Source organism: Thermobia domestica, chromosome 7, assembly GCF_964235325.1.
Source record: "Thermobia domestica chromosome 7, izTheDome1.hap1.1, whole genome shotgun sequence".
NCBI classification, from domain to species: Eukaryota; Metazoa; Arthropoda; class Insecta; order Zygentoma; family Lepismatidae; genus Thermobia; species Thermobia domestica.
The window spans coordinates 298449732-298521820 of NC_137460.1; the positions used below are offsets into that span (position 1 = coordinate 298449732).

The 72089-nt window shown below is 35.4% G+C and overlaps 1 protein-coding gene across 3 annotated transcripts; it reads right to left on the minus strand.

The window, feature by feature from the left end:
• Positions 1-24659: 24659 nt before the first annotated feature.
• On the minus strand, positions 24660-52198 carry LOC145691094 (uncharacterized). 3 transcript variants are annotated; one of them, XM_081766775.1, is made up of 3 exons: positions 52063-52198; positions 38645-39290; positions 24660-26175 (listed from the first exon to the last, which is right to left on the minus strand). In XM_081766775.1, the coding sequence occupies exons 2-3, from the start codon at positions 39235-39237 to the stop codon at positions 25002-25004; spliced, it is 1767 nt and encodes a 588-aa protein (XP_081622901.1). In that variant the 5' UTR covers positions 39238-39290; positions 52063-52198; the 3' UTR covers positions 24660-25001. The 3 variants fall into 3 exon arrangements, with proteins under 3 accessions (XP_081622901.1, XP_081622902.1, XP_081622900.1); XM_081766776.1 differs by lacking the exon at positions 52063-52198 and adding an exon at positions 52006-52025; XM_081766774.1 differs by lacking the exon at positions 52063-52198 and adding an exon at positions 51357-51593.
• Positions 52199-72089: the final 19891 nt, after the last annotated feature.

The window sequence follows — 72089 nt, forward strand, 5'->3', positions numbered from 1 at the left end:
AAAGCAGGATGAGAATATAAATCTTAGCGACCTCCAGGGAGGTCAAAGGAAGGAACTCTCTGACATCACAGAAAATAAACATCCCGGAATTTTGGGAATTTTAAAGAGAAATTAAAAGGAAAAAACGAGAATAAAGTCAGTCGTAATACTACGTTGGATTCTGGAAACGCTAAACACGAAGAACGAGAAGCCCAGAAAACAATCATGAAGATGGGAGATGCTCAAAACAGTTGCAGCTGTAGACAGTTTTCAAATCAAGATGGAGAAGAGAGGATTAGCGGAACAAATAACACTAATTCTACAAGTATACATGATAACTTTGAGTTAACATTAAAGCTCTCCAGATTAGAGCAGTCTGCACCGTTAAGACTAGACTTGTGGCATATAATTCGCAATCTGAAGGAAAATGGAAATCAGATAGTCTTTTCTTTCTCACAAGACGAGGATGAAATGGAATTAAGTCTGAATAACTTGCCTACAAATCGAAGACAACTTCTAGAGTTTGTAGACATAGCTTATGCAAGAAGGAATTTAAATTTAGACTTGAACAGAGTTTATATACATTTTGTACGACTTTACAGCCGCATTATATACAATCGCAAAAATGACTGGCCCAATTGCTGGGTTAAAACCTACCACACTTAAATTTTATGGATAATAACCTGAGAATTTTACAACTAAATACTATGCGGTCAGAAGTCGTTATGGAAGAAATTATTCAAACAAGTAAAAATGGAAAATTGATATCTTATGTCTACAAGAACCCTATTTTAAAAATCACGAGTTTGAAACTCCAAATTTTAATTATAGAATAATAAGAGAAGATAGACAAGCACTTGCCTCAATAATAGTTTTAAACAATGAACTACAGAATTTAAATATTGTACATTTTTCAAATAAATGGACAAACTGTATACAAATAAAATTTGGTTTAACCTCTTCGGTCCCAGGAATTTTAAAAAAAATTAACTCATTTAGTCCCAATGTCTTCTCGAGGCGACATGAGATTTTGAAGTCCTTCAGTCCCAAGGAAAAAAAAGTTTTGAAAAAGCTACTTCCTCCATTAAAATTTACATAACTACATTTGTCTTAGTAAGAAAATGGATCTTTTTACTTTTTAGGTCACGTGGTTTGCGGAGAACTTAATGTATCCTGGAGGAGACATTGGGACTCTAAAGTACGAAAGTACACTTAAAATCAACACTAAAGTATTTTTCGATTTTTCACATAGAACTAATGCTGTTTCCTTGTACAACATTTTATTGGTGTTAAAAACAATTTGCTTTTAGTATAAACATGTTACAGTATATGTTATGCACCATATGTGCTAGAATTTTGCAGTCTGTGTTTAGTGCACTAAGTAAACCCACAATTTTTTACCCTTGTTTAGAGGAGATGATAGAGTTGGAAACAATTTCTTGATTCCTGCAAACAAAGAAATACTTTACACGTAGAGCATCTTATTCTAGCTGAGTTTGAAGAGCAACCTGGTAAGCGACATCGGTTCTTTTTAACTAAAGGAGGAAATTCAGGAAGATGGAGAACGCTTTTCCTTCCTACCTCGTCAGATGGATGCGGTACGATGGCTCGTGGATGTCTTGATTCTGAATGAGGAGGAACGTATTCGGGATCAGTAGTATCTTCCTGTCCATCATCTTGAATAAGCCATTCTTCTATCTTCTGCCTGAAATCTAGGTAATCTAAAATATCTTTCATCGGAGTTTGTAATGCTATTTGGTCTCGCCTATATTCAATCCAGGAAGCTGCGATGGAGAAATCAAGAAAGTGCATCAATACTCGAATCGTCCATTTTTTAGTACGTGCAGATATTCTGTACATGCCAATTATTCTATCAAGAAGATCCACACCTCCCATACTTCTGTTATATGATTTCATAACTGCAGGTCGCTGAATTTCTTCATATCGTTTCTCTTTCTTTGACCATCGTTTACACATATCGATTGGATTTGAAGCCTCTTTTGATGATACGAGAGTCACTGGTCTATTATCGTACCATTTTACGACAGCAATTTGACCATCATTTCTCACAACTTGGTCGATCGACCCTCTATTTTTCTTCATAACTTGATCTGGTTTCAAAGAACAATTGGTCGGTATTCTTCCTTTCTGAATGGTGCCTGTACCTTGGCATTCCGCATGGGAGTGCAACACGTCAAGAAGTGGAACTGAAGAAAAAAAACGGTCCATGTAAATGGTGACACCTTTAGGTAGAGTTTCACAGAGCTTGATTACCGATTTTCCACCGATATCTAAATAACTGAATTTGTCATCATCAAGAATTTTGTCACCTTTGCCCTGGTATAAGAAAAAGTCCAAAGGAAGGCCATCTGGTGCTGTTGCAACAAAGTTTTTTATACCACAAGGATTTGGTTTACCTTTCACATATTGGCGAGTAGATACATGCCCCCAAAATTGTATCATTTGTTCATCTATTGATATGTCTCTTGATCTTGGATTTAACCTACAACCTGTTTGCACTGATTGAATTATAGGTTGAACCTTCCAAAACTTATTTGCACATTTTTCCTCCTGTAACACTGAAGAATCGTCTCTGATTTTCAAATTACGCCTCAACTGAAAATATCGGTTTTTTGTAATTTTACTAGCTACAGCTTCTACTCTAGATTTTCCAGACCAATACATTTTTATTCTGGGATGTTTTAGATAAGACATGATAATGGTTACGCCAATAAATGTTTTCATTTCTTCAACCGTGCATTTTAGTTCCTTACCTGTATCACTCAAATATCGCTGGTTAGTGTAGGTGCACATATCAATAAAAATTTGCTCAGGTATGTACTTACTGAAATAGTCATAAGGAGAAATATTTACCGGGTTTTGTTCATCTTCAATATGTTCGGGTGCTGGTGGCAGTGGATTGAAGTCCTCAGTTCTCTTCCAAAAATTTCTCCGTTTTGAATCAGGAACACTGAAATATGTTTCACTTTCACTTCCATCTTGATCTTTGCCATCTTCTTCTTCAGAAGCACTTCTACTCTCTATTTCACTATGTGGCTGGACGTAAGTTGGATCATTATATTCATCATCAGTAAGATCATAGTCTGATACATCACCATCAAGCTCATCCATTACCCAGTCAATGAATTTTATAGAATCTGGAAAGAAATAAAAAGTAATTAATACCATGTAGAGATGTAAAGGCAGTTTATCAAATTTAAAAACAAAACAATAATGATTACAGAGATATATAGAGAGAGTGATCACAAACTAACTTTACAGATTGGGCCCTAAATGGCGAATAATGCGAGGACTCAGGTTCGAGTTTCGTTTCGGCCATCCCGATCGAGAGTTTTTCTGTTTAAATTCTGTCACACCATTTAAATACTGGGATCATACCTTCAACAAGGCAAGGCTTGATTTCTTCAGATAGACCTATATTTCCTATCCACTATCCCAACCCATATTTTAAAATATTAGAGACCTTTAATAAAAGTTCAAAATTCCAAAATTAAATAGATGGTGAATTTAAGAGTTCATAAAGAAAATCGGAATAATACTAGTTCATGATTGAAGTCGTAAACTCCAAAACAATGTTCCGAACATTATTAGTAGTGAATGTAGATAAAATAAATAAGAAAAATGAATTTATTGTTGCCTGAAGTTCCCTAAATGCAAGTGCAAGAATTGAAAGTATAATGTCCTCTTCATTTCCGTGTTTCAAGCTTGGGTCCCAATGTCGCCTATAGAAGACACGAAAACTTGCAACATGATTCTGGATACCTTTAGTAATATTTTTGATCTTTTGATTCTTTGTAAATATACTATGAACATTTAACTACAATGTCGTGAGAAAATCATGCAATTGCAGAATTAATTAAATCTCGAAATAATAGCTTACCCATGTCTGCTTGAGGCAAAACTTCTGTCTTCACCAGGAGTCAACTTCTCACTATGTTTTCTGAGGTAAAAACAAATGCGACGTTGCCAAATCTTTTTTTCTAAATAATTCCAACCATGATCTAAAAATAGAAACAGCCAACAACAATAAGTTTCGTTACAAATTTATAAACTAATTGTTGGAAAATGTAGTGTTTCATGTCGTCGTGAGGAGACGCTGGGACTAAAGGCTTCTTTTTTTTTTATTATTCCTGGGACTGAAGGACTACTAAATTTCATGTCGCCTGGAGGCGACGCAGGGACCGAGGAGGTTAATATATTTTTTACTGATAAATTCTTACTTTCAGTATTCACATCCCATAGAACCATATATAGAAAACATAATGTCAATTTGTAATACATACTCAGAAAAAAGACTGTTAATATGTGCAGATGCAAATGCTAAATCAACTTCTTGGAATTCCAACGTGTTGGATGAAAGAGGAGAAAAGTTGGAAAACATGATAAACGAACTAAATTTAATTATAATAAATCGGCCTAATAATCCACCGACATACAGAAACAGGAATGGAAACGAGACGAATATTGATGTAACACTTGCTCCTACAAACTTTATAGAGGCCATCGTTAACTGGAAGGTATTAGACAGTGAAACTACGAGTGACCACCAAATAATTAGATTTGATATAGTTAAACCGGACAACAGCATTGGAAGATATGATGGGAATGGTATACCTTATAAGATAAAATGGATCGATTGGGAAAGGTTAAATAAAGAAATTCGTTTACCAGAGTTAAACTGTGTTAATGAAAATGAACTAAGTGACAAAATAATTCAACGTTGAAAGCAGTTAAAAAATCAATAAAGGAGTAAAAACAGGTCAAATGGTACAACTTATTTTTGGAATTTAGGTCTACAAGTGTTAAAATGGAAATTAGGAGCGAAGAGACGACAGTACCAAAGGGCACAAGATCCATATTTAAAGGATATAAGATTAAATCAATATCTTGAAATTAAAAACGAATATAAACTTAAAATAGACAAAAATAAGGCATGGTCAAATTTTGCCAAGGAAAAACTAAGCATGGGCCCATGGGGCATGCCTTATAAAATAACAACAGATAAAATACAACCGTCCTTGGTGCTGTCTACTATGAAAGAAACATGACGAAACACACAAACGATATGAAAGAAGCAATGGAATACATAATACATACATTACTTCCCAATGACAACCCGTCAACAGACAATGACGAATACAAGAAGGACAGGGAAAACTATATCAACTATAATCCAGGTGAACTCTCAAATCTAGAAGAAATAAAAACTAATAATGAGGACATAGAGGCAATTATAAAGGATTTAAAAAGTAACAAAGCGCCAGGACCAGATGGTTTGAAATCCGAAATTTATAAAAACAGCAGACAAAGTTGGGTACCATATTTGGTCCGGTTATATAACAAATGTATTGAATTAGGTTCATTCCCAAGAAACTGGAAGAAAGCCAAATTAATGATATTGCAGAGAAAAAAAGCCGGTACGATTACCTCTCCCAAGTCATATAGACGAATATGCCTCTTGAATATTTTAGGCAAAATGCTAGAAAAAATAATAGCTAAACGAATAAATGCTAAGCAGGGGTTTGAAGTAAGTGTAAACTACAGTTCGGTTTTAGAAAAAGTAAGGGAACGACACATACAATAAACAGACCTTTGGATTTAATAGAAAGAGCTAAAGGTATAGGAGGAAAGTACACTCTCGTAATTTTTATCGATATTGCTGACGCTTTTGATAACTTATGGTGGCCTGGCATGTTTAAAGAATTGCAGAACCTGCAGATTGACGCAGGTATTCTACGGTTAGTCAAAAGTTACTGCACAGACAGAGAAGTAATTTATTCAGCTTTTAATATGGAAATAAGAAAAAAGATAACAAAGGGATGTCCACAAAGAACTATACTGGGACTTCTACTCTGGGACATCATGTTGCAACCAGGATTAAAAATCGTAAATAACTTAGAAGAAATAACTGGCTTAGTGGCTTACGCGGACGACATAGCGTTAATCATAAATGGAAAAAGCCGAACGGAATTGGAAGCAAGGTCAAACCTAGTTATGAAAAAAATATTGAATTGGTGTAAATTTACAAAATTAAATATATCTCCTGACAAAACAAAATACATGTGAGTTAATGGGAAATTGGAAAGAAATCCTATTATAAAAATTAGTATTAAGTCCATTTCCAAAGTAGAAATTTTTAAATATCTTGACATATGGTTAGATCAGTTACTGAACTTTGCAGTCCATATAAACAAACAAAAAGAGAAAATAATCGGAATTGCAAATAAAAATTTTTATATAATGGCAAAGAGAATTAGACTGTCGGCAAGGCATTGCCTAACATATTACAAGGCAATATTTGTAACAATCGCTGCTTATGGCTCGAGTTCTTGGAGCCACAGACTACTAGAAAATGTTAAAATAAGAACAAAGGTAGATAGTATTCAAAGAAGTATTTTAATAAGAATGACCGGGGCAATGGTACTACACTTGCGGGAGCCCTACAAGTTCTTTTGGCACAGAACCCTTATATCTATCAATACTGAGACAAGTAGGTCGATATTGGCTGCAAAAGGGCAACGTAATAAAAGTGGAAAAATATTTAAACACAGAATTCTCACGAGGGAGGAAATGGACAACTATATAAGGAGGAAATGGCATGAAACTTGGACAAATAGCACCAAAGCCTGAAGATTATTTAATATTTTTCCTAACATTAACCAAAGACTAGAAATTGGAGATCTTTATTTTAATAAACACATGACACAATTTTTAACCGGACATGGACCATTCAAAACTACATTTTATAAACTAGAACTTTGAGATAATGGCGTATGTGATTGTGAAAATATCCAAACACCCGATCACATAACCTTTTACTGTGAGAACATTACTTTGTTCGAAGATGACCACAATATAAGAGCACATCTAAGAAACGATTTTGAACTAAATAGAATACAGGAAATAATAAGAGATAAAGAAAAAAGACTAAAGCTCAGCAGTCTGTGTAGCTTAATATTGGAAATAAACAAAGTGCAAATAACCCTTGAATTGGCAAGAAGAAGAAGAAAAAATTTCTGCATGTCTAGGGAAGATCACAAATGTAGCCAGAATAATCTTAGTCTAATAACCAAGCCCTTAGGTGTTTTTTTTTTTGGTGTTTTTTGTGTGTGTTTTGTGTGCTTATCAGTGTAATGTAGTAAGGGAAATGTAATGGTGTAGTTGTGGTATTTTACTGTTTTATGGTTATCTAAAGTAGAAATATGGAGTGTAAGAAAGTAGATAAAACTGAAATGCGAAGGATCGCCAAAATTAGGAAGTTTATAGGTATAGTAATACAGCTGAAAACCAAGTGTTATTAATAACTATAATAGAAAAAGGTTTCAGGTGAAAAACCTAAAAGTCCTACAGGTAATGAACTAAAAATAAATAAAAAATAGAATAAATGAAACGAAAATAGAAATTTAAATTCAATTCCTAGTAAATTCATACAGGTGAGATGACCTCTGTTACTCTTGTTGTAATTGTAGTATTATGAGTATTGTGTGTTTGTAAATTGTGTTCTTGCATTTATGTTATTATGTATGTACTAAAGATTTATTTCTTTTTTTTCAGAGTAAAGAATACCAACATAACAAAAAGAAAACTAAGACCTGAGATAAGCATTTTAGGACTCAGGTCATAAAAGCTCCAGCCCCTAGCACTTGGGTATACAAAACAAAAAGAGAGATGAGATAAACAAAAAAGGAGAGAGATTATCACAGAGTTAGGGGCAGATGCGTCTGCTGGTAAGTCCGCATGAAAACGGCAAGAGCAGGGGGAGTGGAGGAATTAAAAAAAAACAGAAGATCATGAAAGATTTTTGATAAAGCTTCCCTTGCAGCCCTTAGCTCGTTTCGGCATGTAAAGTCCGAAAATTCCCAGAACCCACCACGAGGCCACAAATCGGGTTCCACCCCACCCATTTCGTTTCGTTTTTTGGCTTATCTACATTTCTGCTTGAAGTGAAATTTTTGCATTTTCTTTTTTGAGACTAATGTTGCTCTGATAAAGCTATTCGATTGGCTCAACACACTGACGCTGCGCTTCAGTAACTACTTTTATCATCCTCTCCATCGCTTGAATATGGTAAGGAAACATCAAATTTCCATAGAAGCTGTAGCCGCCATTCGAATATTTTGTTCTATCTGCCTCGAAGAAAGTTCTCTTGTTAATGGTGACTCGGTGATGTCCATTGAGAACCAATCGATCATGCCATGATATTTATTTGCATCAAAATTTAGTTTCGAAACATCGAATTCACGTAGACTTGATTTCTCTCCCTGTCGACATATTTTTCTTTAGTCTTCTCCATCCTAGAACAATGTTCGGGCTTCTGTCGATGATCATTGCCAACAATGTTTCCCGGATGGGCAAAGTAAGCGTTGGAACTAATCACACTATACATGATTTTTCTTTATTCCTCTGAAAGAAAGGATGCGGATCGAGCGAGTAGCCGCAAGCGGTATATTTCGTTGGTGGCAGAATAATTTCGCTTTATTTCAAGTGATACTTGCGCATATACTTTGCGGAAAGACTGTGGAAGTCAATGAAGTACTCCTTCGGGATTTTTGGTGTTAATGTACTCGTATACCTGGAGAATACGAGAACCTACTGTCAACCATCGTAGCATGACAATTTCTCCAGGCTTTTTCTTCAGATCATCTGGCGGACACAAACCTGCTGAAACGGCTCGTCAAATGTTCAAATGGTATTGCTGATCGTTATTGGACTGTGTATAAAATTATAATGTTTCCGACTTCTTATAAAACGTTGCTTTACGTATTATTACTCTTGTTACTATTACAACGCCGCTTACTAATCTCCTGTAGAATGTTGTACGTGAGTATGTTTTCTCTTATTCCACTGCCGATATCAAACTTACTTTATATCAGATTACTTGATTAAATTTTTTAATAATACATTTGGGTCTAAAAGGAATTGTCCACGATATACTTGAAAAAAGCTGCAATATAAGGTTGGAAACATATTTTTCACGCCATATATGTAGAACATGAATTGAAACATAAAGATACAATTTTACGTGTAATTGATTACATTTTTAAGCACATATAAGCAATTTCGCATTTCAGTTTTCTCTTGCATTTTGTTTGAGACTGAGAATGCTCAGTGTGAAAAAGAACCAAAGGTTATAGTTGTGCAGTACAATTTTCTTCGTAGTGTTGTGCGGGTTGCATAACATCAACTAAATAACGGATTCAAGTTTCCTGAATCAAAGAAAGGGATTACCCAAAAAAAAATCCAAATTTCGTATGTAGACTACCAATGACACGCGGCAACTTTTTCGCGAACCGGCCAATCGAAATTCAAAACGGAAATAGCTGTGCACCACAATTTTCTTCATAGTGTCATGCGGGTTGCATAGTCACATCTAGAAAAATATACAAGTTCCATGACACAAAGGAAGGGATTGACCGAGAAAATCCAAATTTTTAGTGTTGACTGTCACTAACGTGAGGCAGCTTTTCCGCAACCCGGCCAATCGAAATGCGAAAAAAAAATTTGGCCCACCCTAATATTACAAGCATCATTTTCAGGATATAGGCCTGTGCGATATGTCGATATCGATTTTGACACATAACAACATTCGATTTCGCAATTATATCAACATTGATATATCGATATTCTAAATATTTTCGATATCGATTTTCGGGGGAGAAGCGAGTACAAGGGCCTCCTAAGACTTACTATGGATGACGAACAAAACTTAATGTTTACACCTTCCTTCTTCGTATCCTTCTTCACTTTCTTCGTTTATTTGAGTAGTACAAAATGATATAAAATACTCAGCTAGTTAAAATGGTTCTTCTTTGTTTGGTATAGAAAAGTAGAACACCGAAATTTGTTCTTTCGTTCATTGGGCTAGTACAAAGGTACATAAATTCTGAGTTAGCTAAATTGAACCTTCTTCGATTTTTGTGGTTAGTACAAAAAACCGACACTCAAATTTATCCCGTTGTTTGTTTAAATAATACAGAAAGGTACAGAAATTCTCACTTAGTTAAAATGGGTCTTCTTCGGTTTTTTCTCTGGTCTCACTCATATTTATGCCTTCGTTTTTTAGACTAGTTTTAAATATAAAATTCGGAGCTAATTGAAATGGTCCTCTTTTATTTTTCTGGTTAATATAAATTTATTCCTTTGTTTGTTAAAATAATATAAAATGGTATAAAACACTCAGCTAGTTAAGATGATCCTGCATCGGTTTTTGTCTGGTTCTTACAAAATTAAATAGCTCACTCAAATGCATTACTTCGTTTAATTGATTTTGAATTAGTTAAAATGATCCTTTTTAGAGTTGACACAAATTATAAATGACTCAAATTTATTCCTTTGTTTGTTTGAATACTCCAAAATGGTACAATATTCTTTTTCTCAAATTTATCCCAGGTATAAAATTATGAGCTACTTAAAATGGCATTTCTCATTGCTACAAAATTGAATAGGTCACTTAAATTTATTCTTTCGTATATTTAAATAGTACAAGATGATATAAAATATTCAGCTAGTTCATTTTTTTCTCGTTGGTATAAGAAGTAGAACATCGAAATTATTCTTTCGTTACAGAAATTATGAACTTGTTAAAATGATCCTTCTTCCGTTTTTTCTGATAGATACAAAAATAGAACATTCAAATTTGTTCTTTTGTTACATAAATTCTGAGCTAGTTAAAATTGTCATTTTTGCGTGTTTATACAGTACATAATGATATAAAATTCTAAGATAGTTGAAGTGGCTCTTCTTCACTTTTCCAGTTGGTACAAAGGAGAATAGACCTTCCAAATTTTATTCATTCTTTACTTCTTTTTCCTGGCTGGTACAAAACTAAATACTCTATCCAAATATATTCCTTCGTTCATTCGAATGGCATTAAAATGCTATTTCTTTGCTTTTCCTCGGTGCACAAATTTATTCCTATGTTTATTTAAATAGTTAACATGGTCCTCCTTCGGTCTTTTTTTTCTAGTTGGTACAAAACTGAATACTTCTTCGTTTATTGGAGTAGTACAAAATGGTATAAAAGTCTAAGTTAGTTAAAATGGTCCTTCTTCGCTTTTTTCTGGTTAGTATAAATTTATTGATTCGTTTATTTTAGTGGTACAAAATGATATAAAATTCTGAGTTAATTAAAATGGGCCTTTTTCGCTACCTTCGTTTATTTGAGTGGTACAGTTAAAATGGCATTCCTCGTTGGAACAATTTTGAATAGGTCACTCAAATTTATCTCTTTTTTTAAATCGTACAAGATTATACGCCATTTTAACTAGTTGAGAATTTTATATCTTTGGTTCCTTTCCCGTTAGTACAATAGCAAATAAGCCACTCAAATTTATTCATTCTTTACTTTTTTCTGCTTGGTACAAAACTGAATAGGTCACACAAATTTATCCGACGCTGTTTACAAGTTATTTGACCTTTGAACTTGATGGTCAGTACTTTTTAGCATGTAGTAGTTGATGATCTATTACTAAATGTGGGAACACCACCTCAATATGTGGCTCCATTTTCGAGTTATTAGGTTTTAAGTATTTTGACCTTTGACCTCAATGGTCAGTACTTCTTTAGCATGTGTTAGTTGATGACCTATTACTAGATTTGGAAACAGTACCTCAATACGTTGCTCCGTTTAAGAGTTATTCGGGTTGAAATATTTGACCTTTGACCTCGATGGTCATTATTTTTGAAACTTGTAATAGTTGATGACCAACTACTAAATGTAGAAACACCACCTCAATATGTGGCTCCGTTTCCGAGTTATTAGGTTTTAAGTATTTTGACCTTTGATCTCGATGGTCAACACTTTTGGTACATGTGGTCTTTGATGACTTATTACTAAATGCGGCTCCGTTTACGAGTTTGACCTTTGTTCACGATGGTGAGTAGTTTGGGGACATGTTTGTGTCATTTCTGCTATGTGAAATTAGGGGTTGGGGACGAAATCTGTGCTACGTTAAGATAGGGGGTTGAACGAATACAAAATAGGGTCACAAAAGGTAACGAGTACACCCTCATTATTATCTTAGTAGTCTTTGCTATGTAACATGTTTAAATAGGGGTGGAACGAATACACCCCTGCTATGTTAAATAGTTCGTACCCCTTTGCTATGTTGAAAAAATGCTCATAAAAGGGAATGAATCTTTTGTAATTTCTGCTATGTTAAAATAGAGTTGGAAAATAAGTCATAGCTATGTTAAAATAAGGGTTGGTGTAGTTTTATGTATTCTCTGCTAAGTTCGGATAGGGGTTGGAAAATATGCTCATAAAAGAGATTGAGTCCACCCCCTAAAAAGTGCTCATAAAAGAGAACGAGTCTTATGTATTATTTGCTCTGTTGTGTGTTCGTAATATTATGTGTTATGTGCTATGTTCAAATAGGGGTTGAAAAATATGCTCATAAAAGAGAGTGAATACACCACCTTAAGATGTGCTCATAAAAGGGAATGAAAGCACCCCTGCTATGTTTCGTAGTCTTACGTAATTTCTGCTATGTTAAAATAGGTTTTGGAAAATAAGTCACTGCTATGATTAAATAGGGGTGAAACAAATCTCCTCTATGCTCGTAGTCTCAGTGTAATTTCTGCTATGTTAAAATAGGGGTTCTGCCATGTTTGTAGTTTGCTAAGAGTTGGAAACTATGCTCATAAAAGGGAACGAGTCTTTGCTATGTTATGTGCTCATTATCTGCTATGTTCAAATACCTCCCTGCTATGTTACGTAGTCTTGTGTAGTATCTGCTCTGCTGTGTGTTCGTATTCTCTGCTATGTTCAAATAGAGTTTGAAAAATTGATCATAAAAGAGAACGAATACACCCCTAAAAAGAGCTCATAAAAGAGAACGAGTCTTATGTATTATCTGCTCTGCTGTGTGTTCATAGTCTCAGTGTAATTTGTGCTATGGTAAAATAAGGGGTGGAAAAGTGGTCATAAAAGAGAACGAATACACCACTAAAAATGCTCATAAAAGGGATGAATCTTATGTATTATCTGCTGTGCTATCTGTTCGTAATTTCCGCTATGTAAAATAGGGGTTGAAACGAGTACAGCCCTGCTATGTTAAATAGTCTTATATACTATCTGCTATGTTCAAATAGGGGTGGAAAAGTGATCATACGAGTCCACCTCTTAAAGATTATCTGCTTTACTATGTGTTCGTAGTCTCCATGTATTCTCTGCTATGGTAAAATAAGGGGTGGAACAAGTACGTAGTCTTATGTATTACCTGCTATGTTCAAATAGGGGTTGAAAAAGAGATCAGAAAAGGGAATGAATATTATGTATTCTCTGCTATGTTAAAGTAGGAATTGGAAAAGTGATCATAAAAGGGAACGAGTCCACCCCTACTATGTACGTAGTCTTATGTATTCTCTGCTATGCTATATGTTCGTAGTCTTAATTATTCTCTGCTATGGTAAAATAGGGGTGGAAACGAATATTATATATTATCTGCTATGCTATGTCTTCATAGTCTTATGTAATTTCTGCTATGTTCAATTTGGGGTTGGAAAATATGCTTATAAAAGGGAACGAGTACACCCCTAAAATGGAGGTCGTAATTAAATAGTTGTGTGTTCTGCTATGTGTTATCTGCTCTTCTATGTGTTCGTAATCTTATGTTATCTGCTATGTTCAAATAGGGGTTGCAAAATATGCTCATAAAAGAAAACGAGTTCACCCCTAAAAAATGCTCATAAAAGAGAACGAATACACCCCCTAAAAAGTGCTCATAAAAGGGAACAAATTCACCCCTAAAATGGAGGTCGTTAAAGACCGTGGTTTAACGGTTCAGGGTGCTCGATTTCCCAGGGGCTCCTGAGTTGTTCTATGTTGGCCTAATATGTAAAGATCGATCCATTTTCTACTACTTTGGAAATAACGTATTATGATAAGTATTTAATCGTGCCCATTATGTTCCGGTGGGAAAATGAATCTAGAGCAAATACAAATCAATATAAGGCATAGCAGAGGTGATCGTATGCCATTTACCTTCGGAAAGTTGTGTACGAAACTACACTTCGGTCGTAGCCGTCATAGCTGATCCGTATTGCAATACTACTTAAAACAAGCGTTATCTGGTATAGGAAAGGTCTATGTAGACGTCACTATCAAGCAGGAGATGCAATTGGTAGTTTCCTTGGTGGCTTATTCCTTTCAATGTTACCAGTAGTGAAGTAATGAGCTACAACTGTAGGAAGAGAACTGTTAAAATCAGGTACCAACATAATTAAGCATGTTCTGATGTCGACTCAACGGTTGGAAGAATTGTTTTATCAAAATATGCAAGAAAGAAAATTGAATTTACAAGGAAAAGCCAAACATATGTTGAAAGCCATGCTGGAAAGTGAATATCATAGACTAAAAGCACGACTGCTCTTAGTTTGAGGTTGACTTTCTAAGTATAAAAGACAGCACCAATTCTATGTCAACTGACAAAAGTTTACAGCGCAGGAAGAAAAAGTAAAGAATAAACAGAAAGCTTAGAATTAGTTATAGGAGCATGGAACATTAAAAGTACGTTATCGTCTTTCTCGCTTTTTCTTCCCTTAAAAATTACAAATTGTAACAAGTCTAACTTTAGCCCAGTCTTATCAACCCGTGGCTCGGGATCCTAGCAATAAGATGTCGAATAGAGCTACACGAATTCCTAGTCAAGAAATTCAACATACGGTAGACGGTTTATCTCTTAGGAAGAAAAAAAGTTATCCAGGAATTCTTGGTGAATCATGAGAACAACAGAATGCCTCCTGGGAAAAAGGATACATTTACGCGACATAAAGTTAAAAGACAAAGAGATTGTTGAACAATACGATGAAACAATTTTATGAAAAGTTTCAGAAGCAATACCCCAACATTACTCAGACTCCCGAAGTACGCAGAATTATCTACATAAAATAGTTAATGGAAACTTAAGATCGGAAATATTACTTCAGGAACTATCCTTACGTGTCCCTTCCCGCATCACCCGAAATACCCTATTATTCCATCTTGCCCGTCCTAGGTTTGCTATTATACAGAGGTCTCTTTTTTTTATAGAATACCAAACTGTTATAATCAAGTAACAACTGATGTGGACATTTTTTCCAGCTATCCAGTGTTTGAAAGAACAATTAAACGATTTTTGACGAAATAGTTTTACTTTTACTCTTTTTTCTACATTGTTGTTATTGTTGTCTTGTTTTTTTTCTTTCTTTTGTTAGCATGTCGCTGTGTAAAATGGCAAAGATTTCTGTATCTGGGAATTTGTTCAATAAATAAATAAACATAAAATTTCATATACATTATTTTGCATGTCAAGACCATTTTGTAAAATGAAATCTTTATATTTTATACCCCACAGTTATGCCGGCTATGCTAAAGGAGACGGTGATGATGAATGGTGAAATGAAGAAAGTGGGAGGAAACGGGAATGCCCCGAGAAAACCCACGCACAGGGTGTTTGTCCACCACAAAGTTCACTTGGCTTGAGCGGGGATCGAACCAAGGACCCCACGCACCAGAAGTGAACGCACTGAGCCACCGTGATCCCAAGACCATTTTGGATCGTAGCTCCGGTGGTGAACGATAGAGACACTTGTCTCTGTGTGCGACATGATTCATATTAAAGCAGGGCCGGCGTTAGCAGTTTTGCCGCCCTGGGCGGTACTTCCAAATGCCGCCCCTTTAATCTGCAAATCTTATTTTGTTCAGGTATTAAGAAAAGTAAGATACTATATTTAAAAACATGTATGAAAAGGAAAATTAAACAAAAAATTGACTACCTCTCTCGAATGCTTACGTAATATTTAAATGACTAAATGACTCCATACATGACACAATATTCAGTATGATCGATTTCGCTGTACGTGTTATACAGCAGGGCATACAGATTTTTTTTTAAATATATACTTTAGTCCGACTAAGAGTTTTCATTTTTAAGCTTGTTTTATATCAAAAGGTGTTTCCAATATAGCATAGAGCAAAAAGATAATATAGTTAATCAAATATTACGGCAAGAGTAATTAGCTAAAGACTTATTATGTACTAAAACACAATAGAAATTCACAAATTTGACATACTTTAATTGAAAAAAACTTTTCTTGCTTTGGTATGAGCAAATTCCTTTATCACATTCACGTAGTCCAATGTTTCAGCCAATTAATGTTTCATTGATATTATCACTAGACCACTTAAACGTGTTTGAGATATGGAAGAACGTGGATAGTTTTTAATAAGCTTAGAGTAAGTTTCGAAAAATTTCTTTCTCAACTTGCCACGGCTACTGATAAGGTAAACAAAATCATAACTGCAACACTGGCATAGGGAGCAAAGTCATATTCCTTAATTAATTTTAGTCTCTTTTGGTGAACTTTTAGGCTTAATTATAGCGGTTAATTTTTTCAGTTCGTCTTTCAAATCACTGGGGTTAATATCTTTCGATTGTTCGCGTATTAAAATGCAGGCACTTTTCAGACAAAAATTCAGGTGGCATATCTTTCAGATTACTTATATCGTAAAGAAAATCGAAATACTCGCAGTAATGTTTAAGTTGCTCAAACCTTTTTCTTAAAGCTAACACAATCACGTTTAGAAGTTCGTAATAAAAACTGATCTTGTATTTTGTTATGTGGATATTCAATAGCTTCATCCTCTGGCTCGTACTGAAATCGTCTCTTCTTCTTTCGACTTCGAGCTTGCACTGCATTACCTATCCGTGGGTCATCCATATCTGATGCTGATGCCAACTCCATCACATCAACTAAGTAAAGTTGAGCTTTACATAATTTCTGCTCCTCTCAAAGTACTTAGATATATTTTGAAGAAACCCGACTGCATCTAACACATGCGAATCAAAGCTTTGGAGACTTTTGTTTACTATGTTTATGTGGAGTGAAAAGTCATACCAGATTACGAGTGAGCGAAGGTAAGTAAAGCCACGCAGCTGGTTAGCTATACACAGAGCATCATGGGCGGTCATTCTATCTATTCTATTGTTGTTACTTATTTAAAGTAAGGTATCTTACCCCTCTATTTGATATCTAAGTGGAGTCAGAGCATTAACTCCGCTCTCCAATCTTGTGGTGCTGAATGGTTTTAAAGTGAGGCTGCTAATATGTTTCTTTAGTATGTCCCAACGTTCAACTGCCACTGAAAAAAAAGGCATAAACTTTTTTTAACTATACAAAAAAAATGAAATGGTGGACTGAGATGATGTGACAGCATCGTTAACGACAAAATTTAATAAAGAAACATAGAAGGCTTGGGAATTTATTTTTGCTTTCGATATAGGAACTATTGTCACATCTTTGGCCCTTCATGTCTTCGATAGAAGTTCATTTCTTTTAGCTGTTTAATTATTACTTCTGTCAGTTCTAGACCAGTGATGTTTTTTACTGGTACGAAACCAAAAAAGTGTTCGCAAATTTTTACAGGCCATTCTCCATTACTGTATGTAATTTGTACAAAACGAACGATCCTTTGCTCTGTATCAGAAATATCTGGTGTACAGTCTAGCATTATAGTATAATAAGTGGCAGCTCTCAACAAAAAAAGTATTTTACTTTCAATTTACATACTAAGAATTGGAATAAAATTTTTGTGGACAACTTTTCCTTACTAATGGTGGCATTTATTTTGTCCTCCCATGGTTCTTTTAATGTGTTCGGCCATGACGCTGTCAAACTTGTATTGCTTAAATATACAAACAAATATATATATACAGGGTGAGTCAAAATAAGTGTTACAAGCCAATATCTCGCGAACTATACATCATATAAGAAAAATATTAAGAGACAATGTACAATACAGAGGGGCCTAAGAAATGAGTCAAACATTAGATTTCCCCCGCCCCCCATTTTGGGGGGAGGGGGGTGAACGTGAAATTTTCAAATGAGAACATAGGTCGAGTGATACCTCGTTCGAAAGAGCTTGAAAAATTGAACAATTCTTGAAGGAAACAATTTTTGATATGGGGCACCGTTTTCAAGATGGGCCCCAAAAATGATCTTGTATCCGATAAAATTTCCAGTACTTATAAATAAGTGTTACAAGCCAATATCTCGCGAACTATACATCATATAGAAAAAATATTAAGAGACAATGTACAATACAGAGGGGCCTAAGAAATGAGTCAAACATTAGGTTTCCCCCGCCCCCCATTTTGGGGGGGGAGGGGGGTGAACGTGAAATTTTCAAATGAGAACATATTGTAGGTCGAGTGATACCTCGTTCGAAAGAGCTTGAAAAATTGACCAATTTTTGTAGGAAACAATTTTTGAAAATGGGCACCGTTTTCAAGATAGACGCCAAAATTGGTCCTGTAAAAGATAAAATTTCCAGTACTTATAAATCGGAAACGGCTAAGTAGAAAAACATGAAACAAAAAATGAAAAAGGTAAACGCCATAGGCAACGTGGAATGGTGTTGTCGTGGTGCCCCAGGACCCCATCATGGGGCCCCGGGAACAATTTTAAAATTTCAAATCTGAATATAGGTCGAGTGATACCTTGTTTGATAGATTATGGAAAACCAAACAGCTTAGAAAAAAAAATGTTTTGATTTCGGGCAAGCCTGTTACAAAATGGCCGCCGGAAATGGTTCCACATTCAGATAGAAAGTGCAGTGTTCAAACTGAGTGGTACAAGCCAATATCACGCGAATTATTGCATCAAATAAAAAGTGTTAAGAGTCCATGTACAATACAAACAGGCCTAAAAATATGTCGAACACGAGGTTCCATCATCATACTGTAAGTGAATAACAAGTAAAATTTTCGGAGGCAAAATCGACCTATAACGTAATAATAATAATAATAATAATAATAATAAGAATAAGAAGAAGAAGAAGAATACGCAAAATAATAATAAAACTAGTAATAATAATAATAATAATATGAATGAAAATAATAAGACAATGAATAATACTAATACGTATGCGCAAAAAGACGTCGTTCCTCAATCACTACAATCCTATGAGAAAGGGATAGGAAGGTACCTATTAGGCCCTACTTGTAGGCAACATCTCAGCATGTGCCCAGTTAGAGTAAGGAAAGCCCGTCAATGTCATTGCCTGGGGAATGGAACCGATGGCCTTCGGAACATAGTACAACGATAACGTTGTATATTGCATTAACAATCTGTACCATCTTATAAAAAAAAAGGATCAGAGGCGAATTATTTGAGCCGTTTTATACAAAGAAAAGAAAGTTGCAAAGAAATATCTTTAGATTATTTTTGATCGTCAACTATTAATGTAATCGCTATGGAAACGTAATAAATGTAAGTGTAAGTGTGCAGACGTAGAAAGAACGGGATATAAACTTTGGTGATAAGTTTTCCGTATAAGTAAACGAACACTATCGTATTGATATTATTAGTTTGGGTAGCGTTTGAATAGAGCAATGGCGGTGTTTGATCATTGTGTAGATATGTTGCTGGTGTTGGGGAATTTAGAAGAAACTATCGTAGCGCGGCACGAATGTATGCAATGCGCTATCCCCAACGCCAACAAACATCTCACATGGCATTTCTGCGATTGGAGAGACGTTTGCGGCAACATGGTAGTCTTGTCCGGGGACGAGGTAGGGGTCGTTACCACTCTGCAACCAATGAAGAACGTGCAACAGGAATATTGGCAGCAGTGCATGTAGACCCACATGTTACCACGAGATATCTCGCTCAGGCCAGTGGAGTTAGCCAAAGATCTGTAGTGCGTATTTTGCACGAGTACATGTTTCATCCGTATCATATCATCTTACATCAGGAACTATCTGGCAATGATTTTCATGCCAGATTGCAATTTTGTCTATGGTTGGAAGGTATGGAAAACAGACAGCACAACTTCATATCCACCATCTTGTTTAGCGATGAAGCTACATTTACAAACACAGGACACGTAAATCGACATAATATGCATTATTGGGCTAGGGAAAATCCACTATGGCAGAGAGAAGTTGCTCATCAGCATCGGTGGTCTCTTAATGTATGGTGTGGCATCCTTGGTAACCATATCATTGGGCCATATTTTTTTGATGGACGTCTTACTGGTGATACCTATGCCGCATTTATCAGTGATGTACTATACCCGGAGTTGTTAGAGAATATTCCTTTCGCTGAACGTATAAGAATGTGGTATCAACATGATGGTGCTCCAGCACACAACGCACGTCAGGTCAGAGCCTTATTGGACCACCGTACGGCGAATAAATGGATTGGGCGTCGAGGTCCTATTCACTGGCCTCCACGATCTCCTGACCTAACCCCACTTGATTTTTTCCTCTGGGGTTATGTTAAGGATCGGGTAATGTCCAACGTACCAACAACTACTGATGATATGAAGGCGCATATCCAAGGTGTGTGTGCATCTATCACTCCAGAGATGCTACATGATGTACGAACATCCCTATGCCGCCGCTTACGGAGGTGTGTGGAGCAGGATGGAGGACATATCGAGCATCATTTGTAACATGGTAAGTGTTGAAATTATTTGCTTTACAGTGATTGAAATTACAATTTTTAACATCGCACATACCCGTAGAATTACTAAACGTTATCCTACTACTTTACAGGATATTAGGTTGTGGTAATGCTGTTGTGACAGGCTTGTCTGAAATCAAAACAACTTTTGTAGTAAGCTGTTTGGTATTTCACGATCTATCAAAGAGGTATCACTCGCCCTATGTTGCGATTTGAAAATTCCATGTACACCCCTCCATACAAAAGCGGGACGAGGGAACTTCTTTAACACAAATTTCAGGCTTTCTGTATTGTACATTGACTCTTAACACTTTTCTTATTTGATGCGTAGTTCATTGCGTTGATATTGGCGTGTAATACTCAAATTGAACACTGCACTTTCTATTTGAATGTGAAACCATTTTTGGCGGCCATTTTGAAACAGGCTTGCCCAAAATGAAAACAAATTTCGTACGAAGCTGTTTGGCTTTCCACGATCTATCAAACAAGGTATCACTCAACCTACAGGTATATTCCCATTAATAATTTTGAAATTGGTCCCGGAGCCCCATTATTAGGGCCCTGCGGACACCACGACAACATCATTCCACATTGCCTATGATGTTTCCGTTTTTTATTTTTTGTTTAATCGTTTCCTACTCATACGTTTCCGATTTATAAGTACTGGAAATTTTATCGGATACAGGACCATTTTTGGGGCCCATCTTGAAAACGGTGCCCCATATCAAAAATTGTTTCCTACAAAAAATGTTCAATTTTTCAAGCTCTTTCGAACGATGTATCACTCGACCTATGTTCTCATTTGAAAATTTCACGTTTACCTCCCTCCCCCCAAAATGGGGGGCGGGGGAAACCTAATGTTTGACTCATTTCTTAGGCCCCTCTGTATTGTACATTGTCTCTTAATATTTTTTTATATGATGTATAGTTCGCGAGATATTGGCTTGTAACACTTATTTATAAGTACTGGAAATTTTATCGGATACAGGACCATTTTTGGGGCCCATCTTGAAAACGGTGCCCCATATCAAAAATTGTTTCCTACAAAAAATGTTCAATTTTTCAAGCTCTTTCGAACGAGGTATCACTCGACCTATGTTCTCATTTGAAAATTTCACGTTTACCTCCCTCCCCCCAAAATGGGGGGCGAGGGAAACCTAATGTTTGACTCATTTCTTAGGCCCCTCTGTATTGTACATTGTCTCTTAATATTTTTCGTATATGATGTATAGTTCGCGAGATATTGGCTTGTAACACTTATTTATAAGTACTGGAAATTTTATCGGATACAGGACCATTTTTGGGGCCCATCTTGAAAACGGTGCCCCATATCAAAAATTGTTTCCTACAAAAATTGTTCAATTTTTCAAGCTCTTTCGAACGAGGTATCACTCGACCTATGTTCCCATTTGAAAATTTCACGTTTACCCCCCTCCCCCCAAAATGGCGGGCGGGGGAAACCTAATGTTTGACTCATTTCTTAGGCCCCTCTATATTGTACATTCTCTCTTAATATTTTTCTTATATGATGTATAGTTCGCGAGATATTGGCTTGTAACACTTATTTTGACTCACCCTGTATATATATATATATATATATATATATATATATATATATATATATATATATATATATATATATATATATATATAGTTGATAAGATACGATAATGAACAATTTGTAAATTAGTTAAAAACTCGCTGCTAAAACCTAAATGTCTCTAGATGCGGTAGGCTAGAACGGCCTGTCTCAAATGGGAGTGTACCTTTTGCATACTTGGAGTGGAACGTTAGAATATTGCTGAATAGAAAAAAATATAAAAGACACTTGACAATCTTATCCGCCCTAGCTGAAAATCTTATCTACACTGCTGCAAGGGAAATCTTGAACGATATACCTGTGGCTAGTAGTTTGATAATTGAAAATGAGGGAGAAAGCTCTGAATTTCCTGAGTGAGTCATTTCCTGAATGTGAGTGAAGTAAGTTTAATTACATTCTCAGGGAACACAATTTTATTTTTTCATGTGGGACTATTACGAAGCATTATATTTTAATAGTTTCTTTTCTTTTTCAAATTTTGCCGCCCGCTAAACGTGGCGCCCTGGGCGGTGGCACGGCTCGACCCTCCTCGCGCCGGCCATGTGCTAGTTATTTAAGATGCGAAGCATTTATAAATCTTAAAGGTAAGCTTGAAACTTTTTAAGAGTAATATGATGTTTATGTAATAATTCTTATTTGTCGTTCCAAACAAGAGAACTAATACTTATTTTACACGGTCAGAAGAAGGTAATCTTTGAATTTACCGTTTTGTGAACTGCATTTCATTTAGAAAAGAAGTCCTTGAATAATTATACCAAACCGTTTTTATTTTGCGAAAGCGTTCATTTTTTATTTTGTGAAAAATTTAGATATACCGTTAAAAATGAAGTACTTCTACTCTCAGACTATTCATAAAACTAGAGTTGAGAAATGTAACTTTATATATTGAATAAATAAACCACAATATACATCTGGTAATCATTATGCAATCAACTTGTATACCTCCGTTAGCATTTCGTATCCCCCGTTCCTGTTGCAAATTTAAAACTTCTAAAATTAAGAAATAACACAAAGTACTTGAGTGACCATATAGTGTGTGGTAAATGTCAGGCCAAACGGAATCTAGAAATAACATTTTGGGTTCCCTCCGCAACAAAATATTTTCATAGTTTTCTCGGTCTCGAAAAGAACGTTATTTCTCAAATGACGCACAAGCTTCATGGAAATTTCAATAAATGATATTTGTTAGATTCATTTCAGTATTAGTTAAGGTTTTATAAAATATATATCACGCAAATTCGAACTCTTTACGATAACTGGCACTTTTCGACATTTTAGAAATTTTTAGAAGAAACTTAATATCTTAACGAGCTAGTACCCACATGTTCACATTAGTGACGTCAGACAACAGAAATTCACGCGAATATTAAGTAATCATGACTGTACTAGTATTTCCCCGTTTGTACGACTAAATTTTGAAAATTTTTACGAAGTTTTCAACTTCTGACCAACAAAACTCTCTGACAATGAATTAGGTGAAGTTTCCTGAAAATAAAATACGAAATACACCTAATTGAGTTTCTTATATTCATTTTATTGCCACTACAATTGGATTTTCTTCCAAAACTCGGACATTGCACGACGAGTTCTGATTTTTCACATTAATTTTTCATGGAACTTAGTTTCTGAAGTCAGGTGTAGTATGATATTTTACTATAGTTTCGTAATCACTGAATACTCATTGTACATTCAATAAAGAAACAGCAGACGTACCGTCAATTACACAGATTCGCAATGAATATTAAAGAACATCTTAAGTGTTTTTAGGATATAAGTGTAGGTGAACATAGAATGATGTATGCACTGTGGAGTAATAAACTAGCCTTCTCCGTTGATTTTGTCCTAGAATTTATACCAAACCTTGGGGATAGCAGTGCAGGGTTTTTCAATGGACACCGAATTAGATAGACGTGATTTGAGATGGAGTTGAAACGACTGTGTAAGCCCCTATAGGAGAGGCTACGCATGTAACGAAATTGATAGTTTTTAATTAAATCTAGTGACAATTCCTTAAAGAAAGCGATAAGAATTTGTCCGAGATACAGCGACAAGGGAAAGGTTGCCTGCAGTACATTTTTCATATATGCCTGGAAGCCTTTAGGGAAGTTACTGAGACAACAATGTGGCATCCGATCTTATCTGCTAGTAGACCGGGATGGTCAACTTCGAAAAAGGATAGTACTTTGAAATTATGGATCTGATTTTTGAAAGTATTGTGAGACCAAACCACAGCTTGAGAATCTGGTGTTGTAGTGTATGTACGCCTTTATAGGAGAATCCAAGTAGATTCTATAAATGCTTTAACATACGTTTCCTCAGTCCCCACCCGATGAAATATTCTGTGAATTGGATTTTACGTGTCTTTTAGCAGCGCGAACATATGATAGCTATACGTATTACCATCACAGTGAGCACATCTAAATGTTCTCTTAACTGCATGATGTTTCAAGAGTTTTGTGCAGTAGATTTCTTGAAAATAACTGAGCTTTAATTAAAATACAATTATATTTAAGTGTATATTTGACCGTAACACATTTTACCTACTTACGTAATTATCAAAATTACTCACATGATTAAAAATATGCTCTCAATAAAAACTATTTTAAATGTTTATATATATTTATTTTAAAATTTATTTCAATGTAAAATTTTGATACAGCTGAGAAATTTTAAATAGTGAAATATATTTTAGAAGTACTATACTTCTATCCAAAAATATGTATAAAACAAAAAAACAACTTTTCTCTTCTTTGATATGTCAAGGAAAGGTGTATAATATTTACCATTCAAGAAATGTTACAACATAATATATCCAACTTCGTCAAAGGTACACGTGTAAAAGTAAAAGTGAACATACCAGGAGTCTTTAATTGTACAGGAACAGCTCTATACACAAAAACATATTTTGTGATGTTCAAAATGACTCATCCACCTAGTGGCGTAAGAACAGAGGTTACATTTGCGTTTTTTTCTGTCTACAAACCCGTTTTTCCGTGTGGTACAAAACTGACATCCGATATTTAAATGACTTACCACAGTCTGCGCAGTGATACTTCTTGCTATCACCATGCACAGCTCGTTCATGTTGTCTTCGCGAAGAAATCTGCTTAAATTTACAACCACATATAGAACACTGGTAGGGCTTCTCACCAGTATGCTTTGTCATGTGCCTTTCCAATTCATTTTTCCGTTGAAAAGCTGAAGTGCATATTGTACATTTGAAAGAACGAGGGATAGTATGAATTCTTACGTGCATTGAAAGCAAAGACCTATCACGAAACACTTGACCACATAATTTGCACACATTTTCAGCTTCACGATTATGCTTCAACATGTGTTTCCTGAATTCCCACCTGGAAAGATATATACCTCCACAATGAGCACATCTAAAAGTTCTATCCACTGCGTGAGCTTTTATATGCGCTAACAAACCTGGTTTGAATGTAAAGCCTTTTCCACATTCGTCACATCTGAATGGATGCTTACCCGAATGAGTAGCAAGATGGGCTTCGTAATTGTATTTTCGAGTAAATCTTACACCACATACTTCGCAGCGTTTATCTATGTGGACTTCATTTGTGTGTGTCTTTATGTGTGTCCGAAGCGTATATCTTTGATAAAAACCTTTCCCACAGAGAACACAAGAGTACCTTACTTCTTTACGAATCTCTTTTAGATGCCTATGTAGATTACATTTCAAAGTGTATATTTTGGAGCAATGTGAACACTCATACGGGCCTAGATCCTTCTCCCTTGTGTGCATTTTCATATGTGAAATAAAACCACCTTTGTTTTTAAATTTCGCACTGCAATGATCGCATGAGTAAGTCAGGGTTGATACATTGACTCTTCTATATTTACGTTTTGTATGTGAATTACGTGGCTTACCAATAGGTCCCCTGGGCTTAGGCCATACTGTTGTAAAATGAGTTTTCATATGTATAATAGCAGCACATCTTCGGGTGAAGATTCTTGCACAGTGTTCACACTGGAAGTGATTCTCTTCATTGGCGCTGGTAGACGATTCACAGTCCTGTACTACTTCAGAACTCCCAGTAACACTTGACTGATCATCTCTCCTCTTACGATTCGTAGTAATTGATTTGTCGCTATTCACATCGAAATTGCTGAAAAATATAAAGTATTGGTATTAACATACATTTTAAAATTTTCATAGTTAAAATATTTCCTTTATCTATTTCGTCCTCTTATGTACAATACATGCTTTACGCTTTTGCTTTTTAAAATGCTAATTATGATGTAGGAAAAAAGTCAATTTTAAATTTTCGTAGCTTTCTCATACTAATGCACGCTTCTCAATTCAGCGATAAGCCGCCAGCGGCTAGACTCAAGATACGCACTAACCTATACGATCCACTTCATGAGGCAATAACCCTGTAGTTGCGCGTATACAGCAATAGGGATTTGCCTCTGATCCTTATTAGTTGAATTGAATCTCGAACCGTAAAATGGTTGGAATTAGATTCAGCTTAGTCACACACGCGGATACTGAAATAAAAATGAAATCTTTAAGTTTTATGTCCCACGGTTATGCCGGCTAGGCAAAAGGAGACGCAATGATGAGAAATGAAGGAAATGGTGGAATGAAGGAAGTTGGAAGAAACGGGAAACCGTGAGAAAACCCACGCATATGGTGTTTGTCCACTACAAAGTTTACTTGGCGCAAGCCCGTGCACATTGAATTGGGTACACATGTGAAAGTGTGTCTTTACCTATCGTTCCTAAGGGTTGAATACAAAGGTCAGAACTAATTAGATAGAGATGCATTCACTTCGTCTACGTACACTCATGTCCAAAATGATTGTCACATATCTATAACTGTCTTCTTGTAAGAATATAATTTGATAATGATTTTGCAGGATACGTTTAATACCGATACTATGTGGACAATTGGGAAAAGTATATTTGTGGTAAATTTGATAGTTAAAGAATTATAAATACGAAAATTAGAATGAGTAAAACAAAATGTTGCTAAATAAACAAGAAAGATTTATTTTCGTTTTGTTGTTCTTATTTCGTGCTCTTTTGACATGAAATTTGCCACATACATGTCTTTGCTGATTATACACGTACTAACACTATAAGAAATACCGAGCGAATTAGGTATCAAACTAGTACAACAACTTATTTATAGACATGTGACAATAATTTTAGACATGAATGTACATCAAACAAATTACCACACGACTGTATCCTTTAATCATCGAGTCTTTCACGACGCGCATCTAGAAAGTAAGTTTCTTTACATTGTAAAATGACTGATAAATTTAAGAAATAATTGTGTTTTTTACTGTAGAATAATTTATATAAAATTTACTTTTCAATATACGAATCATCTTTGTTGAAGCTTTGTCGTAACGTGGCACTAACATTTGTATACCTGTGTCAAAGAATTTTATTACCAAAAACTGGAATGAAGTTATCAGAACCGTCTGCAAGTCAGTTACGCTGTTAAAACGTTATGCGGCAAGATACCGCTTCAGATCGAACAGGTGAATCCTGACCACAGGTAGAGCTGTGGTACAAGATCATGTTTGACACCCATATTTCGTCTCTGTTGGCAATGCAATCGAGGAATTAGTCACCTTTCTGGTGGTAACGCAGAATGAAGTTCGAAGTGCACTAGAGATGCTTCTCGTTTTTGTTATCAATTGGTCTGGAATGCTTGTAAACTGGAAAACTACAGTAGCTGAGTGACGATCTCACACAGCAGGACAGTGCGCAGCAGATCAGTGCAAACTGCCATGAGAGTTCGGATATTGCAAAGCGCTGACTCTGCAGAATTGATCCTCCGCACTGTCCACCAATTCATGTGTAATGATGGACGGTCGGAACCTACGGTGCAAACTGGTGCGGAATGCTGTAATTGTATGCATAATCTTTTTGCCATACTAAAGTTCATCGCATCCGGTAAATACATTTCACAAAATTGACAAAATCTCTGATAGTGCAAAGTTCTTAGCGTGAAGAAACCTTATTAATGAGCGTACTTCGCACAGGGAGAGTATACGCACAGCATTGTTTATCGTGATACAGTTATCTCATCATTGACCAAATAAAACAGGATTTAATGCATCATACGATTACGTGCTCTTTGTGCACACCTGAATAAGCATGGGACGTGCTCTGTACACACGTGCTATCTCGGAACACTTTCAGAACTCACTGTTTGGATATGCATCATATTTCGTGGAGTTTTAGCTTTTGAAGTTTCCAAAAACACCGTCGATTGGACGATATTGTGTCAATTACTCCAAATCTTCAACTTGTAAGTGCTTTCAATGTTGATGAACTTTAAAATTATCTTTTCCATGCTTTGTGTTTTCCATGAAAATGATATGTGTAATCTGTTTGAAAATGTTGGAACTAAGAGTTGAACACAGAAGGTGCTGTCGTCTTTTCCCTCTCTTCGAAGTGCCCCAAGTAAGCTCTTTCCTCTGGCTAAAGGAAGAAGACATTTAAATGAAATTTCTAGTTTTAAGTCCCAGGTTTATGACCTTTATACTAAAGTGATGTGTAATTAATGAAACTGAGGGTTTATGTAAGAATTAGTGAAATGGCAATGTGGAACGATATAAAAGATATCCAAGGAAATCCATTGAGATCAAACCAGGGAATTCTTCACTAAGAGCGAGGAGTCTACCACTGAGTCACTGTAAACTTAAATCTCTCAAGGAATAAACTCGTAACATCCAGTTTTAAACTTCCTTACCGGCAGATGAAAGATACAGCGTGGGTAAATTAAAGACCAGGCTTTTTCACACATATCTTGAATTTTTGGCTATTCGAAAACGGATACGACAGATTTTTCTTGGATATGTGGGAGACATATCGGTTTAAAATAGAAAGATTTGGAACAACGCCCTGCAAACCTTCGTAATAGTTTACTTTCACAACGTCCATTCACTGCACTACACAGCTTCTATGCTTCCTACACAACTTATCCTGTAGATGTAACTCCTAGAAATATAACTTCAGATTGCTGGGTTCTATCGAATATGAATGTAGATTTTTGCTTCAAGGGAAAAAAAATGGGACAATCGTGTTGAGAATCGAAAATTTGATGATTCTTGGCGAAAAAATTATTGCATTGAAAAATTTGAACCAAACATCATTACTTTACGAGCTGTAGTAGAACTAATGACGACGTAGGTAATGATTGTCACGTTCTTAACGTTTTGTGTCGCTTAAGAAGTTCACTTGCATTCTGTCCTTTCACACCAAGTATGTTAAACTTCACTTTCAGCTTCTAATTAAAGAAAGAATTTTACATAACATACCGTGGAAAATATAAGCATAGCTTCAAGCCTTAAAGTTTGATCAGTTACATTTCAGCGCAAGCTGGGTTTATGCACGACTTAAGAGAAACGGAACGTACAACATAGATCAGACTTACGGCATTGCAAGATTATTTGTAATTCTAATTGCAGCTCTCCTATTGTCTCAATATATTTGTAAATTTTCGAAAATAAATGACTGACTTCATCAATGGTTGACAACATGAAACTCTGCACTTGAGACTTATCACGAGCAAACATTGCCCTAAACTTTTTGAAATATCACTTATACAGTAAGGGACACTTCTGGACAAAACATTTATTTGTATATAACAGCACAAAACATTTATCCATGGCTGTTCTGCACAATTATACTTAACACAAAATAATTATTTCCAATTCTATTACTTCCAGTACCAAGTAAACAGAAATAGTGGATACGAAATTCTATATCTCGCCAAGTTTTTTAGAAAATATCCAAATTCAATTTTTGTAATTGGAATAGGGGGAGCATACACGAAGGTTGCGCATATTAGATTTGTTTTGCGGAGGAGGGGGCAGACTGATGACGTTTAGAAAGAATGAATGCTACCAAACAGTGGCGTAGCCAGAAGATCTGGAACCTCCGACATTTGCATAAGTTGTTAAAATAAGGCCTAAGGGTAGAAACATACAGAAGAGATTTAAGTCTCACCCTCGATACTGGCACAAACACATGGATTCAAATGGGTATGCTGATGCGGAATATGTACGCTACATCGCGACTTAAGGTCGTCCGCGAGGGTGAATTAGTGTTCGCGATGATAAACAATGGAGTTTGTTTTTACATCGATCTTCAGCGGAAGCATCAATGTGGCTCGTGTTTTCATTGGTTCTCCCTGAAGCGCTACACGTAATAAAGTCTTGATTTGTTTAGAATTTCGTCTGCAGATGTGTGTGTGTCTATATTCGAGAGTTTTGCTGCACTCTTAAATTATGAAAGACGTATTAATAGAACTAGTGATTATGAAAGACGTATAATTAGAACTAGTGAGGAATGTTCCAGCAATATGGGAAAGGAGAAACAAAAACATCATGATAGAGAAACAAAAACATTCTAATAGACAGGTTTTAAATAGAGAATGGAAGAAAATAGCAACTGAAAGGTGAATGTCGGTTAAGTTATTCATATTTATTTGAGAATTACACTCTAGCTTATTAGAAAAAAGAAGCTTCTGTTAATTATATATATACTAGCGTAGTATGTGAGAAAGTACTACGCTACTTTTAATAAATTATAAGCAATATAAATAAAATGTGTCGCGGAGTGTCTTAATTTCGTATTGGAAAACTCCTTGCTTTCCACGCAGCAGTCGCAGGTTCGTTTCCATTATTTTATCCTTTTTGCAGTGAAGTGAAATTTCATTTGGTTTTACTGCGATGCACATTTCTCTCTCATTAAATTCAATGGAGATATGAATTAGGAAGTACGGTCACTGAAAGTGTTTTTTCTGAGAAATGAGACGTAACGTAAGTTGCGAATACACAGACCTTGAATCACATAATACTTAATGTAAAATGAAATCTTGCAGGTTAACGTCCCACGATTATGCCAAGTAGGCTAAGGGAGACAGTGATGAAAATAATGAAATGATGCAATCAAAGGGGTAAGAGGAAACGGGAGAACCCCAAGAAAACCCACCTACTACAGAGACCAGTTGGCGCGAGATGGGATCGAACTAAAAACCCCACTTAGAAGAGGTGATCGCTCTATCGTTGTGCCATAGCGGCCCGCAATACTTAATGTAAAAGAACTATTATTTAAGTTCATTGCATAACTACAGTGAATACGTTGAATACTATAGTATGTAAATAAATCTAATGTGTTGGGCACGTATCTAGAAAGAATCGAAATTCTTTTGCAAATCAAGAGTGGGGGCAACTTCAACCCCGCTGTGGGAAGCCATGGTCTCTTTTTTCCCTTTATTTATGTCAATTCCGTAGGCAGACCTAAGCTATTCAAGTGTTGTTGCTTCACAGATTCTTATTATCGATTATAATATTAACGTAATACCAATTTGGCACTTTGAGGTATTTGTTATCAATGTACCCCCTCGGAATTTGTGGATTTTTAATCCATTTGTCTCGGAACTATTCTCAAGGCAGAAAGTGCAACAAATCCTTAGCTCAAATCTTATAAATATTTTTACAAAATTTGACGTTCACATAACCCTGGTTATCTCCTGCTCCCATAGATGATTTTAGTGTCTTACAACTTTAGTAAATTTTTCCTTGGTAATATATACCTATGGTAAATTTGTATGAAATTCCTCCAGGGGTCTATAATGTATCGTACGAGCTAACACTTTTTTTCCTAGTTACTTTTCCCACTATATTTAAAGGTATCACAGTAAGAATCAAATATTATAGTACCCTCCGACTGCCGTCGCTATGCATAATCTCATCATAATCTGACGTAGGACAATGAGTGGAATTAATGTAAAATTTGAAACAAAATTTGGAATATTGCAACTAAAAGAGAAACCTATAATAAGAAGTCTCATATTTGAAAATAAATTCGGCTCAAACTGCCTCAGACTACATATAAGTCTTAACAAAAGTTGTGGAATGCTCAGAACAAATGTTGCCAAAAAAACCATGTCCTTTGCGTGTATCCGAATTAGTGAGCCTCTATGTAGAAGTCCAGTACGCTAACCACTCATCTAACAAACCTAACGGATAGTTCCTTTTTTAATTTATAACCGAAGGGCACTATTATGTGCAGGTCTAATTCTCTCTCTTTTGTTTTACAAATATCAAATGTTTAGGACATTTTTTGAATTTTAGCTGATCTGATCTGATTATTTGGTAGTAGTTTGTAGGACACGGTTCTTCCAAATAAAACTTAACTAACCAGTAGTAGCCAATGTTTTCTTTACTGATTTTCTGGAGGGGAAAGAACTTACTCTTGGTTAGCTCTTGGCAGCTTAAAAATTGCAGCTCCCCTCCTGGGCCAGGGGTGGCCATCCCTCCACGTGCTTGGGCGAAATTTCTCCAACATTTATCATTCTCCTTTTCCCCACCTGAAAAACAGTGCCTAAATTGTTAGCGAGATTTCTCCTCTCCACTAACTAATTCCACACTAATTTGCATGTCTCATATACAGAAGGACTTGATTTTGGGGATGTTGCTGGCTAAACGTTCATTTTGGGGGAGTCCGGGGTTCACCCCGGATAAATTTTGAATAAAACCGCAATCTTAGGGTAAAGATATAAATAAGAGACTTCTCGATTGAGTTCGAGGTTTAAGTAGTGGTCGTTACCTCGATGTTTAGGTCTAGATGGATGTAGGACGCAGATAACGAGAAGGTCGCACCCCCACTGTAAGTCTTCAGTTTGAGGAGAAACATTACTGTAACACGTCTGAAATTATTGCATAAAAATCACTGGAAAACATTTTGAAACTGAAAGGACCAAGCAGTTTATAGATAGGGATGGACGCGAGACGAGACATGTGAAATACTTAAGTCTCCTAACTTGTTTTGCAAAAATATTCGAGTCTCGTCTCTTGTCCATCTATATCAATAAATCAAAGAGTTTTACATTTTTTCAATTTTCTGTGAAGAAATGCCCTCATTCAGTACTCAGGCGCGAAATCATTTTCCAGTAAAATAAAATTAAAAATAAACAAACATGTCTTCAGATTTCGGTTTGGAGGCGGTATTGACTGCAGCAAATGAAGTTTCGTCACTGCAATTCTATTATCCGACATTTTCTCCCTATGGATATGTCCCTGTTTTGACGGATATTTCTTTACCTTATATGTGTAACGAATTTAAAGAAACCCTCTTTTATTAAACTCGAAATTGCGGGAGAGAAGTTTTTAAACATAGATATAATTAACAGTAGCTTTTTTCTCTGTAGAAAATAAACAATTTACGGACTTCAGTCCAAAAGCCCCCTTCCTGTAACCGCCACTGTCCTATATAATAATAAGCTAGAGTATAATTCTCAAATAGATATGAATAACTTACCTAGCATTCACATTTCAGTTGCTATTTTCTTCCATTCTCTATTTGAAACATGTCTATTATGATGTTGTGTTTCTTATCCAATATTTAAGCAACATTCCTCACTAGTTTTATCAATATGTCTTTCATAATAAAATTTCTTCGTTATGTTAAATCTCTTCGGCATGTTTCAACCCTTAGGCCTTATTTTAACAACTTATGCAAATGTCGGAGGTTCCAGATCTCCTGGCTACGCCACTGCTTGGTAGCATGCATTCTTCCTAAACATCATCAGTCTCTGTTCACTTCCACTTTCAGCCATAATTGTATTCTTTCAAGCCAAAGAGAATACATTCGTTCTCTTTCACATTTGGTGTTCTTAAATGTAAAATTATGGTATAATTAAACGTGCGATTTTGCCATTTTCAATGTAAGTTTCTGTCCCCTCCTCCGCAAAACAAATCTAATGGGCGCGACCTGCGTGTATGCTCCTCGTATTCCAAATACAAAAATTGAATTTGGATATTTTCTAAAAGACTATTGGCGAGATATAGAATTTCGTATCCAGTATTTCTGTTTACTTGGTACTGGAAGTAATAGAACCGGAAGTAATTATTTTGTGTAAGTATAATTGTGCAAAACAGCCACGGATAAATGTTTTGTGCTGTTATTTACAAATGTATGAAAATTGTTAGGAAAGTTTATGGAGGGGTGGAAAATATTCTTCCCAGGCTGGGACAACAGTAATTAAGTTAGTCCCAGGGAAAGAAAAACTAGAGACGGGGAATTTCCTTAGCTTTCCCCCTTAGAAATAAACGTTTTAAACGTAACAAATGTTCTGTATCTGACGTATGACTGCTTATCATTCTGTGTGGCTCCGTGGATGAGTGAGTAGAGTCGTTGATTGGTAATCGTGAGTGTCATGGATCAAGTCCTGTTCAGGGCAGTTCAATTTTTTCATTCTGTTTCCCATATCTGAAGATGTTTCTCCCCCTCCGTATTCATCTCATGCTCTCAACTGAGTTCTCCACTTAAATTTAACAATTGGTATTGGAATGCTCTAAGGTTCGGGTGAGCTTTTACATGTCTACTTACAAAATCAAAATTTGCGACAAAATATGGATGCTATCCGATCATTTTGTCTGAAATTCTAAATTTGCACACGTGGCTGTATCTTTCATCATATTTGCATCTATCGTTGTTCAATGTCATCAGCTATGACGTAAGATGGCTTGGAAGCAAAACTTCAAATTATAAAAGCGCTATACCAATGGGCTCACTCTCATTAAGCATTTAATTAAATGTATGTGTTTCCACACTGGAGGAGGAGGTATCCGCTCTTCCTACCGTCCTGAAGTGACAGACTATTTATTCAGGCTCTGCAAAGTAATTTCAGATCAAACGACTTAAAGAGTGTTCATTCGAACAGCAACAGAATTGGACTTTAATTTTTGTTTTATCTTCACGAATAGGACAAATATCAAGTAATATGTTTACCCTAAGAACTACGTCTGAGATTTATCTCATTTTGGAGAAATGATGCTGTAGACGGTGGTGTGAATTTCGCCAGAGTGTACGGGAATTTTCAGTGCCTGGCGATTATGCCACCCGCCTTTCATAAAGTTAGTTCGGTTGCAATACTTCCCGGGAAATGCTTCGGACTCATCTGCTGGAGCACTTTGGCCGTAAATCTTCATATGGCTGTACCGTCCAGAAGTGTCCCTTACTGTACAAGCAGATGAACAGTATGTCTAGAATTTCGTTTATTTCCCACGAATTTTTACTCCTTAAATGCTTAAAATCGCCGGAACACCTGTCAAAGCCAAATAGCACACTCAACCTTTAGGATATCTTGGTTCACTTCAGTGGATGTTTTCCATATTTCTACAGTAGAAGTTTTGTCGCTATCTCTGCTCCAGGATGAAACATTTGGTATGCTTTACTAACTCTTTGTAGCTTTAAGATTTTCCCTAGCAAATTGATAGGTTACTTCAATCGAAAGTGGCATTAGCTATTAAACTAAACTAGCACTTAAAATTACAGCCACATTAGCACTTTTATTCTCAGAACTCTTCAGTAAATAAAATATTGCTTTTACAAAACCTTATGTACATAGTCAAAATTTACAGTGTAAAACATCGTGTTCGTGACTTTCTCGGATTTTCTTCGTTTCTGTCCATATTTTCTATTCACCAATCCTTTAAAATAACTAATTTTACAAACTATCCTCTTGTCTAGACTAAAATCGTGTTGCGTTAACGTTACGTTACGTTACGTTACGAATATATAGGTTGTATTATATATATATATATATATATATATATATATATATATATATATATATATATAAAAAGTTTACAGAAACTATTGGATTAAATTAGAAGAAAGGAAAAATAATGAAAAGTATTTTCTGTACATTATTTCTTTCACAATACCTGTCGTAACTACACTTGCATTTGTATGTATGTTACTTTCCACTCATCCCTCATAGCCAATTGCTTTTTTTTTTACTTAGTTCACAATATTACGTATACTCAAAAGCTTTTAAAAATTATTTGTTTTGCATAGAATTAAATATCGAACAGAAATACTGTTATGTAGAAGATCAATGAATTACAAATATCAAAGAGTAACAGGCTAATGTTCATGCTTACAAATTTAAATGTGTTACTATCTTGACACTTCACAAATATTAAATAAATACAAATTTCGAATAAGTTAAAAAAATAGCGTTATATCTCGAACTAGCTGGTTTTTCAGTGGTTGGAAAGTTAGCGCTTTCATCACTTATACTCAGATGATGGGACAGCGACCTTATTAGGCCTCAAAGGAATTTTTACATTTGTGCAGTTTTACACAATAATTTCCAGTCTCGATACAATTTTTAAGTATTTCAAGGATCAGTAGACAACCTATGTCCGTATGAAATATGTGGATCATGCTGAAATTTTGTACCGTTCAACAACTGAAACGGGGACACTAATATACTTCCAACTAAACCTCACAATACCACGCCTATTCATTACTGTTACAAACTCAGGACGCTATAGAGAAACAAACATCTAACACAAGGCAAAGTTTGTAGGCTTCTGGAAAGTGGGTACATATTTAAGAAAAGCATGATCATGCATTTCGAATGGAATTCAGTATCGAGTACTGAAACCATACAACTAACTAACGTATTACCGTTTGAAAAACTTTATGTATTGTTGACAACTTTGTTATTTTGCTAGGAAATTTTAGTGTTTTGCAGTTATTACTTCATAAGTAATAAAAGTGTTTGAAGATAAATAATGGTCTGTATATATAAACTGTAATTGATAAGAAAATACCTTAGTATCTCGTATTATCACCAAGATATGACGTACTTCGAGTAACTATGAAACAAATTAAGAGGAAATGGAAATTCTACAATTTTCGCAAGATTTAGTTTAGAAGATGCTTATTGGTTAACTATAGCATCAATCGCAAATTAGGCTCCTTTCAGTAAACGTACAGACCTTAATGCTGTTTTACGGAAATTGATATCTGAAACAATTCCGAAGACGAAACAAAAACAAAAAAAAAAAAAAAAAAACAGATTAGGTGAAAGTTGTCACACTTCTTAAAATGTTGTACCTTTCGGAAGTGATTATTGAATGTTGCATGCATTTGATTGTGTAACACAACACCAATTGTGTTTGGTAGCTGTAATTCCAGCAAATTCTTCCAATTACACAATTTAATTTTTGCCATATTAAAAACTGCCAAAAAAACAGAGTGAAATCAGTCCATATGCTTCTTGCTGACCCTGATCAATGGCAGGATATAATGAAAGATTCCAAACGACGCCGTTCAACAACTGTAAATATAACTAAGAAAGTTCTGCCACTTTTTGTGGAGGTCTGTGTTGCAGTGTCCCTCGCGCCGTGAGTAGAATGCGAATGCAGTTATTGGTGTGGGTATATCTAACATACTACTTGGTTGTGCCAGTTCAGTTACACCGTGAACTTATGTATGGACAGAGTGAACATGGGACCTGAACAGAGCTCATAAGGGTGTGTATGCTGTACAAGTTCAAACTGGATCAAATGTCGCCACACCGGGGCGGAAAATATGCGAGGCCTTTGGTGAGGGTGACTACGCGGCCAGTGCAGCGATGCTTTAAAAAGTTCAAGGACGGTGACGAAGCACTGGAAGACGCACCACGTGTCAGAAGACCAACACATGTAGAAAATGAAGATCTTCCGGCAGCAATCGACGCGGACAATGATCAGATATGTGGGGAATTGTGGCTACAAGCCAGTGTGAGTGGAGAAACCATTAAGCAGAGCTTTCATGAACTTGGGAAGTTGCGTCAATGGGTCCCACATGATTTGACTCCGGCCCAGAAGGCCACGGGAGCAGACACCTGTTTCTTAGTTGCCTCGTCTAAGAAAGGAGTTATTGCTGGACAGGGTGTTGACGTGTAACGAGAAATGGGTCATGTACGAAGCCGTCATCATTTGTTAGCATCACATGAACCGCTTCAAAACAGCCGAAACCAGTTCTGCAGCGGAAGAAAGTACTCTTGTGTGTTTGGTAGCCTCTTCGCGGCATCGTGCATCCGGAACCAGCTGGTTAGAGCATCAATGTAACTAAGTACAGTCAGCAGTTGGACCATGTTCAAGAAAAACACAAAACTCTAGAACCGGCACTTTTAAATCGCAAAGGGATTCTTTTGTTACAGGACAAAGCTAAGCCGCACGTGGCTAGTATGAGCCAGGACACAATACTACGTCCGGGATGGGAGAGTATTGCATCCGCCATACTCCCCGAACACCACACCGTTCGATTATCACCTGTTCCATTCTTCAGACAATTAATTTTGAGGACGGCATTTCAAATCCCTAATAGAGGATTAGGAAAATGCACTTGATACCTTCTTCACATCACGGCCCACCAAATACCGCGATAGAATCCATGGTCTTCCAGAACGTTGGCAGAAGGTCGTCGATGCTCATAGGGACTATTTTTAATGTACCAAATACGTCTTAGGGGCATATCGATATTTGGAGGTGGTGAGTGAAAAGCAACAGAACTTTCTTGGTTACCTTTATATATTAAATGCTACAGAAATCAAAATAGCAGCAAATAGTCATCCTAAGGCGCTTGCGATGATGACACTGTGTTCTGGGACCGTCACCGTGGCAGCCACTGCAGAAGATTATTCAGTATTGCAAACTCTACCAATGTAAATATAAAATACCTCTTATAGATATTTTCGTTTCATTACCATTTTTAAAACTACACTGACCAAAACATGGATTTAAAATTTCCATTCAAACATACCTTACAGATATATCCGGTGACACTGTTCTTGAATATCCATTGTTCAATTCGGATAAGTTTTGATCAAACGTTGCACTAATCTCATCATACTCAATTTTGACATGAAATTCTTTTGGGACGGAACTCTCAGTCATTACTTGACTTTCGTTAAATAAATCAGTTTGCTCTAATTCTACACTGTCATCTTTGAGTTTGATTTCATTCTCTTGTCCGGAAGACGGCAGTACCGTAAAATCCCTGTTATTTGGATCTACGTATACTACAGTTGGTTCCTCTTTAATGTCCAACACGCTCATTAAACTGTTTGATTCCTCTCGTTCTTCAAGCTCTCTTGCAGAGAACGGTACTCCTAAATCAACTTTTTGCAGTCTATCCAGCTCCGGAATAAAATGTTCCTCAGGGATTGTATCATCATCTTTGCTTGAGACAACACTAATATCCTCCGCATAGAACGATGAAACATAATAACCAGATTGAGACGAATCGGAATCATAATCTAAATCATCCAGGCAAAATGATTGAACTTTTGGAATACAAGGTATAGTCAACATATCCACATTAGACATTGTCCCATTTACTTCTTTGTTATCCATGACAATATATGTATGATGAGAATGTTTATATTAGATTATTGGTGTCTACAAACCTGGAAAATATAGAGATTTCACATTAAATATCACAGACTGGACAACTTCTATATCGAAAACACTTCTTTTTTGGGTTATAAGTCATTTCTTTCCTTACTTTCTTCCTCTTTGATTAAATACATACTAATTGATAAAATTCTTATAAGGAACGTAAAACAATACGCGTTGTAGTATTGAAAACAATTGCAATACCCACGTAAAATTTGAACACTATATCTCTAGACTTGAGAAAAATTATAAGATGCCTTATTATTTTAAAATATATCTTATTATTTTACATAAGATGAAGCTTTCGACAGATGTATATTTCATATATGTGAAGGATACCATGGCGGACGTAGAGGGTAAACACGTAATGCAAAAAACAAAAAAAATGTATTTTCCCTTCCACGTCCGATGTGGTACCCCCACATACATGAAGTACAAATCAGTCGAAAGCTTCATCCTTGAGGAACACATTGATACCAAAATTATCTCTTTAGGTTAAATAGGGCGTGAGCTATTGAGGTTTAAATTGAGTAACATTAAGGGTCGACCAGAATGTGACTATTTCACAGGATCAAACCTGTCAATGGCCGTAACTCTGTAACGATGCATTTCCTGACATATGGTCATATGAACCTTTTTGCTTGTCTACCTCTAAGGAACCCATCCATGAAATTTTGCCGTATCTTTTTGTTACACACACTGTCTCTCTCTCTCTCTGTATATATATATATATATATATATATATATATATATATATATATATATATATATATATATATAGAGAGAGAGAGAGAGAGAGAGAGAGAGCGAAAATCTCCGACGGATTGTTGTCTCCAAAACGGACCACAGATGTTAAAATATGCTTATGTCCGGAGATTGGGCCGACGAAAGAGGTGTTGAACTTCTTCCCGATGTTCCTCAAGTCACACCACTAGCTCTGTGAATTTGTGCATTATCATATTTAAATATGGCCCAATCTCCCAGGATCATAAGATGCACATAATCCATTGAAATGGCAACATAATCGCAGCCAGTGTTGTGACTGTTAAGCGCAAGCATAGTAACCGTTGAAAACCCCGACTGTGGCGGACGGCTTCACGGATCGCTATGGTATTGCAAGGATTAGTGGAGACAATACATATCGTTTGCTTCTATGGGATTCTGGCACCATCAACATTAGTCGTGGTTTGAAATAAGGTGATCAATTACTGGTGTGACCATATCACACGTTTACATTCACCAGCGAGGTATGTTACAAGTTCGCGCCATTTGGCATTCACTACGATAGTTTACCGGCAGCTTCGCACGTACAAATGAGTAAACGACAACTTAAAATTCTACAGGTACTATTATCGGAAACCGATGATATTACATCATTATGATTTCAAACATGTACTTTATAACCTGAAGTAGTATAACTTAGAAAAACATAAATTCATAATTGGGTTGGCATCACTGTTAGTTAGGTGGCATTGCAGATTATTTTAAAAAATATTTCCGTCATAAGGTTTCTGCGGTTTTTGTTTAATAGTTTAAAAGATATGAGGAAGCATATCTTACACTAAGAGGCACTTGGTGTTTCAGACAAGAATTTCAGTGCGTATAAGTCGCTAGGGAGCTGGTGAAAGCATGAGACTAGAAGTTAGATAGGAAGATGTCAGAAAGTACATGGCACGGAGCGTTTTGTTTGTCCCACAAAACCCTGACATCAAACGGAATCTTTTAGGAAGATATCCCACATTAAGAATGTTTTCATAGACAAGTGAAAATGAAAATGACAGATGGCAACTGAAAATGACAGAAGTAACAGCAAATAGAACTTCCATGAGCAATGATATACCGAACGTTTAAACATCTCGGTATTCTCTCTTATATATTGATTGCATGAGCGCGCCTCTTTCAGCGATCTTCGCTTTCCATTCTATTCTCCATCAAAGAATGAGTATTTGTTGCTCGTATAACGTCCATTTATTCAGATAGTCTGTGACACTAAGCGAATCTACTAGAGTTAGTACCAGATATGTGTACGAATAGGAATAAATGCAGCACACTTCGTAACAGTGAAGCAAACACCAATCAGATTAAACCATACACTACCCGTAGATATTCGTATCATCTAACTAAATGAGTGAGGTTGTATTGTTTTGTTATGTACGAAATGTAAGTAAATAACTAATTAATTGCAGAGAATGACTCCGATGAAATTACTTGTCAAATTAAGAATTCTTCCCTGGATACTATATTTACGGTATCCCACTGAAATCCAATATATCACTTAAATCTCAAAAGAGTATTTAAATATAACTTTAAAAATCAATATTAAATAGTGTAGATATTTGAAACGAACATATTAACTAACAAGTAGATTGCAGAACGGAAAGAAGAATACAGTGGGATTTAAACATAATACCATGAGCTCTTAAATTCTGAACATAAACGCAGGGAACACATGATATTGTACGTTCGACTATTTAGCAAGCCTAAATATTTGATGTTATCAGACGAGTATTTTTGTTGTTTTCATTCATCCTTAGTATATAAAGTATTACTTGGGTAGCAATCAACATAAACGAAATCATGCTTTCATATTATTTTGTAGTTTAAAATTACTAGACATCGCAAGTTCTCAAGCGATGGAGTGTCTCTAGCCACCACGTCTCTCTAATCTACACCTGCGTTCAGGCAGAACAGAAAAGCAGCCTACGCACGGTAGTATAACACAGTAAGGTGCAACACTATAAGGCCCGACCGTCAACACACGTTTTTTCCAGTCATGCTTACTCATATCTCACATCTGTACACAGTCCCTACGTTAACTAATTACGCGGAATACATAACTAACTTACCTACTCTATAGCTACATAACTTGGAGGTTCAACACAGAGTTCACAAAAAGCCATCCACTGACTTCTATCCTTAGCCAATTTGAACTAATTTTATTTCTGTATTTCTATTTCTGCGAGACACATCTTAATATTATGCTTCAATCTGTGTTTTGGTTTTGTTAATGGCCCAGAAAAAATTTGGTGAATACTGCCGAAAGTACATCTTTTTGAAATCAATAAAAATTCGATGTACCGCAGAGTTGTACTTTTTCCGGTATCCAGTGAGTAATAAATATCTGGTGGATAGGTGATGGTATCTCCTAAATCCGTACTAATGATTTCTATTAATTTGATTTTTGTATGGGGTTATTTTTTGGAGGAGATTTTTTGTGATGATATTGTAAGTGGTTGATATAATTGAGATCTCTCGAGAAGTACTACAATCAGTTTCTTCATCATTTTAAATCAAGGAATCAATCCTAAAGCAACCAATCCTTTGTGAAATTTTGATATGTCAAATGTCCGGATCTCTAAAATAGAAGATATGGGTATATCGTTCATGAATTCTCTTTTACCGCAATATTGAGTTCTAAAATTGCTTGACTGAGATATTGTTGAATTCTGCCTGTAATCTGTTATAAGATTTCTAAGGTGTTATTGGAGGCGAAGGTTTAACCATTAGATGGCCCTAGAAAACGCAATGAAGATTAACAATTAGGATTACTGGTAGTATTTGTTGTAAAGATGGCAAAGTTTTCCAAAGAATATCATTGGTTGAACTTCAAAGCATGTAAGAGAACTGCTATGAGCATATAGTGTTGAGTTATTCGTGAATAGAACCATCTAACTCTTAGTCACTCTTGCAGTCTTGCTGACCCAAATACTTAAAATAATAGTTTGTAGCGTCATTTAACCTGTTTTCTACTAGCATAACCAAATGGTTACAATACGTGGCGTTCCATATTTCAAACTGTAGATGCCACTACTTTAGTGTTATTATTCTTCTACCTTTACCTAGCTTTCAAAGACATGTAACTTAGCACCCTAATGCATTTCGAGCAGATTCTAGCGCAGAGTCCTCTAGTGGTAGCAAATGGAAATTTGAATTATTTTCCCTTTCCAATTTTGCAGTTATATTTTATTCCGTCAATATTTATATTACAAACATAAAATTTTAACTCTGTATTGTCTGTTTGATTACTTTTTTACATTACCATCGCTACATTTATATTTCTAAAGTTTTAAATTTCTCAAAGATTTCACAGTACACAAATACATACTTTAGAAAACCAGTAGAACATGTTAGGTTCCATAGTCAATCTTCCACTATCAGTAAAATAATTACCACTCATGATTTGTTTAGATAATTTGTTTACGAACATAAATTTACTAATCATTTGAAAATTTTGGGTATGGTATGGTGCAACTGGTACTTTACTAGAAAATCTCCCCCCAGAGAACTGTGCTGTAAGTAATGCCAAAAGTGAAAAAGTAAGATTTTTGATTAACGCTCTTCTATGTAAATGACTGTACAGGCAGTGGTGAATCTACAAGGTCAAAATTGGGGCTGCAGCCAGAACTCAGACTACTATAGGAATATGATGAATTTACTAAAAAGTCAGAATCGATTTTTTTAATCAGCAATGCAATGCTGCTGTACATTTTATCATATCACTAACCGTTGATGAATTATGGCAAGTTATATCATTGCAGATTCCAGTGACTGGACAATGATGCTGACGACCTAGGAACGTATTGAGATCATCCTGATGTCTGGAAATCGCAGCTCAAGTGTGGTGGCTGTGAAACTTTATGCGCTACACTTCAAAAGGGAACCCATATACCACAATGGTGTGGCCAAACTCATTCGCAGATTCCGGGTAACCCGTTCCTTGGATGACAGACATCGTAGTGATCATCCGAGACTGTCTGCAGATGAGGAAACCACAGTCGATGTCCTTGGAGTAAAATGGATGGACATTTTAGCAGTACGAATTGCATCAATTTTTCATGAAGTATCCCGCATGCCTGAAAGCAACCGCTAACCTTGTTCATAACATAAACTGGTCAAAGTGAAACAGCCGAAGGTAGGTAAGTGCATATAAAAGAACACAAATTTACGAGTAGAACTGGCAAATGAACTCAAATATTGGGTGCTATAAAATTGGTGTCCGTAGGAAAAAGTATTGGTGGCTACTATTGGTAGGAAAAAGTATTGGTGCGTAACTAATACCAGACTAAACAATGCTTGGACACTCGTTCATTGTCAGGTACTGCTGGTTTCGATTGTTTTGAAACCGGTTCGTGGGATGCTAACCAATGATGATGGTGCCGTGGACCTTCGTACAGGACATACTTCTCATCACATGTCAACACCCTGTCCAAAAATGGTTCCTTCCTCAGACGAGACAGCAAATAATCACGCGTGTTTGCTCGCGTTGCATTCTGGCCCGGAGTCAAATCATGTCGGACCCATCGACCCAACTTGTAGTGCTTCCCAAGTTGATTGAGGTGCTCCCGAACGGTTTCTTCACTAACACTGAATTGTACTCACAGTTCCTCACATTTCTGGCCACTGTCGGCGTCAATTGTTGCCTGAAGATCTTCATTTTGTACATGTGTTGGTCGTGTGGCACGTAGTGCGTCTTAGAGTGTTTCGTCACCGCCCTTAAACTTGTTAAAGCACTGCTGCACTGTCCGCGTAGTCACGACACACTCAGCAAACTCCATGGCATATCTTCCGCCCCGCTGTAGCTGTGTTTGACCCTAATTTAACTCGTAGAGCATACATGTGCTCATAACGCTCTGTGGAGGTCTCATGTTCACTCTGTCCTTACGCAAGTTCACAATCTAACTGAACTGCCACAACCAGGTAGTATGTTAGATATACCCATACTAACAACTGATCTTTGCCTTATCTACATTCAAATTGAACTCACGGTGTGAGGACCAATTGAACAAAGACCTCCACCAAAAGCGATAGAACTTTCTTTTTTTACGTTTATAATTAATAGTCATATCATTAATAATATTTCTCACTTGAGAAGGTATCAGTTGAAACTTAGGCCAAACTATGGACGTACCTTTTGCATTAGAAAAAAGAACACGACAGGATTAAAACGCTCAATAAAATAATTTAAGTACCTACACTTGTACTCGTGAAGGACTAGCGTGACCATATTGTCACAGCCCGTTATGCCCATAATAAATGATTGACGTCACAAATTTGAGTAATTCTGTTCCATTTCATTCCTAATGAAAAACAAAATCAATAATTGTCTTTTCTGAGACAGAGAAAAAAATCAGTCTCCAATGGGTTCAAGAGAAGGTTTACCCATGGCTTGGAAGGAATAATGTTACATTGATAATAATATTTATAGAAAGTTTTATATGAAAGCTAGACTAAATATACTTCACATTTATGAACCACCTTTCAAAAATGTATACCTGAAATTAACATTTGTTATTTATTCTTTTTCTTGTATCTGAAATTTGATGTACAGTAATTCTTGATGAGAATGTTTCCCTCAAGTGTATAACAAATATGTGATTTTTACTTTACATTAAGAGCATTTTTTTATTTTTTCTTTTTTTAGTCTGCTTTCGTGCATGACTTCATCCGCTTCTGTTGCAAGAATTGTAATACAATTGTTAAATTCGGAATTTATGTATTTTATTCTATGCATTTTTATGAGTGGAGGAGTATGGTGGTCCCTGCTGTAAATTTCCCGATTATTTTCGACACTCTTTTAATAAATAATAGTGGTTGTCGGACCTGTTTTTTTTTTTTTAAGATTTGTTCAAATAAGAAATATCTGAAGAATCCAAAATTCGCATTTTAATAGTGTTAGTCCAAATACGCGTCGTGACGTACTACTTTCAAAATTATAAGAAACCCGAAATAACTTCTACTTGATGGCCATTTACAGCGAGAAAATATAGAAGCAAGTCAGATTGGAGTGCAACATGATGTATCGAGCGAATTGAGTCCACACGAAGCAGGCGCGTGAGCGACTAAGGGCATACACATAAACGGATGAAAATGAAAATTGCCTCTTGATATCGCATGAAGTTACATGTAATGATTTGATATAAGTAACTCTACACTTGTTAACATACAATACAGTTTTTCTATATCATACTGAAATACTTCGCCCATTGAAGTTAGAGCATTACACAGGTGTGATTGATATGGTCTATTTTAGCTCATTCATTTTAACCATGATTTAAGAGTTTTTGTAATGGTTTCAGAATGTGTTACACTTGTATACGTATAATTCCCAAATTATGCAGAAATATTGGGACAGTGAAAATTCATATCGTAGACAATCCTATCCTAGATCTTCCCACTCATTTTAACAGTAACTTACCACTATTATGATGAAATGTTCTGCACCTGTACCACTGTTATATTCTTAATCAGCGCTTCAATTAGACCCGACTTCCAGCTAACACAGTAACCAGTGATAACATGGAACATATTTTCGTGTACAAGTTAGAGAGATCATGCTCCTACATACGCACGGTTCAAAATTACAGAAAAAGTGATTGGGGAGAGGGAGAAGGATGAGGCGAGTGTAAGGAACCCTTTGCAATGCTTTAACATACAGTGTTCACATACTTGAATATCTGTGATTACAAACCTATGTAAAATTAGATCTCGTTAATTATTTGTGAAGTACATGTTGATCATATATGGTTTATTGTAATTAATTTGTACACTTCTCACAATAGTTCACTTCATCCAATTATAAGTAAGATTGCAGTGGGAGGGAGCTTTCTTACAAAAATATTCAGTAGAGGAATAACCGTCCTTTCCCAATTACTAGCGTTCTGTGTGTACATAAGTTCCTTACATTGGACCCTTCTGATTTTATACCTACATGTTAGCAACCATATTCACAATTTACATCATACAGGTACTTAAGAGCATAGATAAATGCAATTCAGTTACACCTTAATAGTTTTTGCTCGTAACTCTGTATTAAAGAAAACATCCACACGGAACTAAAGTTTCTTTATTCTTATTTCTTCAAAAAATCTAATGCCCAAGGTAAGAAACACTGTTGGGCAAATTAACCGTCATTAATCAGATAATAAAGTAATAATAGCATATTATAAATAAAAAGGCATATTTGGATTTGGGGGCTAGAATTCTTTGGTTTAAATTAGTACTTTCTCACTATATTTCCTTGTTTTGGTGGTTTAGACTAAGTTAGGTTAAGATAATATTTAGTAATTTCCAGAGATTGAAAAATCTTGCTTGCAAGTGCTCGCCAGCGAAAAAACTACTACCCAGAAAATTTTGTAGTCACATTGTTTATACAAATAAACAAAAATTAGTTTGCGAAACAGTAAACATAAAACATTCTTTATTTTATTTACTAGCCTGTGTCTTACAAATTAAAGAAGAGTGACATCTGGTATTTATTCTTGAATTCACATCTTTGAGTCATCTGATTTTACTTGCGAAATGTAAAAATGTACTTGCCACCGGCGAGCAAGCGAGTGGATTTTTTAAGCCTTAGTAATTAGCCTTACGTAATATCAATTCATTTCTCCTGTAGACACGGTAGTTTTACCTGATTTTGGACCTAATTCCAAAACTATCCGTAAATGAAATACTACAAGTAAACGCACTGTTTAGTTTAGGTAAAAATAGACTTATAAGATACACCATAATATACTTTGCACACGATTTAGGCAATTTTAAGGAAAATCGCATGTAATGATTTAGAACACTGTATTTTAAATATACAATAGTTTGATATATAAGAAAAGCAATAGTGCAAGTTAACTAGTAAACATTCAGTATGACCATAGTTATTGAAATAAACTTTGGTGCAAAGTAATCATATAGGTGGGGTTACTTTGCACAGGTGTCGGACAGTAGTTCACCGATAACAAACACAAACTTCCTTAAGGGAGTTGTAATAAAATTCACCGAATATTGAACTTTAGGCTTTGGTTACTTCCTAAGCAGGAAATGGAGATACTATTTTACAGCACTTATCAGGTATAAAAAATAATAAGGACGTTCCGGAGTTGCGTTGTATTAAACCTGGGCAGCAGAGCTTGAGGAACTTCTAATAATGCCCTAGATATTAAAATCTTAGCTTTACGACAATTAGAAATAGTCGTAATAACAGTAGAAAGTAGTGCTACTAATATCGTATAGAAGATGTCAGAATAAAACAGGGATGTTGCAAGTTTAATGTGTTAAGCATGGGTGGAGGTAGGCCTAATTTTGGAAGCAAATTTTTCTTATAGGCCGGACAATTCATCATTGCATTAAAAAATTTCATGATTAGGCATGAATACTTACACAATAGAATTTGCTTGCTAACAGGTTTAGTGAACCTGGTTTGGGCTTTTTTTTTTTTTTTTACGAATTCATTATAATTAGATGTATTTACACTTAGCTTCTTATTGATGCCGTCGTGCTTGCAGACCAACACTCACACAAATCGCTTTCTTATTTACTAACACGAAGCTTTTCTTTATTTCATAAGTTGTTGCTTTGTTCTCAGTAAATAAGAAACAGATTCATTTGATGAGTATTGGTCTGCAAGTATGATGACAGCCTTAAGACTTAAACATTCTTAATATTTTATTCTGATGTCTGATAAATCCATTATGACATTAGTCATATAGCCTATTTTCTATTGTGGAACTAGTCTTACTAGTAGTCAAACCCGATTTAAATATCCGGAGCATTTTATTAGAACTCCCTCAAAGCCTAACCACGTTTAACACATTAAACCCTGCAACATCCTTATTATTTTATTGTGATATCTGACAACTGATATATAGCATTAGTAGCTCTATTTTCTACTGAATTGGGCCTACTACTAGTGAAGTCTAGATTTTAATACTTCTTCATGCCCATCATACATTTTCCGAAAGCAGAACGATATATATCTTAGATACTTTCATCCATAGTAGAAAAAAATAACAAGAAGATAAACTTTCATTAAAATTTCGGTTACCCATATTTCTGTGCTGCAAAATATCCTGCACCGAATTATTTTCCTTTGTAATTAAATTAGTTAACCTATAAATGTAATAAGTTATCTTTATTGTACTCTTTATTGCATTAATTATCTTATAATACAATTATATTTTTAGTGGTGAGCTTATGTCCGTGGAGCTATTGTCCGCTTTTGCATTAATATAGGTGAGCTTATGTTCGCGACCCACTTTGCACAACATACAAAAAAGTATGTTCAACACACGAACATTACGCTCCTATGCAGTGTTTTCACTTCAGTATTTATACAATTTACTTCCTACACAAAACTGCATGCAATCTACAAATATTGATATTAGAATCGTGGTACCGGTCTCAGAACAGCTTTAATTATCGATATTTGTAAAGAAAATTATGTCTTTTCTAGTACCGGCTCGAAAGCCACATTCTAGTAGTTTAGCGTACTCTCCCACAAAAATGCCAACTCAGGAACAGAAAAAAGAAAACCTAAACTGATTTGCCTTGACTATACTTTATTATCAAAAATATCATCCCAAGCGTAATCAGCGGGAGATTTACGGAGTCTGGGATTTTCACGCTGAAGCCCACCCAAATTCCTATGTGTATAAGCTTCAAGCACCCCGCAGAGTCTAATGATTAAATAAATAAATAAATAAATAAATAAATAAATAAATAAAACGAAGCCTTTGTGAGAGAAGCCCCTCTCATACTACATTTCTGGAGCCGTCTAACTAACTAACTAACAAACTAACTAACTCTATGGCCTATCAAACCTGGAGGTTCAATGCCACGTTCACAAAAGCTCTCCACTGACTTCTATCCTTAGCTAACTGCATCCAGTTTCTACTTGCTATTCCAATCTCTGCGAGATCCATCTTAATATTGTCCTCCCATCTGCGCCGAGTTCTTCCTAATGGTCGTTTTCCGATTGGTCTTCCAGTCAAGACTTTGAAAGCGTTTCTACTTTCTTCCATCCTAGCTACATGACCCGCCCATCTAAGCCTCCTAGACTTAACGACCCTAACAATGTTGGGTAGACCATATAAATTATGTAGTTCCTCGTTATGAAGTTTCCGCCATTCCCCATTCCCGTTCCTCTTGGGTCCGAATATTCGTCTCAGGATCTTGTTCTCAAATACTTTCAGTCTATGTTCTTCCCTCAGAGTAAGTGCCCATGTTTCGCAGCCATACAGAACAACAGGCATTATTATCGTTTTGTATATTTTAAGCTTCAAATTCCTCGACAGATTTCGCGACGACAAGAGATTTTGAACCGAATAGTAACACGAATTCCCTGCTTTTAGTCGACATTTAATTTCGTGCATATGATTTTCCTCTGTTAATATTGATCCTAGATATTTGAAACTATCCACTTTATCAAAAGTATTATTTAATATTTTAACGCATCCATTTCTGGAGCCGTCACTCTTCATAATTTATTTTCCAACAAGAAGTTCATTCCAGCATCTACCTGAATAGGAAATATACCTAAAATTATAATGCAATAGGTTCCACTAGTAATAATTTCCTATCTAAGCGGTATTTTGGACCGGTGCAAAGAAACCCCGATTAGAGGCTAAAACCGTCTTCTCCCAGTTTTATATTTTTATGACATTAAAGCGTTTCACACTTCAATTCCAAATATTGCATCGAAGTCCCATTATACACAGTAGTATTCCACGAAACTGACGTAACTTTGATGGAAATTCTTGTACCTGATATCTTTCAAATTTTGTCGGCCTTTACAGTGACTGCTTTCCATACCTCTACAACGAACCCTCCCGGTAATTAGAACTAATGTTAACCGCCAACATTATAGCCATAATATAGTTACATGTTCTACCTTACGGTGGCAGTAGCAACTTCCTCTTTACTGTGCACAGTTTTGCTGACAGAGGACTGTCTCGTCATATTTTGTACAAAGTAACCACGTCTTACGGTACGTCAGGAACGTGTTATACTACTCTTTGCAGAACTAGTGTATAGTTACTCGAAAGATATCGGAATCACACTTTTGGTATCTACAAGAAAGTATAAATAGGAAATGCAAAACGTGCTATTTAACACGTGATACATCATGACGATACGATGATGAACACCAATGCTATGTGAGGGTAATGTGCAAAATTATTATAGAAGTGTCGGTATCTCGCAAATGTGTGCCACACACAACGCAGGAGTTTTAAAGCCATATGAAGCGTTTTCCTTTTTCCTCACTTATATGTATACACACTATCACCTATTAGTGCCTACGGACGTACCTCGCTCTACGAAGCAGGAACTTAGTGGCCTTCTGAATGAGTTAGTTGATAGAATTTTTGCTTTTGTGCTATCTTGCACAAGTTGGTTAGTTCCTTTCCTGCACTGTAGACTTTAGGGCTTAATCCACCAGCCTATATTTATAAGCATACCTTTCAGGCCCTTCTAAAGTTTATCTGCACCAAATATTGTAGCTTCTCCACAGTCTGTACGGTAGCAAGACTGAAAGTCTTGAAACATTTAAAGGCCTATGTTTAGCAGAAGGGATCCAGCTCTTTTCTCTAAAAAAATGTTACTATTTTGGTAATTTCTGCTCACATTCGGTTAGTTTAGGGTAGAGTTGGTTAGTTTAAGTTAGGGTAGGCTAGTTTAGGTTACGTTAGGTTTGTTTAGTTTATGTTATATCAGTGTAGCCGTCCCGCATAATTTTCCAAAAAATGATAGAATTTCGCTTATTTCTACTAATATTACGTTAGTTTAGGTTAGTTCAGGTTAGCTTATGTTAGGTTAGGTTAGATTTGGTTACGTTATGTTACGTCTAAGTACTTGCATCACTCATTTCTCCTGTTAATTTTGTGTTTTTACTTGCTTCTGGACCCCTTGTACTAAACATACTCCCATTTAAATATATAATTAATGGTGTATGTTTACCTAAACTGGAATTGCGCCAAAATAAATACAGAAAATTCATAGCATTAGAAGTCTTACCAGCTTCCAAAACATGGGATGAATCCCATGACGAATCACTGTTGCCAACTGTAATTGGAAATATATCTAAATTGGGCTTCAATATTCGCTAACCTGAAAGCTAAATCGGATGTAATCAAAATCGGTTAAACGATAATCTTTCTTTTCTTTTTTTTATGTAAAATAACACATACATGTATACATAAAAACAATCAACTCAAATAGATACCACGTACGATGAATAAAACCAATTACAAAGGAATATGGTTTCGTCTTAGTTATGTCTCCTTTTTGGAGTTTGTTATTACTCAATATATATAGAACAAGAGCACCGTGCTTCAAAAATATAAAAAATTGCACTGATACCAAAAGTTAGTCATTTCAATTTATCAATCAAACAGCATTATGTAATACACAGTATCGGTGGCGTATTTAGGAGGTGGCTTCCGGGCTTAAGCCCTCCCCAAAATCTTACTTAGTATAGTAAAGTAAATGAAATATCTTGGAGAATTTTTACATTTCCAGGCAAAGCCCACCCCCCAAAAGTTAGCAAAGCCCGTCCCGAAACAAAATCGTAAATGCGCCACTGCACAGTATACAGTACACCTATTATCAATTATTCATTCAAAATGTTGTATGGGTAAATATCCGGGAAGATATTTTTCGGGAATATTCCCTGGAAAGATTTCCGAAAAAATTCCTAAAAATGGGAATGTATCTACAATCACCAAGAAAATTCCATTCTATTACTATATTATGATTTCAAAGTTAACTTCGTTTTTATATCACAGTATATTATTAGTCTTGTCCCCAAAAAAGTCCTTAAAATGTATATTCTGATCAGTATTATACTATTTTAAACATTTTATTACTGTGACGAAGGGTTAGGGGGACCCAGAGGGGCCGGCCGCCGAAAGAGGTCCGACAATGTACTTTGGTATTTTGATGTTTGTAATTTTTTATATATATTTTTATGTTTATATATTTTTTGTTTGTAATTTTTCTATATGTACCTATAACAGCACTTGGGCCTCCCCAAACACACATCCTGGCTACGCTACTGTTTTATTATATTTAGAGAGTAAACATAAATGTATGTATATTTACAATATGTTCTATGCAGGCCCTATCCAGAGGGGGTCTAAGGGAGCCGGGTCATTCCTAAATTTCCTGCCCCCCCTAAAATTTTCACGTTAGGCTTGCAAATGAACTATAATATAGTTAGATCGTGTCCTCCTAACTTCGGTCGGGTCGTCTAGATTTCTGAGCTGGCTACCGGCTAGTGATGGGCAGTGGGAATATTCCCGGTGGGAAGGGATTTAAAAAATGGGAATATTCCCGGTTTTTTCCCCTGGCCTATAAATTCCCTGGAAGAAATTTATTTCCACTTCTTTAATTTATCTTTCAAATTATAAGAACCATATGACTAATTACTTTATTTTAATATATTATGATTTACTTCTAGGTTTTAAAGAATTTGGAAGTTAAAATTTAAAATTCTTTGACTGTACTTTATATAACTAATAATATGTTTTTAGTAAAGTTCCATTTCCATATGAACTAAAAAGTAGGGTAACTGTAATAATAATACTAACATTGGAGGGCCAAAACTAGCAAAAGGTAGGATGATTTACGGAAGAAATGAGTTGATAGTGGTGTTCAAGTAGTCAAGAAAGTATCGAACACATTTTTTTTAAGCAGTAGGGGATTTGTACAAACCGTAAAGGTAAGTGGAAGGATTTATGTGAGAAAAGAAAGTGAATTGTTGGTAACGAAAATAGAAAACAACGTGCCATGCGGGGCTTTAACCCGCCTTCACTCGCTAACACTTGCTCTGCAGAGCTGTCTGAATTTAATGTTGGTAACGTAATTTAACGTATGAAACCATAAAACAACCGCATCGGAATAGAATATCGAAATAAAGTAAGTGCAAAATCTGTCCTCCCAATGCTAAACAATAGCAAAAATTAAAAAAAAAGTGCTAATTTACAAATGATGAAAAGGAACAATTTTGTAAAGTAATGTAGAATTATGTAGAAATGGGTGAAGTACTATTAATAAATCCTAAACCACCATTAGTAATAGACGTCGGTCTGTCTCCTCTCTCTAACTCGAATTTCTGAAGATTTACTCGGACTTTTCTTACATGGGAATTAACGCATGAAATTTCGAGAAATGGGCAGGAAGAAAGGTCTTGTGGGGCAATGTTACGTGCTAAATGATAAAGATAAGACAGTATCTTGCAATATTGTGGATATAAATATTTGGGTCTAGGATGTTTCAGTGTAAAACGTTTCGGTGTAGGGCGTTTCGGTGTACGGATGTTTCGGTGTACGGACGCTACGGTGTTCGGGCGTTTCGGTGTAAGGACGCTTGGCTATAAAGGACGTTTCGGTGTATAGCCGAATATGATTGCATTAATCATGTGCTCGTAATGAACAGTCATGAAATTTAATACTGTAGCTACTCTGCAATAGTGTAAACTGATTAACATTATTATTGCGTCAATTAGAGGATGATAATACAACAACAATGCATTTGTAACAATAACTTCGATTCAGAGGTGTCCACAGGCGAGTTTTATAGAACAATAATAATCCAATCTAATGGAAAACTCAAACTTAATTCTAATTTACTGCAAAACAGTCAACATCATTTCTAAATACAAATAAATATATTGCACAAAGTTCCTGACACATAGTAATAATATTTACAAACTGAATAATACATGAAAAGAATTTTGTTGAAGAAATTAAAACTACATAGAATGAGTTTACATAGAATCACTTAACTCAGAATCTAAAATTGTATGCAATTCCTTTTTAGAATGTAATTACATAATCAGATTTTTAATTTTGACAAACGTTGCTCAGTCTCTTCGTAACTTCGGCGAATGTTTTGTTTATTCTGACTTCATGTTCATTAGTTATTTGTTCCATCCGAACAGCACTAAAAAAAAACTCTCTTTGCAAAGCATCAAGGAACTTCCATAACGAAGGGTGTGCAGCTGCAACATTCGACTCGAATCCCCGATGCCAAGCTTCTATGCTGTTGTTCGTTCTGGATACATCCATCACAGCTGCAAAATTTTGATTCCATATGTGTATGGGATATCTGAAAATACATTCATATAATATTACTAAACATGCCCATTGTAGAAACTTACTATACATATAAATAGGAAAATAATATTCAATTGCATATTCAAAGACATTCTTTAGTGTACTTTTTGAAGCAGTATATACTGATTGTGCGATATTAATTACCTAGGTATATTTTGTATTTTTTTGTTCATCTCAGTCTATCAATCTATCTGCATAAGCCTACAGTACTCACTGTAAAATCATACAGCTTTAATTAATGTATTTACGGTATAATACCTTACGCTTTTTTGTTTTATTTAAGAACATATAAGGGCATCTAACTAACTTTTGTCGTTGATTTTAGGTGACAAAATTTCATTCTATTCCTTCAGTGAAAGAAGAAATCGAACAAAAATGTGACAATTAATTTATGTAGACTACACTTACACATTCCCATACAGCAAGGAATATTTCCTCAATCAAAAGAAAACATTTTCCTTGGTTTCCAAAAAGATTTTCCTTCTCTGGACATTTCCATGCTGGTTTCCCCAATGTATTCCGAATATTTCCCGAAAATATTTTCCCAAAAATGTTTGTAAAACATTTCAGAAATTACCTGGAGTACATTTTGAGAATGCTTGCCGGAAAGTAAATCCAGGAAAATATTCACAAAATATATTACAAATATTGTTTTGGATCTAATTTGTTTTCACTGTTGAGAATGGAAATATTTTTGAAATGATACTAAAAATGTTTTCCATATGTGATACGGAAAACAATGAAACGAAATATACTCCACATATTTAAAAATGTTTTCTAATACGTTATTTGCAATATTTTCTACTTTTACGAGAAAACGTATTAAATATATATTACAAAAACATTTAGAATATTTTAAAAATAAATTATTTCATAATATAAGAAATGTTTTTTAGAAATGTTTTAAAAAGTTTTACTTAATTTTTACAAAAGTATTTTGGTAATCTTCTCCTATAACTTAAATGAAATATTTTCGTATGATATTTTAGTATTATTTCCAGAATATTTTATCAAATTTTGAATATAAAACTTTAAAACAGATAAAAGGAAACATTAAAAATGAATAGAAAAATGTTTTTCAATCTGTTTTGGAAAATATTTTGTGTCTTTAGTGAACAACATTTTCTGATATAGGTCTATTATAGAAACATTTTTACATTGTTTCCAGAATATACTTTTCCGTTACTGGAGAAAACATATTCGTTGTTAGATCTGAGAAGTATCCCAAATATTTGCCGGAAATATCTTTTAAAATTTGTTTGGAGAACATTTAATTAATTACAGGAAGCAGTGGAGTTAAATAAGCTTTCCGGGGTTAAGCCCCACCGAAATTCGTTTTACTATATTAAAGTAAATGAAATATCCTGCACAATTTTCACATTTCCAGGAATAAAGTTAGCAAAAATTTCCTTCACGAAACAAAATCGTAAATACGCTACTGACAGGATGTGCATTTTTAGAACGTTAGTGGGAAAATAATGTAAGGAAAATTTTCACAAATTGTAATAGAAATATTGTGTTGAATGTAATGTAATATGTTTTCGATGTTGAGAGCAGTGGTAAAAGTGAATCTGAAAAGGTGGGAGGATGGTAGGTAGCGGATAACGTCACGCCGTTGCCCCTGACTATCTTTGACCATTGTATCTTTTTTTTAGGAACTGGGGAGACGCCGTACATATTTTTTCCAGATGGCGGCGGCTTCCTCCCGCACATTTTACCCCTAGTTGAGAGAGAAAATGTTTTCGAAGTAACACTAAATATGTTTTACATAGGGCATACATGATAAAGAAAACAGAATAGGCCTGTGAACACAATAAAATGTTTTGCAACATGTCATATGCAATCTTTTCTATTCTTACAAGAAAACACATGAAATATAATATTTAAAATATTTCGAATATTTTAAAAATAAATTCGTTCGTAATATGAGAAATATTTTTAAAACGCCTATTAATTTTGTATGGAAATGTTTTTGTTACCTTGTTCTGTAACTTAAATGAAATATTTTCATGCAATATTTTAGAATTATTTCCAGAATATTTTATCGAATGTTGAATAAAGTCTCTCCCAAGAGTATCGTAGTAGCATTATTACCAATCATTATACTAATTATAGCAGCATCAAATAAATATATTTGTTAAAAATTTGAAATTTATAATATCCTGTGTGACAAGGCATTTATTTGAGATTGAAAAATAGCATCGCTACATCAACCGTCATTTGTTTATCTAAAGTACGAGCATTCCTGGCGCGATATGTTGAATTTGAATGTTGGTCTGTCTCTGTCACGTTATCCCCACCTGTTCTTACTGCCTATTATCTTTATTTACAAAGATCTACGTGATTTAGCATCTTATAAGCATCTCCAAAGATTCATCTTAATTCCTCATCTTTTTCTTTTGATCATACCGTCTAGAATTGCCGGAAGAGCGATCTTCGCTAAGGCAAGTTACAACCACAGAAAATGAATCTGTCTCTGTGAAGTGACAAGAACTTACAAGAAAAGTCGGTAAGTAGAAGATTACATAAAATAATTTAGCTTTATTGTCTCTAAAAGTTATGACAAATTTATGTTTACAAATTAATAAAGGTTGTGGGAGGCTAGATTTCCACTTTTTATGTTTATATATAAAATACCGTGCAGGTTTCTTTTGGCTCACCATTCGAAACAATTGCTGAAAAATGGATTATATTAATAATTTTCTTTTTATTGTCTCCTAATTGATTTTCGATAGGTGATTTGAAATACGTCACATGGCATAGATTAAATTCAAAGGGAGCGTCAGAAGTAATATGGATTGGCTTGACATTTTAAATCAACCCTCGTATTTCCCCAGCGTCAATTCTTAGAAATATAACGCAATCAGCTAACAGTTGGAGGAGAACAATGCTTAAGAATTTGTCACCCAAAAGGTGCCTCACTTTTTCAGACAGTCTCGCTTCCTCCCGTCAGCTCATATTTGGAGGAGGAATTTAGCTACTCTCGTTTTGAACGCCCATGCAGTGAACTCTCATGACGATGACAGATTTTTACGTGACAATGTGAAAACTATCAATAATCGTCAGTTCCATAACTTATTGGAATAATCAGTGTTTTTAATGTGATTTCTATTAACCTATGAACCATTCTTTATATATTATTAACAATATAATAAGGCAAAAACTAAATGTTTTCTACGAACTATATTTTAGTTTTGTCAGTGTATTCTTGCGCTGCTAACTGGCAAATATGCGACGCAGGAAGAGGACCGGGAAGAGGACTTCCTTCTTTCAAGATGGGATGGTGAGAACGTTTGTACCTTGAGAACAAGCAAAAAACGTTCTACAGTTGTTCTCAAAAAGAGAGAGTCCAGAAAGTTACTACATGAATTGAGTGTATCAAGTATTTGTTTCCACCAAGATTAGAAGAGTCTCTAAAATTATAGTGTTTAAATTATTAAAGCATCACAAAATGACTTCAGCAACGTAACACTAGACTTTAACCGGACAGACTACGAAAACCACAAGATAAAACAATGGAAAATAATCAGTTGCAATCCCTTGCAGCCTAATGGAAGTGAAGTGTTTATAGTGAACTGCATAGTCACTAACCGATTCATCATATTCGTTCGGTCGTAAACTTCGCGTATTATTTCGGTATCGTATCGGTTCGTATACCACAGTGATTGGCCATCTTTTTTTAAGTGAAATCTTGTGTTTTGTGTTCTTATACGTATGTAAATGCTTTATTTTCATTCAAGTTAAAAGTTAAATATAAATGTATTGCAAAATAGTTCTTTCTTTAATACGCAATGAAAATTAATCTTTAATAATTTCAAAGTGTGCGATTTCTATTGTTTCTTTCTCAGCAAATGGAGGATATTACCTTCTAATAGTGTACATGGCTTAGAGTAGATTTAAACAGGTAAATTATTTCTAATCAGTGGAGGGCAAACATTACTTTTGTCTCCCACTATCCATCTGGCGTAAATCATGCATTGCTGTCCCACTTGTATTCTTTTACAGGTATTGACCGGAGTATCTTGGAGCTGACGTACCAGCGACGGTGGGTATACGGCATATGCCTCTGATATGTTTAACGCCCGAATCCTAAGACCGTGGAAGTGGCGATATTTGTTTCGCTACCAGTTCCTGACTATAATTCATTAAGTTGTGCAATTGAATAATGTTCTTAGGAAGACTCCTCAAGAAATCCAAGGTTCGGATTCCGATAATATTATTATCAGTTGGTCTAATCCAACTGGAACAAACGAGTATCGAATACCATTCCCCTTATAAATGGCTCCCGAACAGGGACTCGAACCCTGGAACGTGGAAGTGGTGTTATTTGTTTCGCTACCAGTTCCTGACTATAATTCATTAAGTTGTGCAATTGAATGATGTTCTTAGGAAGACTCCTCAAGAGATTCAAGGTTCGGATTCCGATAATATTATTATCAGTTGGTCTAATCGAACTGGAACAAACGAGTATCGAATCCCATTCCCCTTATAGTAATTGTCGAAAAATTACAGTTATTTTATGTTTTGCGTATACAGTGTAAAAAATACGAATCAGCCTCTACTACGTGGCCACTAAAAAGCACCAATAGGCAGGGCTTTAGATCACAGGTCTCTCTTCCCATTTATCTGTAATGTAGACAGAAATCAACGTTCTCTGCGGGGCTCTAACCAGCTTTCACTTGCTAACGCTCGCTCGGCAATACTATGTGAAGTAAACATTTTACTTTGGTACAGGAAAAAAAATTATTAAATCTATATAGGGACCTGTTTTAGAACCCTCCAACACCAATACTATCTGAATCAGAGCAGGGTGAAGTTGGAGGACAGCAGGAGCGAGTGGATGCTTTACAAAGGGAAAAGATGTGGGCAATAACCAATTCATCTGAACCTTTTCTTCACTTAGTTATAGTTCCCAAGAAGGAAAGACAGAAAACAACGTGCACTGCCGGTGCTCTAACCCGCCTTCACTCGCTAACGCTCGCTCGGATAGTTGTACTTTATAATGTTACTGCCTTACCCAAAGTAAAGAGTTACCAGGCGTATACTGCCATTTTAATGACAGGTTATAATAATTCTGCGTGTAGTTTTACTTCTGGCTTGCCACTCGAAAACTGTGTTTCTTTCAAAAGTAATGTTCCAGGGGCATTGCTAATACTATTCTAGTTATTATTATAAACGTATTGTTTTGGTCTGCTCCGGGGGGGGGCACTGCCCTCCCAAAAACAGGTCTGGAAGAAACACTGCTCGAAATACTTAGTGAAATATAAGTCTTTCGTTACTTTCTTTCTTGTGTATTAAATGGTTTTCGCCAAGCGAAGTATAAATTTTTCACTTGGCATAGGTAAAATTCAAGGGGACCGTCAGAATTAATTGTCGAAAAGTTACAATTCTTTTACGATTTGCGTATTTATACTGAGTCCTGATGTGTGGATAAAAAGTACAGTACAAAAAATAGAAATCAATCTCTGCTAGGGGGCTACTAAAAAGTAGGAATGCCATCTAACCGAGTCATGGAGGGTGAAGGTGGGGGGCCAAGGGTTGTGCTTCCGAAGGGAGCAGGCACGTACTCTTCTTTTTTGATGACGGGATAATTGCGCGTATATTACCATTTTAATGACGTATTCACGATTTTTTTAGGGGAGAGAGGCTTGGCTAACTTTGTTCCTGGAGATGAGAAAATTCTGCAAGATAATTTATTTACTTTAATATCGTAAGTACAATTAAATGTGCTTAAACCCGGAAGCCCCCCTTAAATACACCACTGGGTTATAATAATTGTGGGGTTCACTCGAGCAGACGTTTACACCGAGAACAAAATTTGTAGGTAAAATGTGAAATATTTTTCGTGAAGGAATAAGAGTGTGAATATAAGTTATTTCTGTCATTGCACAGCTTATTGAAATGGATTTTGAATGCAAATAAAGTAGAAGTAAGCGGCGTGTATTTCCGGTTCATACGTCAGTTGTGAACATCTGCGATGGCCGTAATGTGATTTTATTTCTTTTAATATAGAAAATTGTGTAATAAAGAGAGAAGGATTATAAAGTTTCTGCAGAGTCATGGTATGGTGAAGCCCGTAAAATCAACTGCGCAAAGTGTGGAAAAGATGTATTCACGAAGAAAAATTCAGAACAGAGGCAATGGCCCTACATACACTATTTTCAGTCGTAAAGGGGAGAAAGAAAAAGGGTGTAACACACGTGTATTAGCTGTGAAAGGTGTTTTTTTAAAGGATCGAAATTAAGTGTTTTTGAAGATAATAATATTTACAAAGATTGTAAATGACCATCCTCTTGTATGCGTACCCCTACTGCCCTGTCGCTGATGTGCTTGCTCCCTACGCTCGGGCCCCTTGCTGTGCTTCTGCCCTGACTCGGTTAAATAGCGTTCTTGTTTTTTACTGGTCACCTAACACAAGTTGTTTCGCTTTTTCTTATAGAGCTCCTCATTAAGTGCATAGGGGGCGTGGTTGCCTGGTGGTAGAGCATTCACCTCCGGTGCTTGGAGTCCCTGGTTCGATGCCAGCTCGTGCCGTGTCGACTTTGTGGTGAACAAACATCGTGCTCGTGGGTTTTCTCGGGGTTCTCCCGTTTCCCCTCACTTTCTTCATTTCACTAATTTCTCATTATCACCGTCTTCTTTAGCCTAAGCGGCATAACTGTGGGACGTTAAACTTAAAAATTTTTTATTTAGTGCATGTTCTGCAAAAAGAAACCGGAAGATACAAGAAATGCGTCAAAATTTGGTAGAACAGCCTGCACGAGTATTGCCTAATTCTGTGTGCAGGTTTACTATTGGCGTGCCGCTCGAAATATTTGTTGAAAAATTATAATTCTTTGGCTAATTTTATTATTATCTCTTAAATGATTTGCGGCAGACGAATGTAAATATTTCACCTAGCATATATAAAATTCATGGAGGGCCATCAGACTAGATTTGCCGAAAAATTACAATTATTCTTGTATTGTATTGTATTGTATTCAGAGTTTGCCCAAGTGGGCCCAGACCGGAAAAAAACACTGGGTTTTTGAGGGTTGGACCCACCTGGGTTTTCGAGATTTTCGTTAGTATATTATTGGTGCAATTAAAGTGTTCACATTGGAAGTGATTTGTATCAGATTTTGGACTTTCCTTGGGCAAATTAGGTGCTTTCACGTTCAACAACATCCAAAGTAAGGCCTTTATAAAGTTCTGAATGCACTGAATGCATTTAAAAAAGCCGTACCTTAGATTGAGATAATTATAGAACAAATTAATTTATGGAATGTGCTTATATCCTATTTGAAGTAAAATATGCAATTTTATATTTTAGAAAATACATTCCGTGAATAGTGTGCTCGCTTACTCGGCGACGCCGAAGGACATTATCACTCATACATCTGATGGGTTTAGGGCCATAGGTGCTGGTAGTACTAGTAAATATGTAGTGTATTAATAAAACTATTAGTATTATTTTTTATAATCTTTGATGGTAACACTAGTATTCTTCAGTAGAGTTTTGTTTTCCAACAAGTTTAGTTTAGTTATTTGTTGCTACTTTTCAAATAAGCTTTCTGTAGAATCAACACCAGCAATAGCGTAAAAATTCGTGTCAAATTTAAGAATCTTAATGCTCGGAGTTTCGAAAAGTGCGTAACGCTTACTATTTCAAGTGCTGAATTCAAACTTTGTACTAGTGGAAGTTTCGATGTACAATAAAGAAAGCTTGCATTTTCGAAAAGTAATAATAAACCTTCGTCGCGAAAGAAGTGCTCGGGAAATTCCCGCAATTAAACGCACAAAGCATCGGAACTGAATACTTCAACAATAAATCTATTTTTAAAAAAATGAAATGAAATCTTTCAGTTTTACGTCCCACAATTATGCCTGTTAGGCTAAAGGAGACCGTGATTATGAGAAATGAATGAAATGGTAGAATGAACCAAGGGGGAGGAAACGGAAGAACCGGAGAAAACTCACGAGCACGGTGTTTATCCACCAAGAAGTCGACACGGTGTGAGCTGGAATCGAATCAGGGACCCCAAGCACCGGAGGTGAACGCTTTATCACTGAGCCACCGCGTCCCTAATAAAACTTTATTTTACGCTGTAAGATATTTAGTTTCATTTAAGACATATTGAAACATTTACTTTATGAAGTTGAATTATACAGTGTGTTTTAAAACAACACCGACAACGTTTTTGAGATGATTCTTGACACCAAGACAAGACAAAAAGTATAGACCAACCTGGGTGCACAATTGCTTCCTTTCGGACTTGTAGGCTGCCGAAAATATGAACATTAAAGGTCTATATCGCCAAAACTATGGGACCTACCGTAGTCATGTCGAGACTTCACTTAAAAACTTAGATGTGCACTCTCCAAAAATACACGTTTCAGAATCCTGCGGTACTCACGCAAAAATTTCTATAGAGTTAGCATTAAAAAGTGAGATGTCCACTCTCCAAAAATACACGTTTCAGAATCCTGCGGTACTCACGCAACAATTTCTATAGAGTTAGCCTTGCTTTTGGAGTACTGGCCAACTATCTCTTGTTCATGTTTTCTGCAGCTTATAACTCCGAAAGGAAGCATTTGTTCACCTAGGTTGATCTATACTTTTTGTCTTACGTTGGTGTCAGGTATCACCTCCCAAAGCGATGTCGGTGTTGTTTTGAAACACATTGCATATATGTTAATTGTTTTAAATTAATTTTCTGGGAGAACGGTCTTGCAACAAGTGCTCGGGAAATTCCCGTAATTGAACGCACAAAGTATCGGAAGTGAACTTCAACAATAGAACCATTTATTTTACGCTAGAAAATATTTAATTTTATTTAAGACATTTTGAGACATTTATTTTATAAAACATGAGTTATAGATTGATTTGTTCTAAATTAAATTAATATATTTGTTTTCAATTAATATATTTGGTGTTCATATTGGCGAATGTCAGTGAGGGTATTAGGCTGATTCGTTCTATATTTGTTCGTTCGTCTGCCTGTACCACACGTACAACAGGGTACCACTTTCCGTCTTTTAAGTTTAAATTTTTAGGGTACAAGTACGAGACAAACTAAATTTCATGTTCAGATTTTGGCGGCATACCAACCTAAAATTTCAAAATGGCGGGTATCCATGCCGCAATTTTCAGTTTTTCAAGTTGAAATTTTCAGAGTAGAAGCGCAAGAATCTCTAAATTAACTCAGTGAATGGAAAATTGTTGCAAGTGCGACAATCATAATCTTGAAATATAAATCACATTCTAACACTTTTACCCTAACGGCATTGAACTATTTTTTTAAAAACCTCAATTAAACCCGAAAATATCCGAAAAGCCCCATATGGGTCCAGGTGTGTTGGGCTTTTTCAAAAAAGTCCGGGTTTTTCATACCCTCATTGTATTGTATTTGTTTTCACACGTTTCCATACAAATTGTTCACAACGTGAACGTATGAGTTGGTCACGTCACAAGAACATTGAATGTGTACATATTTATACATTTAAATCTACATCTAATAGTAAAATAGCGTCAATTTAAGTAAAAGAGGTACAATTTTTCATTATTCTAATTTACATACAACGATATAAAACAATATAGCAATTAATAAAGAGTTACATTATACATATGCAAAAATATATATACACTTTAATCCTTATTTACAACAGACATTTTTAATATAAGTGATTATGGATTTGCTAGATATTTTCCTACAGAATAGAAGCAGTGCTCGAATAGTTAGTACTTGATTGCTTTATTGAAGCCGGATGTTTTGTTTTTTAAAGTGGAAGGAAACTTGTTATAAATATTCACTGCCATAGGAAATGTACTATTCTTATGCACTTTTAAACGTGAAGACTACATTAAGATCCGGCGCTTGTCTTGTATTATGCATATGAATATCTGAGTTCAACCGGAAATTGCTTGTTATACCTATCTATTTATCTTTTTTACAAATTTTAGAAGTTCATATATATATATATATATATATATATATATATATATATATAAACATGGAAGAGATAAGACTTCAAGAAATTTAAATAGAGGTTTAAAAGAAGTTCGAGAAGAAATACAGTGCCAAGAATAAAAACCAACCAAAAGTCATACTAGTAGTGCTTCTCTTGTAAATATAAAATACAGCTTCTGTACAATGTGTAGGAATACGGCGCCGGTGGAAAATAGTATCTTATACAGTTGTCTTTCATATGCACTTACGTATTTTATCCATCGTAAAGCATTTGTAATTATTTTACACTTGTAACGCTTCACTTATAAACCTAAAATACATGTATATTACTTTGAATTGAATTCTATCGCCTGCAGAAATATATTTTTTGTGTGTCTTTTCATGCATAGTTTTGAATTTTACCTGCATATCTTCCAAAATGTGGTGCGCCGAAAGTAATCCAGCACCTAAAATTTAAAGGTCTGAGTGACGACTGACTGATCCTCGCACAAGCCAAGCCGATTAATTTAAAAACTTGAAATTTCGAAAGTACATAGGATTTGGTACCACTAAGGAAGATTTTTTGGAAATTCTAGGTGAAAGGGGGAATAAGGAATTGGAAGTACTTTAATGAAGTGGCCATATCTCTGAATGTCTTAGGCTTAGATGCTCGAAGTTTTATTTGGACTTCTCATTTAAAATAATTTGATACGTTTTTAAGGGTTTTTTGATATTTTAGTAAAAATGGGAAGATAAGAGGGGAAAATGAAAAACAGGGGATGGGTTTGCAATTATTATAATCAAATGTCGATATCCCGGAAGATTTGAAGGTTATTAACATGGAGTTTGGAATTCGGACTCATCATTTAACATAATTAGACACGTATTTCAGTTTTTAATTATTATTATTATTATTATTTTGACAACTTAGAATGGAAGAAATAGGGCGGATACGCTGAAAGGGGTGAAAAGCATTTTAATAAGATGGCCACATCTCCGAATCCCTTAAGCTTAGAAACTTGGTGCTTTGTATTTAGGCTCCTCATTCAAAATAATTTGTACGTGTTTCACTGATTTTTGATATTTTAGTAAAAATTTGAAGAAAAGAGGGACAAATGAAAAAAAGTTTTGGTTTGAAGGTTAGAAACATGAACTTCTAATTTAAAATAATTAGATAAGTAATTAAGCTTTCTTATTTAAATGTATGTCCTAGAAGGGAAGAAAAAGGTGCTGACGGCGATGGAGGGAGAATGGAGGTGGTAAAAATCATGAAATGAAATGAAAATGAAATCTTTCAGTTTAACGTCCCACGATTATGTCTATAAGGCTAAGGGAGATTGGTGGTAAAAGTTAGTAGACACGTGTCCGAGAGTTTTTGAAAATTCCGTGGCTCAATTGTTGGTCTGACAGTGAAGCGAGTACGTTTAGAACTAGTTGAAACGTTTAAAAAGTACGTAGTTCATGTCTGCTGCATGGGGTCAAGCGGGCCAGCTAGCGTCAAGCGGGCTTTGTGGTAGACAAACCGTGTGCGTGTGTTTTCTCGGGGCTGTTTCGTTTCTTCCCACTTACTTTATTCCACTATTTCATTCATTTGTTATCATCAGCGTCTCACCCTGGATGCATAAACGTGGGAGGTTAAACTAAATGTTTCATTTCATCTTAATTTCCATGTACAAGTACCTGCTTCTTGAGTTATACATGATATTTTCAATCTGTGATCAATGCTAATCAACCTAATTAATATAGGTTGCTGACGTTATAGTGCCTACAATTCTCCGCAGAATTTGATATTTATGAATTCTGATAGAACAACTTCGTGTAGGCTTTGCTTTGGAAGTAATTTGGAAATACGTGACTTGTTAAACAATGCATGCTGGAAAGTATCTCTCATCCATGTTCGCGAATAGTTTGTTTTCTGCATTTCTACTTCCTGAATACAGCGTGGGTGTAAAGTCAGTTCTTATTTGTAACAATGAATATTTCTAAAAATAAACAACCCATCACAGTTTTATTTTCATCGAATACATTATTAGAGTGCACCATTTTGTTATTAAGTTACATTTCAACGTAAGATTATGCACCCGCATTTTCCACAACTTCTAAAATGTTAACAGTATCACACGCCAGCTAAGCTGATGCTAGTTTCTACGATAATCTAGATTAAAAATAGGTATTGACTTTACAACTACCGTGTATATTCTGAAACTGTTAAATTATTCCTCGTCTTCCTGTAGATTTCGTAATATTTTTTATAGATACGTTGCTTTCATCAATTTCTAATTTACAACGGCAGGGTTGGCTGGTTTATACAGCTGTTTTTTTTTCTTTCAAAAAAAGGTTTAAAACAAAAAAGAAAAAAGAACGAAAAATGCTTTAAATCGTGTGAAATTCATGGTGACGTCACCACATATCACACCATCTGCATTACGTTTATCTACTTTTCACCTTTTAATCAAGGTGTCCCGTGTTCAATTCTCGGTCGAACTACAACCCATCTTTCAAGTGTTAACCAAGTAGCGATTCGAGATATGCCTTTAAGCGAAAGTCTTCTCCGTGATAACTTTGGTATTTCATAAGGATGTTAAGCCTAAACATACGAAACGAAACCAAATTGTATATTTCTACTTGCCTGAATGCCTGTTGTTTTATAAAGAAGCCAAGGTTGCTTAAATATATTGATAGAAATTGGCAAAATGTATCAACTGCCTACGTAGCTTCCACCATCAGCTTGGATTCGACTTTATTTTAATTTTGTTGAATGTTATCTACATAACAAATTTGTCATTTAATATGATACGTTGACCTTAAAATTTTACATACAAATACATTTAAACTAATAATGGGATTTTCTTAATTTCTAAGGCGGGACTTTCCCGTTTTATATGTAATTCTGTATAATGTTTTTACTTCTGTAACTACTTATATTTTTGTCCTTCTGAAATGACTCTTGACAATTATATTAACAACTAGGCCTATGTAAAGATCAGTATAAGGAATTTTATCAGGAGTCCTTCGTGAGTGAGTCGACAATCTCACTTGTGACCAATTAGTCCCGGTTTCGTGTCGAAATGGACAATTTCTCTTAGATGTAAGCCGAGAAGCGGTTTGGATTCCCTTTCAGCATAACCTTGTTGTTGCATAATAACACCAAGACGAAACAAATTAATTTCTGTCCATATTTAATACAAATACATAGAGTAAATTATTTAAACAAAAAAAATGTTTTTTTCAATAAAAACCATGGTTTTGCCAACCCTGTAAAACTGCTTGAAAATTAGTATGTAACTTTTCTTTTATTGGAAAAATAAAACGTCAGTGCAAATATTAATTTTTGAGGATGCGCCAATTGCAACTGACTCTGTGACACTGTCGTCTAAAATCAATGTGATTTGTTTAAGGGCACCAATTGTATGCTCTAAATTTCCATTACTATTACTTGAGTGCTTAATGTGTATTTCATTACAGGTCTAAGAAATGAAAAACTGGGAGGTCACAGCTTAGAAGCCATCACAAGAAACATCATGAAAAAGACAAGTGCAATAGCTGAGCAATTTAATTGGCACGGTGCAAAAGGAAAGAGCTTTCCTCGTTAATCACCAACGCAATAATAGGTAAGAAACTCTGCTTACTGTTCTTTAATCTCATTTTCAAAGTGGAAAAAATATAGAAGTTGTCATTTGAAGAGGGATACACTATGTTTAAAATATTGTAAAAAAAATAAAAAAGGAAACATTCTGGTGCCCTTTTTATTTCTTCGCTTTAAATACTTCCTATTGTGCCATGAATACTTCTCAGAATCATCTTCCTGTAAACTTTATTTCCCAAAAGCATATACTGCAACCTTATTTTAGGAAAATGTGCAATTTTCCTGTCCTCAAGTGACACGTTACATTTAAGTGTCCATGGAAGAGAGAGCTGAATATGTATAAAATATAGTTCATCCTTTTACTGAATTGTTCTGTCATGTTGGTAGTTTTCTTGAGCATTTCACGATTAATTCCTACATTATCAAAATTATTCATTTGTATAAGGCAAAGTAATATGTATGGCCTGCTCCGTGGCAAAGAAATCGAGCAAGGTAGCGGTCATCAAAGCCTCAGTAACCATCTTGGCATTCATCTGGTGCGACTGAGGGAAAAAGAATGATCGGGCCCAGATTAGAGATCGGAGCCTTCAGAATGAGACGCTAGTTCTTCATCAACTCAAATGCTGCCACATGTTTTCAAATTATTATTACTTTTAATATTAGGTTTAATATTTATAAGATGCTATACTTTTTAAAAATAAATGTGCGACCGCTTCAACATGTTACAACGTCAGTAATTAAGCTACAGTCTGAGGTATGTCACTTTCAGCTTTAGCTGTTGTCTTCCTTGTCCTTTACATTTTCTTCAGGATGTTACTTTTGTAACACAGTATTGTCTTCACAAGCTGCTGTAGGAACTACACAAACATTTAAAATATTTTTGTAAGTTTAAGATGTAATTATTGATTTCTAATCATTCCCTGCTGTTATTATGTTATTAAACACTGCCTATTATTTTTATTTTCAAAAACTGCAACACGAGAGAAACGTAACTAACGATGAGATCGCGTAGATTATTGGGATTTGGCTCCAACATGCCATACAGAGACGAACAAGAAGATCAATTAAGAATTCAGCTGCAGTTCCACAGAACTTGAACTGACAATTCGCAGCGTCGAAATTAGAGTTAGTTGTGGTAATCAAAAGTGAGATTATACAGAAGCAAATAAGTATTTCTAATTATTCAGCAATGTGATATTTCTTGAAAGTAGCAAAAAAGTGACATTTCGTGAAACGATCTATTCCCCATGCGCCGTAGATTTGTAGAACATATTTTCAGCAACATACATTAAATATTGTTGTTGATTTTTATTTAATTAGTGTCAGTGACATAATTTTCTAGAACAAGTGTTTACAAGTTAAAATATGAATTTCTGATATTTGAGAAGATTGTTCTTAATGTATAGAAACAAATATACGAGCAGCATGAAGATGCTGCTGAAGAGAATTTAAATAAATAAAGCCAGAATAGTGTACATTTCTATTTTTATTTAACTACTAACCGATATAAACTTATATAGATGTGTATTTATTATAGTGGATAGTGTAAATTATAACTACATAATGTTAGCTTGCTGTCATAATTTTAAGCTGCTTTTATTATTATTATTATTATTAACTCAAAATCTTATTTACACACAGAATGCTTCTGGGTGTTCCACTGCTAATACTGCTATGTGGTCACGCCGTCTATGTATGTTGGGGTGTCTTATGTCATATTGCAAGGTTCAGACTGCAAATTAGTCTTCACAATCATCGCGTGCCAGTTTTCAAAGCGGCTATATTGGATTTAGTATTTTTAATATAGGAAAAGAATTGCCAACAATTGTTTCTTGAATTGGATGTCTAAACCTAAATCCTTTTCGTCTTTTTTTAATTGATCCAATACAACCGCTTTCAAAACTGGCAGGCGACGAATGTGAACACACTGATATCCAGTTTGAATCTCGTAAGTCACGTAAGACATCCCAACATATATGCACGGCGCGGCCACATACCACTAGCACCAGTGGAACACCCAGAAACCATTTGTGTAAATAAGATTTTGAGTAAAAAAAAATGCTTAAAATTATGAGAACAAGCTAACATTATGTACTTACAATTTACACTGATTATTATTATTATTATTATTATTATTATTATTATTATTATTATTATTATTATTATTATTATTATTATTATTTTTGTCTGAGTCTGTGGGCCGCAATGGTTTCTCGTCATGAAGACAGAGTGAGGCAAAGGCGTCTAAGCAGGTAAAATTGGACAGAAGAATATTATGTTTTCTTCCAGCTGCTATGTCACAGTTTGGCCGCCTTGTTTTCGACCCACTATCTGTTCCCAGCAAGAAGCCATTATATATACAGAGTGACGCAAAAAGGCCGGAGCCCATAGGCCAACTCGGTTACTATTGCAGATATGAAAACAAGGTAAGATATGTAAGGACATTTTTAAATTCCAGCAACACTTTTGTTTTTGTACTAGTGTACCGCTCAATAAAGAAAATGCGTTACCATACATCATGTTGGGCTACACGAATGAAAGAATGTGTGGTTTAAAATTAGCTACACCGAGAAGAATTGAAAGGAGACACAGTGAAGGATAAACATGTAAATGCAATATCTACGCCAGTGGCGTAGCAACCACGGTGTTGCGGGGGGGGGAAGAGCAGATACGAAGGACGCGAAATTGGGCCTTGCACTATATTTTTCATTGTGTCTTTCCGTTCCCTTTGATCCAAATAATTTCAAACCACACTTTCTTTCATTCAGTGTTATCCAACAGTGGCAGCGTTGTACTTCTCGTTACTATTGGGCGGTATACTAATATAAATACAAAACTTGCTGCATTTTAAAAGTTTCCGTCTATATCTTACCTTGTTTCCGTATCAGCAATAGTAACCGAGTTGGCCTATGGGCTTCGGGTTCTATCATGTACAGAAAATATTCTTTAAATATTTTATCTACAGAAAATATTCCCTAAATATTTTGTCATGCACAGAAACTGTTCTCTAAATATTTTCTGGGATGTACAAAAAATATTCACTAAATATGTTTTGGCATATGTAGGAAAATATTGTCTGTGTTACTGGTAAATAATTTTAAAATATTCCATGAGAAACATTTTAAAAACCATTCCGTTAACATTGTATAAAACGTTTCAAAGACATTTTCAGTAATGTTTGGAAATCGTACAGGAAACATTTTTTGGAAAACTTCTCTAACGACGTGTAAAATATTTCTAAAACGTTTTTGAGTATATTCAGAGAATGTTTTCAGTATTATGTGGAAAATGTTTTCAACAACATATGGGATATATTTCCTTAAGGGAAGTAGGATACATTTTCTGAAGGAAAATGATGGCACGTTTTAGAAATGTTTTGAAAATATGTCATTGCTGTGTGGGTTCATTTAC

What these genes read in the sequence shown, in the direction of transcription:
- LOC145691094 (XM_081766775.1), bottom strand. Translation starts at nt 39,237, where the DNA reads ATGGATAACAAAGAAGTAAATGGGACAATGTCTAATGTGGATATGTTG. An exon ending in TCACCGGATATATCTGTAAG is followed by an intron (nt 26,176 to 38,644) that starts GTATGTTTGAAT and finishes TATATTTTTCAG; the next exon opens with CAATTTCGATGTGAATAGCG.